The sequence below is a fragment of the Lonchura striata genome, chromosome 5 (assembly GCF_050655825.1).
Source record: "Lonchura striata isolate lonStrDom1 chromosome 5, ASM5065582v1, whole genome shotgun sequence".
Classification (NCBI taxonomy): domain Eukaryota; kingdom Metazoa; phylum Chordata; class Aves; order Passeriformes; family Estrildidae; genus Lonchura; species Lonchura striata.
Window position 1 is genome coordinate 6,953,603 of NC_140707.1, and position 70,567 is coordinate 7,024,169.

A 70,567-nucleotide genomic window follows, 5' to 3' on the forward strand; every position below is an offset into this window, starting at 1 on the left:
ACACAACCTCCTGTGATGTCACACAGTCATCTCTGTGATGTCACACAACTCTCTTTGATGTCACACTGACATTTCTGTGATGTCACACAACTCTCTTTAATGTCACACAGCTCTCTGTGGTGTCACACAACTTTTTGTGATGTCACACGGACATCTCTGTGATGTAACACTGGCATATCCGTGATGTCGCACAAAATACTGTGATATTACATTGGCATCCCTTTGATGTCACACATCTCTCTGTCATGTCACGCGGTCACATCTGTGATGTCACACTGACATTTCTGTGATGTCACACAATTTTTTGTGATGTCACATGGACATCTCTTTGATGTCACACAACTCTCTGTCATGTCACACTGTTCTCTGTCATGCCACAAGGTCATCTTTGTGATGTCACACAAGCTCCACTTGATGTCACCTAGACATCTCTGTGATGTCACTCTGACATCCCTGTGATGTCACACAGCTCTCTGTGATGTCACATTGACATCTCTGTGATGTCACAATGATATGTCTGTGATGTCACACTTACATCTTTGTGATGTCATGCAAGCTCCTGTGATGTCACAGAGACATCTCTGTGATTTCACACAGCTCTCTGTGATGTGACACTGACATCTCAATGATACCATGAAGCTCTCTGTGATGTCACACGGTCATCTCTGTGATGCCACACTGACATGTCTGTGATGTGACACTGACAGCACAGCCTGGAGCAGAGCCCGCGCGGCCTCGGGCTGCAGCAGCGGGCAAGGGGCACAGCTGCCAGCCCGCACACCGAGCACCGCGCTCAGGGGCTGCTCCAGGCTGGGGCTGCAGCTTCCCGGCCCTCCTTACCAGGATCTTAATGAACCTCCACAGTTTCTCCTTCTTTACAGATTTTTCAAGATCTCTCCTGTTCAGGAATTTGGCCACACAGAGCAGGGTTTCCCGAGAAGCCTGAAGAGCAATAGAGATACGGAAATGGCCCCGCAGCCCAGGGCCCAGGATCAGCATCCCTGTGCCAGGGCCAGGAGGAGGCTGCAGCCCACAAGGCGCCAGGGCAGAAGGCAGCCGAGCCCCCTCCCAAGGGAACAGCAGCAGCCCAGGTGTCCTCACCTCTGCCACACACTGATTCTCATCATGGCAGTGGAAGGAGAGTGGCAGCAGGCTCTGACACACTTGTGTCATCAGGGGCTTTTTTCCTTCTTCTGCTACAGCAGACAGCAAGGTTCGAAAGACAAACATGGAGAGCTGCTGCACGTGGCTATCATCCTGTGGAACAGGAAGGAAACAAGACCTTGGCATCAGCTGATTCTGGCCCACGTGGGCGCAGGCCTGAATCTCCACAGGGCACCAAATGTCTGGGCAGCAGCCAGTGGCCGTGGCTGAGGGCACAGAGCCTTACGTGTTCAAAGAGTGGCAGGAGCACCTTAGCCAGCTGCAGGGTGATGAGGCTGGGTATTGGGGCGTCATTATCCAGGAACAAATCACTAACTAGAACAATGGCCATCCTGACCACATCACTGTCATTTTCCTGCAGGAGCTCCCCGAGGCTTTCGGTCAGGCTCCACATTCTTTTGGCCTGTGCGGAGCAAAGGTGTGTGAAAGGCCACCCTGCTGCCACAGTGCCCAGAGGCCACAGGCCTGTCCCGCAGCACTCGGGCAGCTGAAGTGGGAGGCAGGAGAGCTGGGAGCGGCTGCCCCAGTGCCTGAAGCCCAGCCAAGTTCCAGCGACTGCGTTCCCCAGCCCCACGCTGCCTGCACGGCTTCAGCTGCTGCCCCTCCTTACCAGCGAGGGATTATCCCTGAGCAAGAGGAGGGCCCTCAGAACCTGGCGGCGCATCTCTGTGCACTCACTCAGCAAGTGCCTCGACAAGAGATCCATGATGCTGTCACTGCATGTGCTCAAGTCCAGGCAATGCAGGACCTGAAAGGCACAGGGCAGTGACAGGGGACCCGGCCGGCAGGAGCCCAGAACCGCACAGGGCGGGGACCAGGCAGCAGCACAGGGCGTGGGCACCGTCCCAGGCAGCTGCGGCTACGAGAGGGCAGAGAGCTGGGAGGCAGGGCCGGCCTTCAGACTCACCTCCACAAAGAATGCCATGGCAGGGAAGTTCCAGTATGGCATCTCTGTGCTGAGCAATTCAAGGAGACAGCCTGAGATGCTTTTACACAAATCGATGGATTCATTGTGCATCTCCCTGGAAGGCGGAAAATGGCACTAAGATGTGGCAGCAGCTCTCTGGCCTCAGAGAGAAACAGACAACTTTCCCAGGCATCGCCTGAGAAAGTCTGAGAAGATCAGAGGAAAGAATGAAAATCATTCTTATCTTAACATGCTGCACCTGGTTTTGTGAACATATGGAATATGTTATGGAGATTTGTCTACCAAAGGGTTCTTTCTTAATTAACTAATGGTGATAGTGTTTAGACTAGAAAACCAATTAAATCTACCTATATCATATCTATAAGAACAATGGGTTTCCTAATAAAGTTAATTATTGATCAGACTTCTGCAATACATGGAGTCAGTGATAATGATTACCCGGCTGGGGGCCTGCTCCTACGACACTAAGACCCTGAGCCAGGGTGGGGGGAAGCCCCTCCCAGGACAGACTGATGCAGTTCTTGTCTTTACCCCCCACCCTGCAGGGGGACCTGGGCCCTTTGAGATGTGGCTGCTGCTGGGCACCCTCCTCTCCCAGCCTTTCCCAGTCTGCTTGGCCATCCCTCGTCCCTCTGGCCCACAGCCACGGGGACTGAGTGGGATACCCCAGACACAGAGCACAAATGCCGGGAGCAATGGGGAGAAGGGGGTCTCACCTGGCCAGCAGACCCACGGCGTAAATGTGGGTGTCAGCACAGAGCAGCGTGTCCCAGCCACGCTTGCGTTCCATGGCCACCACCACATCCTCATAGTCTATTCGGCACAGCAGGGACTTCAGGGTCCTCACTGCAAACCTGAGTGCAGAGCAAAGCCCGGGTCACACTGGGAGCACTGGCTCCTGCCCTGGCTGTGTGGCAGGGACAGAAGGACTGGGATAGAGCACCTGTTGGGGCTGCTGGCAAGGCCATGTTCTTCCTGGCATCCCTTCCAGAAGGTATCCACCTCCTCTGGCATCTCTTTGGTGCTGAAGAACACTTGGAAGAGCAGATGCAAAAATAACTGTGGGAAATGCTCCATCACTATATCTGGGACACAGGGCTCCTGGAGGATCTTCCATATCACCACAGTTGCCTGCAAAGGACAAAGCCCCCTGAGACAGCGCTCAGTGCCGAGGTGTCCGTGTGGCAGGGCCCGAGCATGGGACGGAGAGGCCCAGAGAGACACAGCGGGAGCACCGGGCCTGGTGGCCCTGGAGCTGTCCCTAGGCCAGCTTTCAGCCCAGTGCCTGAGGCAGGGAGACGCTGTGGGGGAGGGAGGATGGAGAACTGCTGGAGAGGTGGCCTTGGGGCCAGCAAAGTCCACAGGCAGAAACTCACAGCCAGGACAAAGACACCCATTTTGTCCCCATCGGAGGTGCACGTGCTGTGCTCTGGCCAGCTCCCCAGGACATCCAGGAGTATCTGCTGTGCCAGCTCTGCAGTCCAGGGCGTGCACATGATGGTCTTCCACATGGCCATGGCAGCTCTGCGGGGTTAGAGATCTGTCTCAGGGGATCTCAGACACAGCACCGTGGCCTGGGCATCTCTAGGGGCCTGGGTTGACCGACGGCTCTGTCTTTTCACACTGCCCCTCTCCAGCAGCAGCCAGGCAGCCCAGCCCTGTGGGGACAGGCCCCTGTGGGGCAGCGAGGGAGAATGGCAGCAGGCTCGGGGGCTGACGTGCCAGGGCTGGGAAAGGGAGCAGCCAGAGGGCCCTGGGACTCTCTGTGGGTCAGACACCTGGCACAGGCTGTGCACGGCGATAGGTTGGGGTGAGCCCTGAGCCCTCTGGGCAGGTGGGCCCCGTACCTGTCACAGGATGGGGCCACACGCAGGAGTGTCATTACTGCGTCATTTGGCTGCGCTTCTGTGAGATACAGCAGGGCGTTGTCCAGCCTGTGCTCAGCAGAATCATTGGCCGTGAGCCACTGGTGGATGTATCTCACCATGGCAGGCACCTGGAGAAGGCACAGGGAGACTTGGAAAGCTGCCAGAGGGATCAGCATTCCCAGGGTCCCCAGAGAAGTGCTTCCCTTCCCACCACACTGCGATGGCCTCAAAGGCTCACAGGGGCCAGCACTTTGGCTTGGGAAGCCGTGTGACTCATGGGGGAATTGAAGGCTGGCCACAGCTGCCTACTTGCTGTGCTCTGGAAACACCCCTCTGCACAAGCAAATCCAGCAGGGCGGCACTGGTCTCATGTCCGAGGAGCTCTGAGTAGGCTCTGAGCCCAGGGCTCATGACACTGGTCTCTTCCTGCCGAATTCTCTTGATGAATTTGCAAACGAGCTGTAGGAGAAGGGCAAGAAGCCATGGAGTGCTGCAGGTGTGCTGCTGGGCTGAGCAGTGCCAGCAGGCCCAGCCCAGGTGGGGATGGCTGCAGGTACCTGCGCTGTTCTGCGGAAGCGGCCCCGGGTGCGTTCCTGCTCTCGTGTGCGCTGCACGGCTGCACCTGGCAAAGAGCGAGTGCAGCCCGAGCTGAGGGGCTGCGGGAGAGGCTGGAGAACACAGCCCAGCCCTGCGCTGCCCAGGCAGGGACAGCCCCGTGACGGCCCAGGGCACGGAGCACGGCTGTGGGTGTCTGACCTGTAGTAGATAGGGACAGGCGAACGGAAGATTTTGGGATGTGACGGAAAGAAAGAGCCCCATCCCCCTCTCACCCTGCAACATGTTATCCATTACCCCAAAGAATGTAACCACACCTAACCCAGTAGTTTTCCACTCCTGACTAACCCTAGAGACCCTGCCAACCCCCCCTGACGTAGCAGAGTCCCCCAAGACTATTTAAACCCATGAGATAAGATAATAAAGGCTTTTCGACCGTCCACCACATTGGTGTCCTGCGTGTGTCGTTAGCCCGAGTGGACCAGGGAAGACTGGGCTGCCGTGCTGTTCCTTGCAACCAGGTCGCCGTTGCCTCCCATGAAGGCAACACTGCCCGGGCCGCTCTTCCGTCCTGTCCATGGACATGTCACCAGAGGATGTGATGTGATGGGATGGGATGGGATGGGATGGGATGGGATGGGATGGGATGGGATGGGATGGGATGGGATGGGACAGGATGGGATGGGATGGGGCCAAGCTGGCTGAAGGCACCGGCCTTGCAGCCTGGCTCTGCCACTCACCCTCCTGTGGTGGATGGAACGGCACCACCTCTTCAGTCTCCTGTGCTGGGGCAGCTGCAGGGTCGCCTTCTTCCTCCTCCATCCAGGTCAGCTTGGGCACTCTCAGGGCTCCCTGCCCCATGTCACTGACCGGATTTCTGGCTACCCTCAGGAGAGATGCCTTGGAAAACTCTGGGCTACCAAGTCCCACGCTCTGCCCTCAAGGGCACCTGCAGAATTGAAGTCTCGGAAGGCCGCAGGTTACTGAGTCCTGTGGTCTGGCCTCGAGGTCTGCTACAGGAATAATGCCTCAGAAAAGCTCTGGGTCAGACAGGAACGAGCGCGCTGTGCGGGGGCTCCTCACAGCACCGCTCTGTCCCGTCCTGTCCCTTCGCCTGCTCTGAGCACTGTGGCGTGCTCTTGCCACTTCCAGCTCCTATGCCAGCATGTGTCACAAAGGGCCATTGGAAACCCAGCTCCATTCCATGCTGCACCGTGTCAGCAAGGGCCCTTGGACACCGGGCTCCATTCCATGCTGCATGTGTCACAAAGGGCCCTTGGAAATACTGCCACCTGCCCTGAGGCCACACCCTGCCCACCCAAAGTGGTCCAGGTTGGAAGGAGTCCCTGGTCTCAAGTGTCTGAGACAGCCCAACAGGATCTTTAGGAAGGGCTCAGACCATCAGCAAACGCTGCCCTGCTCTGCGGGCTCAGGGCAGCAGAAGGAGCCCCCAGGGCTGCCGACGCAGCCGCGGCGGGAAGGGCACAGGGCCTTCCACAGAAGCTGGCACAGCCTCCTCGGGACACATCCCGGATCGTGGCCATCCCAAACCCGCAAGTGTGGCACAGACAAGGAACGTGTGGGCCAGGGAAGGAATGCTGCTCTGAGCCCTGGGGCCCGGGGAGTGCTGACACTAGCAGGTGAGGCAGAGTCCCCGCCCAAGCAGACCTGTCAGCCCCGAAGCCCTGGCAGGGCTGGTGCCGTCTCCTGCCCCAGAGACCTGTGCCCCTGGGGGGCTTCTGTGCCAGAGGGAGCCAAAGCCCAGGGGCACTGGGGGCTGTGCTCCTGCCTGCAGGGGCTGTTGGCAGGAACACCTGGAGCAACTGCTGGCAACAATGAGTAGATGGCAAAATGGTTACCCCTGCCCCGGTGTAGAGATCTAAGTGGCCAATAGAGTACAGCTCTCCCCTCTTGTTCCCTGCAGCAGAATCAGGACCATGAACAGAAACAGTCACAGATATTCTTTCTGCGCCCCATTAGCAAAGCTGTGCAAAACCACAGATGCTGCCTTCAAATGGACTCAGATTCCAGCCTAGACCTCTCACCTCCCAGACAACTCCTTCCCCAACACACCTCCAACACCAACAGCCTGCAAACACCACACAGAAGCCCTCAACATCCCGCCAGGACCCGCAACTGTCCCTGTCCCTGTTCCTGTCCCTGTCCCTGTCCCTGTCCCTGTCCCTCTCCCTGTCCCTGTCCCTGTCCTTGTCCCTGTCCCTGTCCCTGTCCCTGTCCCACCTTCCCGCAGATGCCCTGGTTCCCTGCACGTGCCGTGGGATGGCACTCAGGAGGATCTGCTCCAAGGCCTTCCCCGGCAGCAAGCTCAGGCTGCCAGGCCTATGGATCCTGGATCATCTTTCCCACCGAACCTTCCATTGGCAAGGCTCTTCCATTGGCACATCTGCGCTCAGCTGGGACTACTCTGCTTACCCAGGGCTCCTGGTAAAGGATGGAGAGCAGCCTGGCAAGCTCTTTCTCCAGCTCCCTCTGTGCTCTTGGGGAAGGTAGAACCTTCCACAGGAAAGCAACTGCTGCCACAAGGAGTGGGTGGCATCAGGCAGCTCTGGGGAAGCCCCTCAGGAATGCTGTATCCTGAGGGAACACTGTTGGCCTTGACCTGTGGGCACCTGCAAAAGCTTCAAATCAGCTGCCTCAGCTCCCAGGGCCTCTCTTGGCCAGAATCCTGACGTGGATGCAGGACGGCTGCCAGGCACTGCTGGGACCCAGCGGGACAGGACCGGCTGTCTCGTGCCCACGCAGCATCCCTGACACAGCCAGGGCCATCCCGAGAGCAGACAGACGCTCACGGGCCAGCAGAGAGGAGCGAGGAGCCCTGGGCTCCTCTCAGGGTACCTCAGCTGGGCTCGCTCCACAACACGCCCCCATTGGAAGGCCTGCTGATGTCCAGCTGCCAGAAATGCCTCCCTTGCACTCTCCAAGATGCACAGGGAGAGCCAGTGAGCAGGACACCTTGGCAGGCAAACCTTCGAAGCCTTTTCTGAGGCCAGGCACACGCCAAGATCAGCCAAGACTCTCCACCACGCTGCCTGGCCCACCCAGCCCAGCTCTGTGCTGGCCCTGGGCCACAGCAGCTCCCAGCAAGCAGGAGGCAAATCTTGCCAAGAGTTGCAACACAGCAGACAGAGAAGATGTGAAAAGTGAGTGTGTAAAGGCCTTTTAATTCACAGCTCCCACAGAGAGCTTTGGGGCTCACAGATGGACAGAGATGGTTCTGCTCACCCCTCTGTACAAAGCTGGGTAACACACGCTGCTGAAGGTGCTTGGGTTGGTCTCTGCAGGTTCAGGTGGATGCCAAACCTGCTCTTCACAGGCTTCTCCCTTGCCCTGCCCCTCTGCCAAGTTCTCTAAAAACCCCACAGCCCTGCCTTTGCCCTGTCTTTTGGGGGTAAGAAATGGATTCTGGAGTTTTGTGAAACCAAGCCCTGTATCGTTTGTTCCTGGCACCCGCAGCTGCACTCTCCCTGGACACCACGAACTCAACTTCTGGAGGATTTGTGAGTTCTGGGGGAATTTTGGGCAATTTTCTCCATCTCTTTGCACTCCAAAAGCCAAGAGGGATGAATTTGTCACCACAAAACCACTCAATCCCACTAAAAACAACTGAATTTTAACCTATAAAGCACAATCCCACCTCAAATTGCATGCTCTGACCTCAAAAAAACTCAATCCCACACAAAGCTCACTTGATTCCACAGCTGCCAGGGTGAGATGGGGTTGGGAGGAGATTTGGAGAAGTGGGATCCCAGTTTGGAGTGGTGGGATGTATTTCATAGCGAAGAAAACTTTCAGAGTTACTGATTTATGTCCCCTTCATTTTCAGTCAGTTTTGTTTCTAGAGTGGCTCCTTCTCAGCTGATTAAATTCCTATAAAAATATATTTTTTTAAATCAGCTGGCCCAAACAATCCAAAAACCAATATCCATATAACACCACCCATCTGCAATTATATTTTTTAAAACAACTTTAATTTTTTTAGAGTGTTTAAGGGTGCTATTAAAGTTTAATTGTTTGGTTAAATTGTATGAGACATTACAGTGGTGTTTGGTTTCGTGTTTAGTATATTTGTAGTATGAATTGTTTTACTCAGGTGTGTTCGATTGTATGTTTAGATTGGCCGGTGCTGCGAGAGGCGCTGGGCTCTGCCTGGCAACTGATGAGTCAGAGCCGTCCCGGGCGCTGATTGGCTGAAAATCGCCAGGCGGGACCAGCGCCGAGTTCCTGCCTGGGAACTGAATCGTCATCAACGCCGCGCGCTCTGATTGGCCAGGATCTGCTTCGGGGCGGGGCCGGGAGGAACTGGGGACCCCCAGGAGCCCCCCGGGTTTGGGGGTTTCCATCCCCCCTCGGCCCCCGGGGCGGCCTTGGGGCCACCCCAACACCCCCAAAATGGGGAGGGTCCCCGGAGCCGCTTGGAAGCCCCAAAAATGGGCTGGAAGCGGCAGGAGCCGCCCCAAGAAGGGATTGAAGGGTCCGGTCCGGGAATGGCTCCGATCCGGATTGGGGCGGGCTGGGATTGAGGGAGGGTCCGGTCAGCGGCTGCGGAGGGGCTGGGATTGGGGAGGGGTCCGGGATTGAGGGGATGGGTCCATTCCGGGACTGGGGCAGGATCGCTCCCTGCGGGTGGGCTCCATTATTGAGTCAGGGTCTCTCCCCTTCCCGATCCCAATCCCGTTCCCTGATCCTGTTCCCGATCCCATTCCCATTTCTGTTCCCGTTCCCGGGCCAGTTCCCGATCCCGATCTCATTCCCAACCCCATTACACTCCCACTCCCGATCCCGATCCCATTCCCGTTCCTGTTCTCGATCCCGATCCCACCGCTGTTTCCAGGGAATGGCTCCTATCCCTACCCCGACCCCAAACCCGGGGGGTCAAACATTGGGGTCAAACACCCCAAATCCCAACACTGGGAGGGGAGAGGTCAAACACCCCCAAACCCAAACTCTGGGATGTCAACCTCCCCCCTGCCCCAAACCCCAAATTTTAGGATAAAACCCCCCAAATCCCAGATCCTGGGGTGTCAAACACTCCCAAAATCCCAAACGTTGGTGTTAAACCCTCCTGACCCGAAATCCTGGGTTTCAAAATATTTGGGGTGTCCAACACCCCCAATTCCCAAAGTCTGGGGTCAAATACCCCCAAATCCCAAATCCTGATGTGTCAAACACCCCCAGCCCCCAAAGTTTGGGGTTAAAACCCCCAATCCCCGACTCCTGGGGTTTGAAATACCTGGGTTGCCCAACCCTCCTCCTCTCCAAAGTTTGGGGTGAAACCCCTCAATTCCCAAACTTTGGGGTCAACCTCCTCAATCCCAAACCCTGGGGTGTCAAATCCCCCTGATCTCCCCCACTTTGGGGTTAAATCCCCCCAAATCAGTTGGTCAATCCCCCCAGTTTCCAAATTTTTGGGTCTAAACCCCCAAACCCCAAATCCTGGGGGTTGAAACACCTGGGTTGTCCAATCACCCTGATCCCAACGTTTGGGGGTGAAACCCCCTGATCCCCAAATCATGGGAAAAAAACCGCAAAATCCCAAAGCCTGGGGTGTTGAACTCCCCCAGTTCCCAAAGTTTGGGGTCAAAACCTCCCAAAGCCCGAGGTGTCAAACCCCCCTAAACCCCAAATTTTAGGATCAATCCTCCCAGTCCCCAAAGTTTCGGGTCATGACCCCCCCATATCCACTCCAGTCCTGGGGGACACAGTGGGGTTTGTTTGGGATTATTTGGGGTTTGTTTGGGGTTATTTGGAGTTTGTTTGGGGTTATTTGGGGTTTGTTTGGGGTTTTTTGGGGTTTGTTTGGGGTTATTTGGGGTTTGTTTGGGGTTATTTGGGGCAGCTCCAGGTGCAATGTCTGCAGAAAGACCCTGGGTACAACACCGGGAAAAAAAGGGGAATGGGTGGGAATTGGGGGATTCAGGATGGGGAAAGATCCTGCGTGGGAAAAGGGGATTTATGGTGGACAGGGAAGGATTTGGGATGGGAAAAGGGGATTTGGGATGTGGAAAGGGGAACAAGGCGGGGAATTGGGGTGGAAAAGAGAGATTTTGGTATTGGAAAAGGGATTTGGGGACAGACAAAGGATGTGGGGAGAAAAAAAAGGAGAATTTGTCATGGGAAAAGGAGGATTTAGGTTGGGAAAAGAAGGATTTAGGGTCAACAAGACATTAGGGATTAAAAGTGATTTTGGGGTTAAAAAAGGAGGACTTGGAATAAAAAAAATGAGGATTTGGGATAGAAAAGGAGGATGTAGGACAAAAAAGGATTTAGGATAAAAAAGGGAGGATTTGGGCTGGGCTGAGCTGAACTTACCTGGGGGAGTGGGGGCGTGCAGGGGGTTTGGGGCAGGGTCAGGACCATTTTTGGGGCAGTTTTCTGAGATTTTGGAGTATTTTCTTGGGATTTGGCGGGAGGTCTATGGGATTTGGGTGCAGGTTTATGGGATTTAGGGTGTTTAGGGTGTTTAGGGGTGGTTTTGAGGGATTTTTGGGTGTTTCTATGGGATTTGGGAGCACTTTTATGGGATTTCAGGGGTTTCTATGGGATTTTGGGGTGCTTTGAGGGATTTCGGGGTATTTCTATGGGATTTTTAGGTGGTCTGGAGGGACTGCAGGGTGTTTCCATGGGATTTTGGGGCAGCTTGAAGGCATTTGAGGTGTTTTGGGGCAGATTTATGGCATTCAGGTGCAGCTTTGAAGAATTTTGGGGTGGTTTGGAGGGATTTCAAGGCATTCCTCTGAGATTACAGGGTGGTTTGGAGGGATTTGGGGTGTTTGGGGGCAGATTTTGGTTATTTAGGGGCGGGTTTGAGGCAGTTTTTTAGGGGTATTTCAGGCCCGTTTTTTGGGTGTTTGGGGTTATTTTGGTGGGGTTTGGTGTGTTCTGGGTCACTTTGGGGAAGGAGATCTCCATGGGTGGCTCTGGGTGATGCTGGAGCCCTGCAGGGCCTCGCGGGCGGTGCCCACCTGCACCTCGGTGTCCAACTGCAGCGAGGTGATGTCGCGGCGCCCGGGCACCAGCGCAGCTCCTGGAACCCCGGGAACCTGGGATGGGAACGGGGCCAGGAGAGCCCGGAACACCCGGGAACCTCCCCCAGACACCCGGGAACCTTCCCCAGACACCCGGGAACCTTCCCCAGACACCCGGGAATGTTCCCCAGACACCCGGGAACCTCCCCCAGACACCCGGGAATGTTCCCCAGACACCCGGGAACCTTCCCCAGACACCCGGGAATGTTCCCCAGACACCCGGGAACCTTCCCCAGACACCCAGGAATGTTCCCCAGACACCCGGGAACCTCCCCCAGACACCCCGGGAACCTCCCCCATACACCCCGGGAATGTTCCCCAGACACCCAGGAATGTTCCCCAGACACCCGGGAATATCCCCCAAAATCAAGAAATGCTCAAAAAAAAAAAATCCTAAACATTTCCCCCAGAAATTCAGAAATGTTCCCCAAAGAAATCCAGAAATATTCCTCAAAAAACTCCTGAAATATTCTCAAAAAACTAGGAAATTTACCCAGAAAATCCAGAAACATTTCTCCCCAAATCCAAACCCAACCCTGTTCCCCATCCGGAATAATTTCCAAACAATACAGAAACATTCCCAAAAAATCCAGAAATTCCCCCTCAAAAAAATCCAAAAATCCCTCCCCAAAAAACCAGAAACTCCCCCACCAAAAAAATTCAGAAATTCCCCCCTAAAAAATCCAGAAATTCATCCCCAAAAATCCAGAAATTTCCCACCAAAACTCCAAACATTTCCTCCCTAAGAAGTCCAGAATTTCCTCCCACTCAAATTTGTTATTTTCCTCAAAAAACTCAGAAATTTCCTCCTAAAAATCCAGACATTCCCCCCCAAAATTCCAATATTGTCCAAAAAAAATCCAGCCCCAAGCCCCCTCAGCCTCTCACCCCCCAAGCCCCAAAATCCCGCAGTGCCCCAAAGCCCGGCCGGAATGCCGGAATGCCGGGATTGCCCCAGATCTCCCTGGCTGAGGAGCAGGGGGAGCATCAGCTCCTAGGGCTGCTCAGGGAGCTGGGCAGGAACAGGATGTGCTTCGGGGCTTTGCCACAGCCGGGGGACACGGGAGACAAACCCCAAAAGCTGCCCCAGAGCTGCCCAAAGTCACTCTGGATACGCAACACAAAATCTGCCCAAAATCCCAAGAGAGAACACCAAAATCCCACCAAAATCCTGAGAAAAAACACAAAATACCCCACCAAAATATTAATAATTAAAAAAAACTCACAAAAATCTCCCCAAAATCCCCCACAAAAATATCACCAAAATCCCATAAAATCCCCCAAAAAACTACCCAAAATCCAGCAAAAATCTCCCAAAAAATACCCCCAAAACCCCACCAAAATCCAATAAAAATCACTCAAAATCCTCACAAAAAATCCCACCAAAAATACCATTAAAATCCCATAAAAATTCCACCATAGAATCCTTGAAAATGCCAGAAAATCCACACAAAATCCCAGGAAAATCTCCACAAAAATTCCACCCAAAAGCCCACAAAACTCACCCCAAAACTCCTCACAAAAATCACCCCAAGGCGCATAGAAATCCCTCAAAATCCCCATAAAAAATTGCCCTCAAAATCCCCAGAAATCCCACAGAAAAATCCCTCAAAAAGTCCCACTAAATTCCCATGAAAATCCCACAGAATCCACACAGAAAAAAACTGTACAAAAATGCCCCCAAAAATTCCCCAATCACACAAAATCCACACAAAAAAATCCCACCAAATCACCCAAAATATCCCACCGAAATTTCCCCAAAAATCCCCCAAAATCCACTCCAAATCCACTCCAAAAATCCGTACCGAAATCCCACCAAACCCCATTCAAATCCCCCAAAAAATGCCCCCAAGTCCCTTCACATCCCACCCAAAGCCCGAGGAAATGCACCCAAAAAATCCCCACGAAAACTTCCCTCAAAATCCCAGCCAAACCTCCCAGGAGCAGCCCAAGAATCCCGCAGAGATCGCTGCGAGTGCCCGAATCGCCCGGAACAATCGCCGAGCCATCCCCGCCCGGCCCCGCGCTCCGGCCCCGCTCTCTGTGGGGCCGGGGCCTCTCCCCCCTTGGCTCTGCGCTGGTCCCGTTCGCGCTCCGCTCCCGCTCCCGCCCCACCAGCGCTCCCTGCCCTGGGCCGCGCTGGCCGAGCCCGGCCGGGCGCGCTGGATCCGCTGGGACGGCGCATCCCGGCCCCGGCCCCGGCCCCGCGGGGCTCCCGGGGCAGCTCCGGCCGGGATGCGGCACTGCCGCGGGGCTTTGGGCTTTCCCGGCGCTGCCCGGCGGCTCCCGGGGATCTGCGGCTTCCCGAGGGACTCGGGGAGCTTCCAGAGGGGACCTGGGCTGGCTCCGGGGGGATTTGGGATCAGTCCGGGGGGAGCTGGGGACGGCTCGGGGGGTTTGGGGTTGTTCCCGAGGATTTTGGGGGGATCTGGGAGAGGCTCCAGAGGGGATCTGGGGCTTTCTGAGGGGTCTGGGGGAATTCAGAGGGGATCTGGGGAGAATCTGGGGCTTTCTGAGGGATCTGGGGGAATTCTCAGGGATCTGGGAGAGTTCCAAGAGGGATTTTGGGGTTTTCCAAGGGATTTTCCGAGGTATTTGGGGAGGTTCCAGAAAGGATTTGGGGCAGTTCCAAAAGCAACTTGGGACGTTATTGAGGGATCTGGGGAAGTCCTAGAAGGAATTTGGGGAATTTCAGAGAAATTTTGGGGGAATTCAGAGGAATTGGGGATGTTCCAACAGCGATTTGGAGTCCTTCCCAGGGGACTGGGGGTGGACTGGCTGGATTTATGTTTCTTCACAGGATTTTGGGTTTTTTCCCCAAAATGTCCTGTTTTCTCAAGGATCTGTGGACTTTTCCCTGGATTTGGGTATCACTATGGGGTAGAAGGGGAAGCTTTGGTAGATTCAGTGTGAATTCTGGGGGGTTCCTGGCTGGATTTGGGTGTTTTCCATGGGATTTTGGGTGGGTTCTCAACTGCATTTTGGGATTTTTTTTCCCCAGAATTTCAGGATTTTTCCCAGAATTTGGGTATTTTCCCCAAGATTCTGTTCTCATCATGGGTTTGTCCCAGAAGGGGAAGCTTTGGGTGGTTATAGTGTGGATTTTAGAGATAATTGAGGCTGGATTTGGGGTTCTTCCAAGAATTTTGGCTTTTTTTTTTCCTGGAATTTCAGGATTGTTCCCAAAATTCCAGGACTCCTGCTCGGATTTCTCTCTCACGGTGTCATAGAAGGGGAAACTTTGGTGGATTTGGGTGAATTCAGGTGTTTCTGGTTGGATTTGGGGATACAGGTTCATTTGTGCAAGTGAAATATAATTATTATTACTAATAATAGCAGTTATATAAAAATATAACATGATCCTTTTTTTTGACATAATAAAAAATTGATAATGTGAAATAATGCTGACAATACTTATTTGTCAGCTTTGGCTGCCCACTGTGACACTGAAGACCCTACAGAAAAGGACTGGCCAAGACCCAAATGTCAGTGGTAAACTCTGCAAGATTGTGTACAACAAATACCAGAGGAATGCATGAAATTGGTTATTTTTATAGGGCTTGCTGATACTGTGGTGTGGAATGCTTTGTGGGTTACATGAGAAATACAGTGATTAGGAGTGCTGGGTTTTCATGTACCAGACAATCCACAAGCTGCAGGATTGGTTGAACTGGTGAAGAGTTTGTAAAAAGAGCAGTTAAAGAATGAGTGCTGGGAACCTGTCCCCATGGAGAACCCATCTCCAGATGTGCTCCATGCCCTTAACAATGCCCCCTGGGGAAATGGAAACCCCCTGGCTGTGCACGGCTGCTTCCAATGTGCAAATACAGCCCTGGGCAGTGAGACTGGGACTGCCTGGGAAATTGTTCTGGGTGTGATGGCCCTGGCAGGGCCAGCCCAGAGGCTGCAGGACTGGACCTTCATCCACTGGAATTAGTCAGGATAAATCAGATAAATCAGAGAGTTAACAATACAGGAACAGGAATCCAGATTCCTCCAGGACACTTTGGTTTAGTAACTGCTCACTGGAGCTTGGCCTTGCAAAGTGCTCATGTCATGGGAGGAGGAACTGATGCAGATTATCAAGGGGAAAATGAAGTAATTTAGTTAAACAATAGTGAACAAGATTGGATTATTCAAACCCATGACAAGGTAGCACAATTATTGACATTGTCAGTGTTTAAAACAATTGGGAAAAAAGTAGATCCACCTCAAATCACTGCTTTTGGTGGAGATAAAGGGTTTGGATCCAGCAGTGCTAATAATGAGCCAGAGTGTGGGTTCAGAGGCCAAAAGGCCTCCCGAGGCAGCTGAAGAACAGCTCCTGGGAAGGACAGCAGTGTTTGAATCCTGAAACCTGGGCAGGAACGATGGGAATGTGTCCCTGCAGCCAAGTGCTCTGTGTGAGAACAGGTAGATATCACAGGAGATTGTTTTACACATCCTGCCAGACCAAATCCCCCTGTTTGCCCCAGTGAAAACTCGTGACCTGGACTCCATCTAGGATGGAGCCAGGGCCAGGCTCTTGTACTGCCCAAGGTGCATCCCTTGAAGGCCTTTTAATAAATACCTGCTTTATTCCTTTAACACTGCCTAGCTCTGTTCTAGGCAGCCTCTCAAGGCATCACCACCAAACCAAGGGAACACGGACCAGGTCTGGCTGGCTGGGCCTCCTGGAGACCACCTGGACACCTTGGCATGTCGAGGGCTGCTTCTCATCTGTCCTGAGGCACTGGGGCTCTGGGCTTTCCTTCCTATGGGAGAGAACTCTCCTTCTCCTCCATGGGCCATGGCCAAAACTGGGATTCCTCCTCCAAAACTCTGTACATCCAAGGATTGCTACCAAACGAAAGCTGCCAGGACGGACAGGTCTGGGTGCCCTTGGCCTCTTGGGAGCTGCCTCTCATCTGCTTTTGAAACACGGGGGCTTGGTGCTTTCCCTCCAGTGGAAATAACTGTCCTTTATCTCAAGGTGACTGTTGTCAAAATTGAGATTCCTCCTCCCAAATTCCATCTATCCAAGGATTCCTCCATGACAAATGATGCCAGGAAGAACAGGTCTGTTTGGCTCAGCCTCCCAGGAGCCACCCCTTTCTTCTTCTGCCTTTGAAACCCTCGGGCTCTGTGCTTTCCTTCCTATGGAAAAAACTGTCCTCCAGGTGTCCATATCTGAAACTGGGATCCCACCTCTAAAATTCCCTATATCCAAGGGTTGCTGCCAGGCAAAATCTGCCAGTACCATCAAGTCTGGATGGCTTTGGTCTCTGGTGGCTGCCCCTGCCACACTGGGGCTTGGTTCTTTCCTTCCCATGGAGATCACTGTGACACTGTGGGCACCTCATGGAACCAAGGGGATCATTGTGGCACCACTGGAGCCCATGGAACCAAGGGGCCATGGTGACACCGCGGGGCTTCATGGACCCAGAGACCATTATGACTCTGTGGGGCCTGATGGAACCATGGAGACCATTCTGACCCTTCAGGGCCTGGTGTCACCAAGGGGGCATTGTGACACCTCAGGGCCTCCTGGAAGCAAGGGACCATTGGGACACTGTGGGGCCCCATGGAAGCGAGGGAACATGGACCAGGTCTGGCTGGCTTGGCCTGCCAGGGGCCATCTGACAGGTCTGGCTGATGCTGGGATGTCAAGGGCTGCCCCTCATCAACTCCTGGTGCAATGGGGCTCCTTTGTTTCCTTTGAATGGAAAAGAACCATCCGTCTTTTCAGATGCCCATTGCCAAAACTGACACTCTGCCTAAAATCTTTCCTATATTCAAGGGTATCTCTAAGAACAAAATCTGGAAGCTCTGGCTGGCCTTTGCAGCTTGTGGTCACTTCTCATTTGCCCCAAAAGCAGTGGGGCTCTGTTCCTTCATTCCTATAGAAAAGAACTGGTCTTCATGTCCAGGGACCATGGCCAAAATTAGAATTGGCTACCGAGCCCGGCCGGGCTCACGGAACCATCTGCAGCCCCGGGAGATATTGACTCTGCCAGTGCTGCCATCCTCCCTCCAGTGAGAGAAAAGGACACAGGGCAGGCACACAGAGGAGCAACATGAACACACCGAGGGCAGGGAAGAGGAAGTTGAGTCCCAGATGGGAGGGATGAGGAGATGCCTTGATCTTGGGGCTGAAATCCTCTGCTAAAGCTATGAAGAAGGATATCATGGATACATCAGACTATCTTTTTCCCTATAATGCATTGAAAAGTATGGGGAGATGACTTGTTTCAGCAAAGGCCTCCATGCTAAAGTAAGCAAATGTTGAAGTAGCTGTGATCCCATGAGAAGTTTGAACAGAGAAGGAGAGCACAGTGATGAGACCCTGTGCCCTCAGGGAGAGAAGATCTCTGTTCCCAGAGATGATGATTTCAGAAAGAGATGAAGAGAACCTTTGCTCTTAAACAGCTCATGTTTATACTAATATCCCATAAGCTGACATGGCCCATAAACACAACTGTGGGAAAAGCTGTGAAAAAATGGGAGGGACTTCATGACTGCAGATTTTTCCAGTCAGCTGTTATTCACGGAAATGAAAAGCCATGAGATAACAGTTTTCTTGTGGAGAAGTCTTCATAACATTAACAAGAGGAACTTCTCTCCCTAAGTGAAGTGAAGAAAGACTATTTTAGAGGTGGTAAACTGACTGAAAATTTTGGGTTTTGTCTCTTTACATTGTCAGGTGGTATGGAGAGAGGAAGTGTTCTGAAAGTTTTGTTCTAATTCTTATTACTCTTTCTTTGTTATTGTTAATACAATTTATTTATACCCTTTTAATATTTTTTGACTACTTTGCCTTTCTCCTAATCCTATGTCACAGCAGGAAATAGTAAGTATATTCTAGTGAGTGCACTGGTAATTAGCCACCACACTATTGAAGCATTGGCCGAGAAATCTCAAAATGATGACCCAAAATCACTACAGAAACTTAATGACAAGCTGCACGAGAGCAGAGAGAAATTGAGGCAGACCCGTGGTTTGTCAGGACATACTTGATCCTAATGAGCCCCGTGGTGCATTTGGAGCTGAGCCCTGGAACCTCAGGGCCTGAGAGGAGATTGCAAAAACTTTTCCCAGAGTCAAGGTCAGAAGAAAACCCCAAAGTGGTTGGGGTCTAAAGCATTAATGGGAACCACAAAGGTTCATCTATACCACAGTCTCTTCATGGAGTCCTTGGAGGAGAGAACTGGAGGCCAGGATGGCACAAAAACTTCTCAGAGACTCAAAATGGCACAAAGAACTGTCAATGTGGAAAGGAAAATCCAAAGTACCTTACCAAAGCTAAGAATCTCAAAGTATTAATGAGCCCTACTGAGTGGCTGTACAAAGCTCTCAAGGGACTCATTAAAGCAGATAATTGGGGCCATGATTGCACAAACCTCTCACAGAGTCTGTATAAAAAGGCAAACACCAAGTACCTTAATAAAACTGAAGTACCTTGAAGCATTAATGGGCCCCACTGAGTGTTGCTCCTGACAAAGCCTCTCCAGGGACTAATTACAGCAGATAATTGGAGGCCATGATTGCATAAACCTCTCAGAGACTCCAAGGCAAAAGCAAAAGCCAAAGTCCTTTGAAAAACCTGCAGTCTCTGGGAGCAAGAAGGAGCCCCCAGGGCCATTCCTGACCAAGGCTCCCCAGGGACTCCTTCCAGCAGATCCTTGAGGCCACTGGGATGTGGGCTAGGGGGGGATGCTGAGGGCAGGACCAGGGGCTGACAGTGCCCAGCCTGGCTGGGGCTGTGCCAGGAGGCCCCAGGGCCTCAGGACAAGGTGTCTCCTCACAGCCCGTGGTGGCACAGACCCTGCTGTGCCCCAGGGCACCAAGACTTGGCTTCTCTTTGTCCCCACCTGGCATCAGTGCCTCCAGTTCTCTGCTCTGCCTGGGGCCTGGGGACACTTTCTCAGTCGTGTCCCTCAGTGGGACCCATTAAAAGTCCAAGAAACTTTGGAGCTGGATTCTGACTTGGAGTTCTGGAGAGCTTTCTGCAGCTCCCTCCCAGGGCCTGATGTTCAGGGGCTGAGCACAAAGCCCCAGAGGGTCATTAAAGTCCTTGTGCTGTGTCTGTGCTGCTGAGCTGGGCCGGGCTCCTGGCACAGAGGGTGATCCTGGTAACCAAGGAGAGCTTCAAAAGCACATTTCTCTTGCTGAGCAGCTCTTCTCCCAGCCCAGCAGGGCTGGGGCACTGCCTGCAGCCAGCCCGGGCACAGCACAGAGGCACAGAGAGCTTCAATCAGTCAGGGCTGGGAAGGGGCTGAGAAGTGCCTGGGGCAGAATCACTGCCAGCCCTTGGCACAGGAACCTCTGGCTGCAGGACAATGCAGCTGCAGCTCCTGGAGAGATCTCCTAAAGCTGGAACATCCCAATGCCCACAGAGCCTGTGAGTGCATTCTCTGCTCATCTCCTGTGCAGAGCAGCCAGGGGTGCCCAGGGCTGTCCTGCAGAGCAGGGTCCTGCAGCCCAGGGCGCTGTGCTGGGCCAGGGACTCTGCTGCCTGCCAGGGACAGCTCTCAGCCGGCCCTGGAGCTGCTCCCAGCGCTGGCCAGGAGCTGTGGGGGGAAGGAGCCACCCTGAGCAGGGCAGGTGCTGCTGCTGAGAGGGGCTGGCTGGGGCAGGGCTGCTCCAGCTCCAGACCAGCCTGGGCACAGCTCCAGAGGACACTTCCCAAAGAAGGTAAGCCTGGGATTGCTATAAATATCAGGAGCTTTCCTGAGAGTGTTTCTATTTCCTGCTTGGAGCAGGGTGGGAAGTTTGGGGTGATGACAAAAAGGTTTTTGCTTTTTATATATTTATCATATATTCACAGTTCTGTAAATTACTATGATATAGTTATAAAATTATAATCCTACGAAACTCTATTAAACTCTTAACTATTTGAAACTACTATTATATAGTTAATATAGTTATAATCCTTAATTAACTCTAGTACTTATCCTTACCTTTCTCTTAGATTTTAGAACAATAAGCTGACTATCTAAATACATTCCTTTAATACTATATAGTCATATTATAAGGAAAAGGACCTACAAGAAGAACATTTTGGTTTTTCAATGTGAGCAGTGATACCAAAAAGCTGGGCAAAGAAGTCCTTGGACCCACTCCAATGGGTTGAGCCAGGGAACTGTAATTGGGACAAGTGAATGTCCTTTCAAATGTCCTTGTTAAATATCCTAATTAATCAATGAATTAAGGAATTGCTGAAATCAGGGGTTGGGTGTGCCTCATCCCCACTGGGACACCTGGGATCTTCCAATAAAAGTCTGGTTTTTATTTTACTCCTCTAACAGTGTAAGGGGTTTTTTTTCTCTTTTGATTATAGACAAGAGGGGGATAAGAGAAGCAGAACAGGAATTGTAATCCCAGAATGACAGAACATTCTGAGTTGAAAGGGACACACAGGATCATCAAAGGAATGTTTGAACATTTACACGGACTCCAGAACTGTGACTTTGGCTGGTCAGTGTCTCTGCTGGGAGCCTCCCAAAGGGCCTTCAGCCACTCCTCAGCCCTGGGCAGCAGCAGCATCACCTCTGCAGGGCCCAGCAGGGCTCTCCTGAGCTGCCCTTGCCCAGCTGCACACAGAGCCTGCCCCAGCCAGGGCCCTGCACACAGGCAGGTTTCTGTAGGGCTGGGCTGAGGGCACACAGGGTGGGATGGGCTCTGTGAGCGCTGGCAGGGACAAGGCACCTCTCAGGAGGGGATGTCCAGGCCCAGGAGATGCTCAGGGAAGCAGAGGGGGCTGAACAGAGCAGTGCTGGAGGAACAAGCCCATCCAGCCCCTCAGCTTCCCTCAGCCACAGGGAATCCTTTGCCTCTCCCATGTCTCAGTGGGAAACTGAGTGCAGCAGGAATGCTGGGGATTTCTGACCTCAGAGAGACAGGAATGGTGAGTGGGTAAGAAAACAATTCCTAAAACCAACTCCTGCCATCTATTTCCTTTAGAAATAAAGTGAAATTCCTTTAGAAGTCTGAATGCAGATGGTACCAAGCCTTTCTGCATCGGGAGAGATTCCCCTGAAAAATCCTGAATATCCAGCCTTGTCCCCCTGCCACATGGCCAAAAACCCAGGGCAGCAGGGCAGGGATGGCTCCTTGAGAGCCCCCACACACAGTCCTTGCTGCTCCTGGCACACTCAGCCAGCGCAACTGGAGCTCAGGCAGGGACCTGGGTGAAGGTTTTCCCAGAGCAGGAACAAGGGTGGGTGAGTCCCAGCAGGACAGGCTGCAGGGAATGGCCCAGGTTTGGCTCCAAGCAGCCTCTCCTGACTTGTCCCTGTCCTTTCTCCATGAACAGGTGCCCATGTGCAGCCACAGCAAATGTCCAACAGCAGCTCCATCAGCCACTTCCTCCTGCTGGCACTGGCAGACACACGGCAGCTGCAGCTCCTGCACTTCTGCCTCTTCCTGGGCATCTCCCTGGCTGCCCTCCTGGGCAACGGCCTCATCATCAGCGCCGTAGCCTGCGGCCACCACCTGCACACGCCCATGTTCTTCTTCCTGCTCAACCTGGCCCTCAGCGACCTGGGCTCCATCTGCACCACTGTCCCCAAAGCCATGCACAATTCCCTCTGGGACACCAGGAACATCTCCTACTCAGGATGTGCTGCACAAGTTTTTTTTTCCTTTTCTGTGCTGCAACAGAACATTTCCTGCTGACCATCATGTGCTACGACCGCTACGTGTCCATCTGCAAACCCCTGCACTACGGGACCCTCCTGGGCAGCAGAGCTTGTGCCCACATGGCAGCAGCTGCCTGGGCCAGTGCCTTTCTCACTGCTCTGCTGCACACAGCCAATACATTTTCCCTGCCCCTGTGCCATGGCAATGCCCTGGGCCAGTTCTTCTGTGATATCCCACAGATACTCAAGCTCTCCTGCTCCAATTCCCACCTCAGGGAACTTGGGCTTCTTGTGGTTATTAGCAGTTTATCATTTTGTTGTTTTGTGTTCATTGTTTTCTCCTATGTACAGATCATCAGGGCTGTGCTGAGGATCCCCTTTGAGCAGGGACGGCACAAAGCCTTTTCCACCTGCCTCCCTCACCTGGCTGTGGTCTCCCTATTTGTCAGCACTGCAGAATTTGCTCAGTTGAAGCCTGCCTTGATGTCCTCCCCATCCCTGGATCTGGCCCTGTCAGTTCTGCGCAATGAAATCCTGCTCAGCGTGGGCAACTGAGCCCTTGAAGGACTTAGTGTCAGGTCAAGGCTTGCTTTCCCTCCCAAAGCCTTCCCTTGGCAGCCTTGGGCAGGGGATTCATCCTCCCTCCCTGCTCCTTCCCACAGACCGGCTTGGAACCACTCTGTGGGCACTTTTCATTCTCTGTGTCTGTCCTGGCTCCGTCCTGAGCTCCCAGGAGCTCCCAGGCTGAGATGGCAACGCTCAGCCACACCAGGACCCTGCCCATGCCAACAGCACCCCCACAAGCAGCAGCAGCAGCAGGAGCAGCAGCAGCAGCTGCAGTCGCCTCTCAGCTGTTGGTGCCCCGGCACTGCAGCCCCTCCCGCTGGCACCAACGTTCCCTCATGGCCTTGGAGACAGTCCTGAATCCATCCATGGGGTCACAGAGACATGGAATCCCAGCGTTCCAGGTTCCTGGAATCCTAGAGTCATTGAATCTTGAGAAGCACACACAGAGGAGAAGGAGGAGGAGGAGGACGAGGACGAGGAAAAGGATGAGGAGGAGAAGGAGGAGGAGGACGAGGAGGAGGAGGACGAGGAGAAGGACAAGGAGGAGGAGGACGAGGAGGAGGAGGAAGAGGAGGAGGAGGACGAGGACGAGGAGGAGGAGGATGAGTAGGTGGAGGACGAGGAGGAGGAGGACGAGGAGGAGGAGGATGAGGACAAGGAGGACGAGGACGAGGAGGACGAGGAGGAGGAGGACAAGGAGGAGGAGGATGAGGAGGACGAGGAGGACGAAGAGGATGAGGAGGAGGACGAGGAGGACGAGGATGAGGACGAAGAAGAGGACAAGGAGGAGGACGAGGAGGAGGAGGACGACGACGACGACGATGACGAAGAGGAGGTGGAAGATGAGGAGGAGGAATAGGAGGAGGAAGAGAGAAAACAAGGACAAGGAGGATGATTAGGATGAGGAGGAGGAGTACAACGTGGAGGAGGAGGAAGAGGAGGAGGAGGACGAGGATGAGGAGGAGGAGGACGACGACGAGGAGGAGGACAAGGACGAGGACGAGGAAGAGGACGAGGACAAGGACGAGGACGAGGAGGACAAAGAGGACGACGAGGAGGACGATGAGGAGCAGGATGAGGAGGAGGAGGAGGAGGAGGAGGACGAGGACGAGGACGAGGTGGAGGACGAGGAGGAGGAGGAGGAGGAGGAGGAGAAGGAGGAGGACGAGGAGGACGAGGACAAGGACAAGGAGGAATAGGAGGACAAGGAAGAGGAGGATGAGCAGGAGGAGGAGGACGAGGACGAGGACAAGGAGAAAGAAGAGGAGGAGGAGGACGAGGAGGAGGAGGAAGAGGAGGAGGAGGAGGAAGAGGAGGAGTAGGAGGAAGAGGAGTAGGAGGAGGGCGAGGAGGAGGACGAGGAGGACCAGGAGGACCAGGAGGACCAGGAGGACGACGAGGACGACGACGACGACGAAGAGGAGGTGGAAGATGAGGAGGAGGAATAGGAGGAGGAAGAGAGAGAACAAGGACAAGGAGGATGATTAGGATGAGGAGGAGGAGTACAACGAGGAGGAGGAGGAGAAGAAGGATGAGGACGAGGATGAGGAGGAGAAGGATGAGGATGAGGAAAAGGATGAAGATGCAGAAGACAAGGAGGACGAGGCGGAGGAGGTGGAGAAGGAAGTTGAACAGGAGGAGGAGGAGGACACGGAGGAGAATAAAGAGGAGGAGGACAATGATGAGGAGGACCAGGAGGAGAAGGACGAGGAGGATGAGGATGAGCAGGATGGGGAGGACGAGAAGGAGGAAGAGGAGGAAGATGAGGAGGAGGAGAAGGAGGAGAATGAGGATGAGGAGGACAATGAGGCGGATGAGGAGTATAAGGATGCGGAGGATAAGTAGGAGGAGGATGAGGATGGGGAGGAGGAGGAGGAGGAGGAGGAGGAGGAGGAGGAGGAGGAGGAGGGGGAGGAGGAGGAGGAGGAGGAGGACGAGGAAAAGGATGAGGAGGGGGACAAGGAGGAGGACGAGGAGGAGGAGGACAAGGAGAAGGACGAGGAGGAGGTGGACAAGGAGAAGGACGAGGAGGAGGAGGATGAGGAGGAGGAGGAAGAGGACGAGGAGGACGAGGACGAGGAGGAGGAGGAGGATGAGGACGAAGAGGAGGAAAAGGACGAGGACGAGGACAAGGACGAGGAAGAGGACGAGGACGAGGATGAGGAGGACAAGGACGACGACGAGGAGGACGATGAGCAGGATGAGGAGGAGGAGGAGGAGGAGGACGAGTACGAGGACGAGGTGGAGGACGAGGAGGAGGACGAGGAGGAGGACGAGGAGGACGACGAGGACGAGGAGGAGGAGGAGGAGGAGGAGGAGGAGGAGGAGGAAGAGGAGGAGGAGGAGGAAGAGGAGGAGGAGGAGGAGGAAGAGGACTAGGAGGAGGGCGAGGAGGAGGACCAGGAGGACCAGGAGGACCAGGAGGACGACGAGGACGACGACGACGACGAAGAGGAGGTGGAAGATGAGGAGGAGGAATAGGAGGAGGAAGAGAGACGAGAAGGACAAGGAGGATGATGAGGATGAGGAGGAGGAGGACAACGAGGAGGAGTAGGAGGAGAAGGATGAGGACAAGGACGAGGAGGAGAAGGATGAAGATGAGGAAAAGGATGAAGATGCAGAGGACAAGGAGGACAAGGAGGTCAAGGAGGAGGAGGAGGAGGAGGAGGAGGAGGAGGACAAGGACGAGGACAAGGACGAGGACGAGGACAAGGACGAGGACGAGGAGGAAGACAAGGACAAGGACGAGGACGAGGAGGACAAGGAGGAGGACGAGGAGGACGATGAGGAGGAGGATGAGGAGGAGGAGGAGGAAGAGGACGAGGACGAGGAGGAGGACAAGGAGGACGAGGAGGACGAGGAGGACGAGGAGGAGGACGAGAAGGACGACGACGACGAGGAAGAGGAGGTGGAAGATGAGGAGGAGGAATAGGAGGAGGAAGAGAGGGAACGAGGACAAGGAGGATGATGAGGAGTTGGAGGAGAACGAGGAGGAAGAGGAGAATGAGGATGAGGAGGAGGAGGAGGAGGAGGACAATGGCAAGGAGGATGAGGAGGAGGAGGAGAAAGAGGAGGAGCAGGAGGAGGAAGAGGAGGAGGAGGAGGATGACAAGGACTAGGGCAAGCACAAGGAAGATGAGGAGGAGGAGGACAAGGCAGAGGAGGAGGCAGAGAAGCATGAAGAGGAGGAATAGGAGGAGGAAGAGAGAGGACGAGGACAAGGAGGATGATGAGGACGAGGAGGAGGAGGACAGCGAGAAGGAGGAGGAGGAGGATAAGAAGGATGAGGACGAGGACGAGGAGGAGAAGGATGAGGATGAGGAAAAGGATGAAGATGCAGAGGACAAGGAGGACGAGGAGGAGGAGGAGGAGGAGGAGGTGGAGAAGGAAGTTGAACAGGAGGAGGAGGAGGACTAGGAGGAGAATAAAGTGGAGGAGGACTAGGATGAGGAGGACCAGGAGGAGAAGGACGAGGAGGATGAGGATGAAGAGGATGGGAAGGACGAGAAGGAGGAAGAGGAGGAAGATGAGGAGGAGGAGAAGGAGGAGAATGAGGATGAGGAGGATGACGAGGATAAGGATGCAGAGGATAAGGAGGAGGAGGAGGAGGAGGAGGACAAGGATGAGGAAAAGGACGAGGATGAGCAGGACAAGGAGGACGAGGAGGACAAGGACGACAAGGAGGAGGAGGACGAAGAAGACGAGGAGGAGGAGGAGGAATATGAGGATAAAGAGGATGAGAATGAGGATGTGGAGGAGGACAAGAAGGAGGAGGACGACAAAGATGAGGAGGAGGATGATGAATAGGAGGATAAAGAGGATGAGAATGAGGATGTGGAGGAGGACAATGAGGAGGACGATGAGGAGGAGGAGGACGACGACAAAAACGAGGACGAGGAGGAGGAGGAGGATGAGGAGGACCAGGAGGATGAGGAGGACGAGGATGAGGAGGATGATGAGAAGGAGGAGGAGGAAGAGGAGGAGGAGGAGGAGGACGAGGAGGACGACGACGACGACGACGAAGAGGATGTGGAAGATGAGGAGGAGGAATAGGAAGAGGAAGAGAGAGAACAAGGACAAGGAGAATGATGAGGATGAGGAGGAGGAGGAAAACGAGGAGGAGGAGGAGAAGAAGGATGAGGACGAGAACGAGGAGAAGAAGGATGAAGATGAGGAAAAGGATGAAGATGCAGAGGACAAGTAGGACGAGGAGGTTGAGGAGGAGGAGGACGATGAGGAGGACGAGGAGGAGGAGGAGGACGAGGAGGAGGACGAGGAGGAGGAGGAAGAGGAGGAGGAGGAGGAAGAGGAGGAAGGGGAGGACGAGGACGAGGAGGACCAGGAGGACGAGGAGGACCAGGAGGACTAGGAGGACGAGGAGGAGGACGAGGAGGAGGACGAGCAGGACGACGACGAGGAAGTCCTCCTTGTCCTCTGCATCTTCATCCTTTTCCTCATCCTCATCCTTTTCCTCCTCCTCCTCCTCCTCCTCATCCTCCTCCTCCTTATCCTCCGCATCCTTATCCTCCTCATCCTCCTCATTGTCTTCCTCATCCTCATTCTGCTCCTTCTCCACCTCCTCATCTTCCCCCTCTTCTTCCTCCTCGTCCTCCCCATCCTGCTCATCCTCATCCTCCTCGTCCTTCTCCTCCTGGTCCTCCTCATCCTTGTCCTCTTCCTCTTTATTCTCCTCCTTCTCCTCCTCCTCCTCCTCCTCGTCCTTGTCCTCTGCATCTTCATCCTTTTCCTCATCCTCATCCTTCTCCTCCTCGTCCTCATCCTCATCATCCTCCTTGTCCTTGTCCTCTCTCTTCCTCCTCCTATTCCTCCTCTTCTTGCTTCTCTGCCTCCTCCTCTTCCTTGCCCTACTCCTCCTCCTCAATTTCCTTGTGCTTGCCCTAGTCCTTTTCGTCTTCCTCCTCCTCCTCTTCCTCCTCCTGCTCCTCCTCTTTCTCCTCCCCATCCTCATCCTCTTTGTCATTGTCCTCCTCCTCCTCCTCCTCCTAATCCTCATTCTCCTCTTCCTCCTCGTTCTCCTCCTCCTCCTCATCATCCTCCTTGTCCTCGTTCCCTCTTTTCCTCCTCCTATTCCTCCTCCTCATATTCCACCTCCTCTTCGTCATCATCGTCGTCGTAGTCCTCCTCCTCCTCCTCGTAATCCTCCTCGTCCTCCTCGTCCTCCTCGTCGTCCTCCTCATCCTCCTTCTCCTCCTCCTCCTCCTCCTCGTCCTCCTTATCCTCCTTGTCCTCCTCATCCTCCTCTTCCTCCTTGTCCTTGTCCTTGTCCTTATCCTCCTCCTCCTGCTCCTCGTCCTCGTCCTCGTCTTAGTCATCCTCCTCCTCCTCCTCCTCCTCCTCCTTGTCCTCCTCCACATCCTCATTTTCATCCTCTTTATCCTCCTATTCCTGTCCTCCTCCTCATCTTCCTCGTCCTCCTCCTCCTTGTCCTCCTCGTCGTCCTTGTCCTCCTCCTCTTCCTCCTCGTCTTCCTCGTCCTCCTCGTCCTCCTTGTCCTCTGCATCTTCATCCTTTCCCTCATCTTCATCCTTCTCCTCCTCGTCCTCGTCCTCATCCTTCTTCTCCTCCTACTCCTCCTCGCTGTCCTCCTCCTCATCCTCATCATCCTCCTTGTCCTTGTCCTCTCTCTTCCTCCTCCTATTCCTCCTCTTCCTGCTTCTCTGTCTCATCCTCTTCCTCGTCCTCCTCCTCCTCCTCATCTTCCTTGTGCTTGCCCTAGTCCTTGTCATCCTCCTCCTCCTCCTCTTCCTCCTCCTGCTCCTCCTCTTTCTCCTCCCCCTCCTCATCCTCCTTGTCATTGTCCTCCTCCTCCTCCTCCTCCTCCTCATCCTCATCCTCATTCTCCTCTTCCTCCTTGTTCTCCTCCTCCTCCTCATCATCCTCCTTGTCCTTGTCCTATCTCTTCCTCCTACTATTCCTCCTCCTCATCTTCCACCTGCTCTTCGTCGTCATCGTCGTCGTCGTCGTCCTCGTCCTCCTCCTCGTCCGCCTCCTCGTCCTCCTCTTCGTCCTCCTCCTCGTCCTCCTTGTCCTCTGCATCTTCATCCTTTTCCTCATCCTCATCCTTCTCCTCCTCCTCCACCTCCTCATTCTCATCCTCTTTATCCTCCTATTCCTCCTTCTCCTACTCGTCTTCCTCGTCCTCCTCCTCCTTGTCCTCCACATCCTTATTCTCCTCATCCTCCTCCTCATTGTCCTCCTCATCCTTATTCTCCTCATTCTCCTCCTCCTCATCCTCCTCCTTCTCCTCTTCCTCCTCCTCCTCATCAACCTCCTTGTCCTTGTTCTCTCTCTTCCTCCTCCTATTCCTCCTCCTCATCTTCCCCCTCCTCTTCATCGTCGTGGTCGTCGTGCTCCACCTCGTCCTCCTCCTCGTCCTCCTCGTCCTCCTTGTCCTCTGCATCTTCATCCTTTTCCTCATCCTCATCCTTCTCCTCCTCGTCCTCGTCCTCATCCTTATGCTCCTCCTCCTCCTCCTCGTTATCCTCCTCCACCTCATCCTCATCATCCTCCTTGTCCTTGTCCTCTCTCTTCCTCCTCCTATTCCTCCTTTTCCTGCTTCTCTGCCTCCTCCTCTTCCTTGTCCTCCTCCTCCTCCTCATCTTTTTTGTGCTTGCCCTAGTCCTTGTCATCCTCCTCCTCCTCCTCTTCCTCCTCCTGCTCCTCCTCTTTCTCCTCCCCCTCCTCATCCTCCTTGTCATTGTCCTGCTCCTCCTCCTCCTCTTCCTCATCCTCATTCTCCTCTTCCTCCTCATTCTCCTCCTCCTCCTCATCATCCTCTTTGTCCTCGTTCTCTCTCTTCCTCCTCCTATTCCTCCTCCTCATCTTCCACCTCCTCTTCGTCATCGTCGTCCTCCTCCTCCTCGTCCTCGTCCTCCTCCTCGTCCTCCTCCTCCTCCTCGTCCTCCTTCTCATCCTCCTCCTCATCCTCTTCGTCCTCCTCCTCCTCCTCGTCCTCCTCCTCTTCCTCCTCCCTCTCCTCCTTCTCCTCCTCCTCCTCCTCTTCCTCCTCCTCTTCCTCCTCCTCCTCCTCCTCCTCTTTATACTACTCCTCCTCCTCCTCCTCCTTATCCTCCTCCTCCTTATCCTCCTCCTCTTCGTCCTCCTCCTCCTCCTCCTCGCCCTCCTCCTCCTCCTCTTTGTGTGGTTCTCAATATTCAATGACTCTAAGATTCCAGGAACCTGGAACTCTGGGATTCCATGTCTCTGTGACCCCATGGATGGATTCAGGACTGTCTCCAAGGCCACAATGGAATGTTGGTGCCAGCGGGAGGGGCTGCAGTGCAGGGGCACCAACAGCTGAGAGGCGACTGCAGCTGCTGCTGCTGCTGCTGCTGCTGCTGCTGCTGCTGCTGCTGCTGCTGCTGCTGCTTGTGGGGGTGCTGCTGGCAGGGGCAGGGCTCTGGTGTGGCTGAGCGTTGCCATCTCAGCCTGCGAGCTCCTGGGAGTTCAGTACAGGGCCAGGACTGACCCAGGTTGGCACTGCACTTGAGGACAGACACAGAGAATGGAAAGTGCCCACAGAGTGGTTCCGAGCAGGTCTGTGGGAAGGAGGAGGGAGGGAGGATGAATTCCCTGCCCAAGGCTGCCAAGGGAAGGCTTTGGGAGGGAAAGCAAGCCTTGACCTGACACTAAGTCCTTCAAGGGCTCAGTTGCCCACGCTGAGCAGGATTTCTTCGCGCAGAACTGACAGGGCCAGATCCAGGGATGGGGAGGACATCGAGGCAGGCTTCAGGTGAGCAAATTCTGCAGTGCTGACAAAGAGAGAGACTACAGCCAGGTGAGGGAGGCAGGTGGAAAAGGCTTTGTGCCATCCCTGCTCAAAGGGGATCCTCAGCACAGCCCTGATGATCTGTACATAGGAGAAAACAATGAACACAAAACAACAAAATGATAAACTGCTAGTAACCACAAGAAGCCCAAGTTCCCTGAGGTGGGAATTGGAGCAGGAGAGCTTGAGTATCTGTGGGATATCACAGAAGAACTGGCCCAGGGCATTGCCATGGCACAGGGGCAGGGAAAATGTATTGGCTGTGTGCCGCAGAGCATTGAGAAAGGCACTGGCCCAGGCAGCTGCTGCCATGTGGGCACAAGCTCTGCTGCCCAGGAGTGTCCCGTAGTGCAGGGGTTTGCAGATGGACACGTAGCGGTCATAGCACATGATGGTCAGGAGGGAATACTCTGCTCCAAGGAAGAACAGAAGGAAAAAGAGCTGTGCAGCACATCCTGAGTAGGAGATGTTCCTGGTGTCCCAGAGGGAATTGTGCATGGCTTTGGGGACAGTGGTGCAGATGGAGCCCAGGTCGCTGAGGGCCAGGTTGAGCAGGAAGAAGAACATGGGCGTGTGCAGGTGGTGGCCGCAGGCTACGGCGCTGATGATGAGGCCGTTGCCCAGGAGGGCAGCCAGGGAGATGCCCAGGAAGAGGCAGAAGTGCAGGAGCTGCAGCTGCCGCGTGTCTGCCAGTGCCAGCAGGAGGAAGTGGCTGATGGAGCTGCTGTTGGACATTTGCTGTGGCTGCACATGGGCACCTGTTCATGGAGAAAGGACAGGGACAAGTCAGGAGAGGCTGCTTGGAGCCAAACCTGGGCCATTCCCTGCAGCCTGTCCTGCTGGGACTCACCCACCCTTGTTCCTACTCTGGGAAAACCTTCACCCAGGTCCCTGCCTGAGCTCCAGTTGTGCTGGCTGAGTGTGCCAGGAGCAATCAGGGCTGTGTGTGGGGGCTCTCAAGGAGCCATCCCTGCCCTGCTGCCCTAGGTTTGTGGCCATTTGGCAGAGGGACAAGGGTGGATATTCAGGATTTTTCAGGGGAATCACTCCTACTGCAGAAAGGCTTGCTACCATCTGCACTCCCAGGTCAAAAGGATGGAAGGAGATGGTTTTAGGAACTGTGTTCCTACCCACACACCATTTATGGCTCTCTGAGGTCAGAAATCCCCAGCATTCCTGCTGCACTCAGAGTTTGCCACTGAGAGATGTGAGAGGCAAAGGATTCCCTGTGGCTGAGGGAAGCTGAGGGGCTGGATGGGCTTGTTCCTCCAGCACTGCTCTGTTCAGCCCCCTCTGCTTCCCTGAGCATCTCCCTGGGCCTGGACATCCCCTCCTGAGAGGTGCCTTGTCCCTGCCAGTGCTCACAGAGCCCATCCCACCCTGTGTGCCCTCGGCCCGGCCCTACAGAAACCTGCCTGTGTGCAGGGCCCTGGCTGGGGCAGGCTCTGTGTGCAGCTGGGCAAGGGCAGCTCAGGAGAGCCCTGCTGGGCCCTGCAGAGGTGATGCTGCTGCTGCCCAGGGCTGAGGAGTGGCTGAAGGCCCTTTGGGAGGCTCCCAGCAGAGACACTGACCAGCCAAAGTCACAATTCTGGAGTCTCTGTACATGTTCAAACATTCCTTTGATGATTCTGTGTGTTCCTGTTCTGCTCAGAATGTTCTGTGATTCTGGGATTACAATTCCTGTTCTGCTTCTCTCATCCCCCTGTTGTCTATAATCAAAAGAGAAAAAAAAGAACCCTTGCAACAGTGTTAGAACAGTGAAGTTAAAACCAGACCTTTATAGGAAGCTTCCAGGTGTCCCAGTGGGGATGGGGCACACCCAGCCCCTGATTTCAACAATTTGTTAATGTTGATTATTTAGGATATTTAACAGGAACATCCAATGGGAGATTCAGTACCCAGTTACACACCAGACAGGAATCTGCAAAGGAGGGCTAAAGCCTCCTGTGCAATGGAGAAGGTAAACCCCCTCCCTCTGAATTACCAGGATCTTTAAATTAAAAGGCTCTCAGGCAAAGATGTGGGAATGGGAGTAACAATTCTTTACTAGGAGAAAACTAGACAACAATTTAAAAAGGCAAATGCAATCGGTACAAACAAAACCAGTGAAAAAGTCCAGAACCTGAGGATTCGGGGTGCCAGTAGCAGTCCTGCTGGGTTGATTGCTCCCCTTGCAGTGGTTGATGAATTGCAGCTGCAGTGGTGATCTTTAGAAGGGTACAGTTTTCCTCTGGAGATCTGGTGGCAGTGGGGACGGTCTTCCTCTGCACCGGGGTTGCCTCCGAGCTCCGCCGCCGCCGCCTCCCCGGCTGTTTCGCTGCGAGATCCCGCGAAGAAGAGAGAGGGAGCTGCTTCTCTGGCAATCCCCCAAAGTAAAGAGCTGCTCTGTCCCCAAAAAGGTACCCCCTTATATCCAATAAAAGAGTGCTTGGCTTCCCCCCTCTGGGTGGAACATCTCACAATAGGATGGTGTTATGTTACCAGCCCTGCATTGAATCAGTCAATGGCCCATTAGCAAACCATTACCTCTTAGGAGCAAAACCAGTTCTTGGAAAAGATAACAAAACCTGCCCAACAGGTTTGCCTTCAACAGATGGCAAATAGAATACAAGCTTATCTTACAACCCAGGACAGATGGACAAATCCTGGCTTGGGGGAAAAACAAAGGGTGAGCACCTTGGTCCTGCTGCCCAAGTCCAGCTCGAGAAGTCACCACCCTGTTCACAGTTGGATGGGCCCAGACTCTGCTCATCTCCAGAGTCCCCCACTCCTCCAGGCTGCTGGGATCCCCCAGCTCCAGGATTGGCCATTGCTGCTCTCCCCACTCCGATGCCAATTGGAACCCCAAAACCAATGTCCCCCCCAAACTGTTACCACTGCCCCAGCCAGTACAGAGATCGCTACAGGAACCCTTCACAAGTCTCCAAAGGGGCATCTGCGTCTCACCTTTGGGGCAATGCAAGATCCAAATATCCCTTTCCCTGCAAAAAAAACTCCCAGAAATCCCCCAATGGATTTGGGGTGAGCTCCCCCTCCCCACTTACCTACAGGATCTGGGGGAGTCAATGCTGCCCTGACCAGGGGAGCTGCAGACTCGGCAGAAGGGCAGGCAAACCATGTGGATCTGCTGCGGTTCCTCCTCTTCCTCCTCCTGTTCCTGTTCCTGTTCCTTCTTTTCCCTAACCTCCTCCTCATCTCTCTCTCCTCTTCCTACTGCTCCTCCTCCCTGACCACCCCAGATCCCCCTTTCCTACCCACCTCTCCCCCATGGCTGCAGCACCAGCGTTTGGATAGAGGGAACCTCCCATGAGCCCCCCAGGTATGGGCAGGGGGCTTGGGGACCCACCCAGTGCAGATCCATTCCCCCCTCCCAGAGCCTCACGGAAGTCACTCCAGGGATCAAGTGATGGGGACACTAAGGGATCCCCATGGAACCACCCATTTTTGATCCCATCCCCACCCTTCCCTCCCCACTCCCATTGTTCCCCCAACCCAAAGACCCCTCCCAACTCAATCTGAGGGTCCCATTCCTCTCCTGGTCAGAATCCTCTTTTCCCCTGCTTTCCCACCCCTTCCCCATTGTGCCTCCAGCTCTACCTCTCACCCCTGGGCTTGGATTTGGGGATCCAGGCCCCTCCTGTTCAGTTTGGGGATCACATCCCCCCTTTCCCTCAATTCAGGCAGCTCCTGGCAGCTTTTTCCTGGGAGGAATCCCTGAGTTTTGGGACTTTTAGGATGTAGCTTAGGAGGAGAACAGCTCTGTCGGGCTTTCCCCTCCCTGTTGTGGCCCCTCAGCTGTTCCCGACACCCTGGGGGTGCTGGGATTTCCCTCCCAGGGACAAGGACGTTCATCCCCTTCCAGGAGCCCAATGCCCAGCTGGGGCTCCAGGTCAGGGGTCCTTGAGCAGCTGCCCCAGAACCTCCACCAGGTTCTCCCAGTGCAGCCGGAGCCACTCGGCCTGGGCTCCCCAAAGGCCTCAGCAAGGTCCAAGTCCTGCCCAGGAACCCTCAACTCCTTCAAACCCAGCATCCCCCTCATCCCCTGCAAGTTCCTCCCATGGCACCGGCCATGGCCATGTCCCCACTTGTCACTGGCCATGTCCCACCATGTCCTCACCCATGGCTGTCTCCCCACCATGTTTCCATCCCTGTCACTGCCCCCCATGTCTCCATCCATGCCTGTGTCTCCCCATGTCCCTAGGGATGGCCCTGTCCCCCTCCATGTCCATGCGTGTCCATGTCACTCTCCATGTCTAATGCTTTTTCTCTTTTTGAGCCTGGTCTTATAAGCTCTCAGAGATAAGCATTATACCCTTGATAGCTCAGCTACCTCAGGTGGCATAAAACAAGCAGGATGGCTCATGTGACAGTGTTGGGAATAAAAAGTTTTAATAAAAGGCAAAAATAAAAAAGCTTTTTACAGAGAAAAGCCAAGTCAGGGCAAGAGGTTCTTGCTCTTGCTAAAACACTTCACAAAAGCAATTAACTTCTTTTGTTCTCTTCTTTTCTAGGGAATTGCTTAGGTGGGACTTTTTTGCTCCTGTCCAATTAGCTACCCTTAAGTTTGAGGTGAAGTCCCAGAGGTCCTATGAGGTGTCTTTCAACCAAATTGAGGAGAGAAACACCTGGCCTTTGTCCTTTTTAAGGGAACAAAAGGTTAACTTGTCTACTCTGTCAACAGAGGGCACATTCTTACACGTGTCCCACCATGTCTGTGTCCTACCATGACCACATCCACTAACTTAGTTCAATGTCTATTTTTACTTCAATATTGGATATTTTAAAGGGATAAAGAGAAATGAAAACAAAATCAAGGCCAAAAGAAAAAGACTTCCATGTCCATGCCGGCTGAGGATCCACGTGCTTGGGTGGAGGGAAGAACCTTTTTGGTGGAGTTTCTAACCCACTGTCTCCAAAATCTTGGTCTTTTCCCCAGTTTTTCCACCATCTGGCTGCAGAAGACACCCTTGGGCAATAGGAAATCAAAATCGTGGAATCCCTGAAGTTGGAAAAGACCTTGTCCTGGTTCAGAGCAAATTTGGGAGAGAACCTCCAAAGGGATTCCTCTGGAAAGCTGATTCAATTGGCTCCTCCCCCAGCCAGTTTGGGAAAAGTATCTCCTTGGAGAACAGTGGAAAAAACTGTTTTTTAAAGAATAAAACCTAAACAATATTAAACAATAAAACCTCTTGCTGCTCTAAAAGAGACAAACTCAGGAAGTCCCTCCGTGGGTTGTAGCTCAGCTCCCTCAGTCTCTTATCAGTCCCTCCGGTGCTGGAAATGCCACAGTCCAGGCCTGGCCCGCTGGGCCACAGGTGTGAGCTGCCGGTGCTCTTCTGGGTGTTCAGGCCAGAGCAGGTTTAAACAGGTCCAAAGAAAAGGGAAAAACAGCCACAGTCCAGGGAACTTCTCTGCCACAGCTAGCTAAAACTAATTAACAGCAAAGGAGAGATCTGTACCTCTGTCTGTCCATCTGCAACAACCCGGCCCAGGAGCAGGAATGTGGAGGAGTGAGTGCAGTTTCTGAAAACAAACTCTGCCCTTCTCTCCCTCCTTTGCTCTCGGAACAAGTCTTAAAGGTGCAAAAATTATAATTCACCATAAACACAACAGACAACTGGAGATACAAGCATCATATAGTCAACCTAGGACATACCTCCAAGACCATTCAGTATTCCTTGATGCCACCAGAATATAGGATTGAGTGCAAAAGATTTTATGGAGTTGGAAGTCATTAAATCTGCTCTCCCCAAGGAATTCCCATTGTTGGTCTGTGCCCCAATGGATGTTCCTGCCACTGGGTTTATCTAGGTGCCCACAGGGAACGAGGAAGATGTGGAGCCTCCCAGCCAAGTGTCTTCCCAACACAGATAACCAGGCCCATAGATCACCAAGACTGCCCAATGAAGGTCACTGAGGATCATCCAACGTGGATCCTCCCATAGGGAATGGAGCTGGGATGAGCATAAGAAGCTCTTCCCACCCTTGGGCAACTCACAGGGCTTCCCCCCTTAGTGGCGCCTCCTTTGGTGTTTGATCAAGGCTGATCTCTGTGAGAAGCTCTTCCCACACTTCCCACACTCGTAGGGCCTCTCCCCGGTGTGGATGCGCCGGTGCACGGTGAGATTGGTGTTGTGCTTGAAGCCCTTCCCACAGTCGGGGCAGCGGTAGGGCCTCTCCTCTGTGTGACTCCGCTGATGTACGAGGAGACTGGAGCTGATCCGAAACCTCTTCCCACACTCAGGACACTCGTAGGGCTTCTCCCCGCTGTGGATGCGCTGGTGCTTTCTCAGGTCTGAGTGCCACCCATAGCTCTTCCCACATTCCAAGCAGGTGTAGGGCCGTTCCCCAGTGTGGATTACCTGGTGCCGAATCAGGGCTGAGCTTTCCCTGAAACTCTTCCCACATTCCCCACACTTGTAGGGCTTTTCCCCAGTATGGATCTTTTTGTGTTCCGTAAGCTGGGAGTTGAGGCTGAAACTCATCCCACACACCCCACACTCGTAGGGCTTTTCTCCAGTGTGGATCCTCTCGTGCCTCCTCAGGCCAGAGCTGTGCCTGAAGCTCTTCCCACATTCCCCACACTCATAGGGTTTTTCCCTAGTGTGGATCCTCTGGTGTTGCATCAGGTAGCCCTTCTGGCTGAAGCTCATCCCACATTTCCCACACTCAAAGGGCTTTTCCCCAGTGTGGATTACCGAGTGCTGCATCAGGCTGCTCCTCTGGCTGAAGCTCTTCCCACATTCCCCACACTCAAAGGGCTTTTCCCCAGTGTGGATCCTCTGATGTTGGATCAGAATGGAGTTCTGGCTGAAGCTCCTCCCACACTCCCCACACTCAAAGGGCCTCTCCCCGGTGTGGATCCTCTGGTGATGTCTCAGGTTGGAGCTCCAGCGGAAACGCTTCCCACATTCCTCACACTCGTAGGGCTGTTCCCCAGTGTGGATCACCTGGTGCTCGATCAGATCCAAGCTCCGGCTGAAACCCTTCCCACATTCCAAGCACTTGTGGGGCTTCTCCCTGCCACGAGGCTTCTCCACCAGCTCTGAGCTCTGGCTGGATCTCTGCCTGCCTTCCTGGCTCAGGGGGGCTCTTTCCTCCCCGCAGCTCCCTGGGCTGGGTTTGCTGCCACTCCTTGTGCGGGATCTCCAGGGCTTTTCCTCCTCCTCCATTTCCTCCATTTTCATTCCTCCCCGGGAATGAAAAATCCTGGTCTGGGGGGAAAAAAAAAGAACAGAGCATCTTGGACTGGGAGTTCCTCCTGTCCCCACTTCATCTCACAAAGTCATTGGGCATCGTGTGTCTATAAGAACCTCCAAAACACCAAGGTTCAGCATAAAAATCCTCCAAACTTTAAGACATAGATCAAAACCTCCCCAAACATCAAGATTCAGCAAAAAATTCCTCCAAAACAAAAAGATCCAGCCATTAAAAAAAAATAAATCAGCAACATTTAACCCAATAAAGCTGAGGAATGCCATGATTCACCCCTGTGAAAATCGTGGAACCCCTCCACAGTCACCTGCTGCATGTGGGGTGGCAATGCTCCTGGGGCTAAGGGGAGGCTATAGATACAAAGAGGAATGGAACCTCGCGGTGATCCTTGTTTCTGCTCCTCCTCCTCCTGTGTCCCTATTCTTCCTCACACTCCTCTTCCTCCTCCTATTCCTCCTTCTCCTGCACAATCCCACCCTCTCCTGCCACCTGCATCCTTTGACCATTCTGTTCCTCAAGGCTGCTTCTCCTTCCCTTCTCCTCCTGCCCCCAGGCCCAGCACCCACTGCCGGCTCCCTCTTCCCCCCAGCCCCACAGCATCCCAGCGCAGGGGCAGGGATGGAGCTGGGGCAGGTCGGGCTGGGGCAGCGCTGGGCTCTCGGCCGCTCCCGCCCGCACTCGGTCCCCACTGCAGCCGCTCCCGCCAGGACAGCGCGGGGGGGCCCGGCCTTGGCGCTGCCCCACTCCCACCTCCCCAAATTCCCCTCGCGGGGCCATGGGGCCGAGGGGGGGCGCAGGTGGGTCCAGGTGGGGAACGCGGGGAGCTGCGAGTCTGCCTGGCAACTGGTGAGTCATCAGCGCCGCGGGCTCTGATTGGCTGAGCTCTGCCCGAGCCCTGGGGCTGCAGCACAGAGGGGACACCCTGCTCCAGGGGGGATGTCCCACAAACGGGGGACCCCATGGAAGGAACCACAGGAAAGTGTCTTTACAAACAGATGCTCTAAAGCTGCTCGGAGATAGGGCCAGGGACCTGTACGTAAGGAAGTGACAGGAGAAGCCATCAGTTTCAGAAAATGTTATTAATTGATGACAGACACTGCTGCTCAGCCAAGGTCCTGCTCAATTCATGAACTTCCAGAAGAACAACAAAGCCTTAACAGAGCCATGAATATCATCTGCTGTACAATAGTGGGGTGCATATTAATGGGGGTATATAGTAGGCGGATTGGGATGTCTGTACCTCTCAAGTACTTCAGCCAACACAGAAAGGGAAAGGGAGATGCAGCCGGGAAAATTAGGATGAAAAGGAGGCTCTGTCCTCTAATACTTTGAGAGAGCCGATGGGGAATGTCCCATGGCTTCTCCCTTTTATTAGTAATGAAATTATTTTACAGGACTCCTCTCTCTGCTTTGTGGACAGAAACCTCTGGCAATGTCAATTTTCCCGCACATCCTCGGGCTCATCCCGAATTCCTTCCACCGTCCGGGGCGGCGGGCAGGGAGTGCAGCTGAAGGTGCCTCACCCACTTTGGGTGATCGGCTCCCTTGGCTGGCGGCACCGGGGATTGATTGGGGACCCGGGAGTGACCAGGAGACAGACGAGTGACACATCAGGGGGGTCTGTGAAGAGTCAGCAGGGAGAGAGCACTGAAAATCTCATCAGTGAGTGCCCTGGGATCCTCGGGGAGTGAACATGGCAGGGCACCCATGGAGGGGAGAAAAGGGAAAGCCAGGGAGGGGTCCTGGCCAAAGGGATGATGATCCCAAAATGTCTCTGAAGGGTCCCCTGGGAGAATGTTGAGGTAGTTTGCATATTTCCCCAGAGGTAATTAAGGACATGGAAACCCACGGGGGCAATAAGGGAAGGGGAGAAGGGATTTGGACAACAGGGGATGGATGGTGTTGGTGTGCTGGGAAGGGATCAGGTGAAGAGGAGTGTACAGCAATATGGTTCAGGCAAGAAGCAGCAGGAGGAATCTATGTGGTAAGAAAAAGGATGATGGCAAAGAGAAGAAAGAGAAAAATACAGAGGACTGAAATGTTTTTCAACAGGGTCTTATCCTCACATTTGCCAGCTGATCCAGATCCTTCGCATTCCGAGTTTCCAGGAGAGGAAAAGCAGGAGGTCAGGATGCCAGGGGTTTCTCTGCGCTGGCAGCGGCAGCACCGGGCGCAGAGGTGCGGCACCGGGAGCACGGGCTGGGGCCTGTGGGGAGCTGCGGGGCCGGGCCGGGGCTGTGGGGCAGCCGGGGCTCAGCGCCGGGCGCTGCCTGACCCCACCAGCCCCGGGCAGGGCCGGCAGTGGCCCCCGGCCCCCAGGAGGCTGCGGGACGCCCCGGCCGCTGCCCGGCCCCGGGGAGCTGCCGGCCCTGCCCGCCGGGGGGGCCGCCTTTGGACACTGCGGCAGGACAGGCACCGGCTCTGCCACACGGGCTGGGCAGGGACCCTGAGCACAACGGGGAACACAAAGGAACAGCTGGGAAATGCAGAGTGCACATGAAGGATCAGGATTTGCTGTTCAGGATTTGCTTTGGGTCCCTGCAGAAAGGAAAGGTTTTGCAGAAAGCTCAGCAGCTCTCAGAGGATGAGCACCCACAGGCAGTGACCGGGGCTGCAGGAGTGGCAGAAGAAGCCCTGCAGCACTTGGGCACAAGGGCACAGTAGCTGAAGGCAAGAAGGGATGAGCAAAAGGCCAAGCTGAAGGCAAAGGCCACGGCAGAGTTCCCACAGCCCCTGAGGGATCAACCCCAGGGCCCAAGGGGGCCCCAGCACCCAGGGCATGACGGGGTCGGCCACAAGCACCTGGCAGAGGCATTGCCCTCCTGGCCAGGGCAGAGCCCACCCAAACAGCCCCTGGGAAGGAGTCAGGGCTCCAGCTGCAGCCCACAAGGACACTGCAAGCACAGACAGCAGCACCCTCAGCAGGAGCAAGTCCACCCCTGCATGGACATGGATTGGCAGGGCTCTCTGAGCTCCCATCCTACCGGGGACCCACCACACTGGAGCCCTGGAGAACATTCAGGCTGGGTCTGCATCCAGAGAAGGCCTCTCCTGATGGACACAGGGGCCTCTCCATCCACTCTGAATCTTACACCTAAGCGGGACAACTGCTAAAATGTCTTTTGAGTATTCAGGGGAGAAGTAGGAAAGAGGAGTGGCTTTATTCAACCACTTACAGCATATGTGGGAAAGGGTTTGAAATGGAAGAATTTTTACCTGCTCCTAATTGTGACTATAGTTTACAGGGAAGGGATTTGATCGCTAAACTGGGAATGCAAATTAACATTATAAAAGCTGACAGAGGCTAGTTCTGTTGTACCTTTGTGTCATATGTCTGGCAAGGCCTATGCTGAAGTGAACCCAGAAGTGTGGGCAGCCTCAGGGAAATGGGGAAAATTAGATATGGAGCCTCTTCAAAGTACTTTGAAGCAACCAGCACAAGTGTTGTCTAGAAGCAACACCCTATTCCAAGGGAGGGAAGAATGAAAAATGCATATTATATGATTGGCTCATTGCAAATATTAAAATGAATCCTATATGTGTTATGTCAGAAAGTTATGCTCTAGTAATCTCTTTTAAGTAGTGCTGTATTAATCTCTTTTAAGTAGTGTGCTACATACAGATTTTAGCCTATAGCATGAGATTAAAATAGAAACTATGTGACATAAGATACTTTCTGTAACTAGCTCAAGCAATGGAAAAGATAATCAAGAAATTCTTTGCATTATTGAGGCTGGATAGAGATCACAGCAACAGACAATTGGAACCCCAGAAAAGAATCATTGCCTCCTTTCCAGAAAAGCTCAGACTTCCAGGAACCAAGAAGGCTGATTTACAACATGGGGGGGAATCTAAAATTAAGCAGAAACACCCTGGTTTGAAAGGAATGTTTGAATCATGTATGAGATATATGAATATGCAATAGGCCATTGCTTTTAAGGGGTAATCCTTCATAAGCAAGGTGTGCTATTTGGTGGAGTGCCAGGCAACCAGACTCCATAATTGTTTACATTTATTGTCTCTTATTGTCCTAATTTTTATGACTATTTTCTTACTAATAAAGTTCTAAAATTTTAACAAAAGTGAATGGTGTTTTTCACAGGAAGGAAGGGGAATTGGACAAAGCGCAGGACAAACCCACAGAGCTGTGTGTGCTTGTAAGAGCCTGGCACTGAAATGTCCTGAGCAGGAAGGCTTCAATAGCTTCTGGTAACACCATGTCAGCTAAAAGGGGGCAAAATCAATTCTGACTTCTTCAGCAACCACTGGATCACTTATTAAGGTATTTCTAAAAGAAATAATTCCAATAAAAGGGATTGTGGAAGAAATAGAATCAGACAGTAGAACTCATTTTACAGGAAAAATCCTTCAGGGGGTTATTTCAGCTTTAGGAATACAATGGGACCTCCATAACCCCTGGCACCCCCAGAGCTCAGGCTGGGTACAAAGAATTAATAGGGAACTAAGGAAACACCTTTGGAAGCTGGGGATACAAACCAGGATGCCATGGATACGGCTTTTGCCATTGGATTGGGCAAGAAGAAGAGCCAGACCCAGGGCAGATATTCAATTCAATCTCCCATGGAATTGATCTTGGGAATTCCTTACCCTGGGAATTCTCCACCTAGTGCAGGGTGGAGATAAGGGATGCACATTTAAAGCAGTCTGTGGCCAGAATCCTGTCTCTGGTGCAATCTCTCCCCCAGGAAGCTGGGCTGGCACAGAGCCTGACTTGGCACTTTGCTGCTCCCAATGATATGTATGTTTGTTATAATTTGCACCAATGTAATATTGTTGTATTTGGTTAAGGGAAATATGATTTGACACGTATAATATTTTGTTATTGCAAAGCACACACGCCAGCACTGAGAACTGCCCCCCCCCCCCCATATTGGTTACACCAATACTGGCTTTCTTGGACAAAGCCTCATTTACAATTTAACACATGTGGCTCGCCTGAAGATGGGGAGATGGGCTGCTCAGAAGGGCGATACTGGAATGCCTGGGCACTGATCATCCTGGTAACAACCCTAGATTGGGATTGCTGAACTCCTCCGGGCTGATACATCTGAAAGCCACGGCTCCATAACTCCATCAGAGGATCGAGGATCATCCACACCTGGACTTGGATTGTTCAACCTTGACTCAGAGAAAAGAACGTCATGAATATGTGGGACTTTGAATAGAAAAAAAAGGCAGATGGCTGAAATCCCAGCCTTGGGCAGAAAATTTCCTGTAAGAACTGCAGGGTCCAGGAGGGCGTGTGTGTGCCTAGGGTAGGGGAACCTCTGCCAAATGGCGTCCTTCCTGTCACACACCCAGTGCCGACCCCAGGCTCAGCACTGTCCTTCTCCTTGTGGCTGGCTCAGAGAGAATTTGATCCTAAATAAAATTTTCATTTTCATTTTTATTTGGATGGACAAATTTTCATTTATAACACCAACATCCAAGCAGGACATGGGCTCTGCCTGAGGAGTGCAAAGCAGCACCACTGGTGGCCAAGTGGCGTGGCCCATGCCAAGGGGCCCCGAGGCCAGAAACAGCCGCCAGCACAGCTGAACACGGGGGGACCCCTCAGCCTGGGCTCCAGGTCTCTGCAGCCCCGGAGATTTGCACTTCCCGCCTGCAGCAGGAGGATGGGAGGCCCCCCTGAGCCTGCACTGAAGGCAGCGCAGCAGCAGCCAGGGCTCCACAGCGGGGCAAGGCCCTGGGCCTGCCCACACCTCCTCTGCTGAAATCCTCGGCCTGGCCACCCTCCCTGGGCAGCTCCAGCCACCGGGGCCAGCCCTTGCTGCCACTGCTGCAGCTTCAGTGCTCGCTGGGCCTGCACTGCCACAGCTGCTGGGGACACACCGGGACAATTCCACTCTGGCTCTCACTCACACTCACACACTGCCCTGCCTGCCAGTGCATCCATGGAAAATAGACCAGCTCATAGACTTGAACATTGTTAACCTTTGATTTCTCTACTCAGGCTTGCTTTGCCTTGGCCTTAGGGAAAGAAATGTTAAAGGTTTTGTTAAGGGATGTTACACCACTCAGTGGAGATGAGTTTAACACCTCAACACACTGGGAATGGCCCAAAAGATACCCACAAAGACAACGACCAGCAGCAAAACATCAACCCCAGCAGCAAACAGCAACCAACACCTACCCCAGACACTGCCCCCGGCAGGGCTGCAGACACCTGGTCTGCAAAAGGCTGAGAAGGAAATCCAGCACTTCCCACCTCATTAACAGCACAAGCAAAGAAATCCGGGCCCAATAGGAAACCAAATACTAAAAACTGCACAACTTGAAACTACAGAACATTAAACCAATCGATTTAGAGTCGTTCAGACTGTATCAAGTTTGGGAAAAATCAACTAAAACCCATGTGTCATGCAATGATTTTCTCTGCACACCTGGGCTATGTGGGGATGGAATGATTTCTGTTGAACATCCTGGCCAGAATCAAGGAATGCCTTGACTCTAACACTAAACATATTGGTGGAGTTTTTCTTTTTCCTGCAGTTTCAGTGCAAAGTTTAGAGCCTTGGAGTATTTTTTGTATTACTCCTGTTTCTATGTTGCCAGTTAGGTTTGGGTCAGGGATGTGAGAATGAGTTTTTACTTTGAAGAGAAGTAGAAACAACTGAATTGCCTTGGAATTTTTTTGTGTATGCTTGTGCAGAGCTCTTAGAGATACCAAAATTTTGGTCCTGGCTTTTTAATACTCACCTTTAGGCTGCATTTTTGTGAAAAATGCGTATTTATGATTGGCTTTTTGCAAATGTTACAATGAATATTATATGTGTCATGTTAGAAAGTTATGCTGTATTAATTCCCTTACATATTGTGTTAAGTGTAGTTTTAGGTTACAACATAATGTTAAAATAGAGATTATGTATGTGGGGGGAGTTTTCTTTTTAGGAATGAGAAGCTCCCTTCGAAGAACACCTAAATCTTCCAAAGGAGAGGAATTTATGGCTTCTTATCAGGAGAAGCTAATTTCTTCAGGCCTTGCTCAGACTTGAAGATGCCAGGGGATTAAAGGGAACACTTGACATACAACAGAGTTTCTTGTTTAGAACAGAATGTATGCATAACCATGAAGGATGTATGACAATGCAACAAGTGTCTTGGTTTAAGGGTGATTCCTTTGTTCACAAGTCAAGCTTTTCTTGACTTAGGGTCCGAGAGCATCTGGACGTCCGTAATTCTTTGCTCTTTTTGTCTTGTAATTGTCCTAACTCTAATTGTATTATTATTTTTATAACCATTTTCTTATTATTAAACTTTTAAAATTTTAAAAACCAAGTGATTAGAGTTTTTCAAAATTTTCAAAACGAGATGAGATTTAAAGGTGACCCTTTAACTCATAAACAATAAATAGATGATTTGAAGGAAAAAAAAAAAAGCAGCAGATGGTGGGGAGGGGGCACAACTGAGGCTGCTGAAGGCTGCTGTGGAAGAGAAGCTGCATTCCAGGCACCCAGGAGGAGCTTCAGAAATGCAAATTAACACTGCTGGGGCAAACTGGGGACAATGTACCTGGCTCTTCTTGCCTGGGGCAGGAATTGGCTGATTCCCTCTGCCCCTCACCCCAAGCTCTGCCTGCTTGCACAGATGGAATCTGCACAGCTGAAGGCAGAGCCCATGGTGAGGATCTCTGACTCTGCAACAGAAATGGCTGAAGCTGCAAAGGGAAACAGCAAATGGAGAATGTTGGGAAAACTTCACTAAAATAAGGGGGGGATCATCCCTCTGCCCACTCCAACATCTGCTGTCACTGTCTGTGCTGTACAGGGTGTATCACAGCACTGGGGGTTTTGCTAGAACAAGTTCAGGGAAATCAGTTGGAATTCAAGTATATGATGAAGGAGTAAGAAAAAAAATGGTCAATTGATGCAGCCCCAGCTTGAGGGAGCGCCCAAACATGGGGAAAAGATGAACGGCCCCCAGAATAAATCCTACAACACCATGGACCAGCCCCTGGGAACCAAAACGGTTTTGTGAAAAATGCATGTTATATGGCTCTGTGCAGATAGTTACTATATGTATTATGTTATAATGATAACTTGTGCTGTATGAACATCTTAATAGTATGGTAAACGTAGCTTTGTAGATAAAATTAAGCTTTAGTAGTTAAAAGAAAATATGCATGTGTGGGGGGGGGGGGGTTAAGGAATGAGAACACCTAAATTCGCTCAAGGAACACTTAAATTCTCCAGAGAAGAGCAATTTATGGATTTCTTACTAGAAGAAGTTAATTTCTTCAGGCCATGCTCAGACTGGAGGATGCCATGGGGATTAAAAAAAAATAGCTGACATACAACAGACAGAGTTTCTTGTTTTAAATAAAATGTATGCATAACCATGAAGGATATAAGAATATGCAACAGTGTATTTTTTTAGGGGTGATTCCTTTATTCACAAGGTATTCTTGTTGTGGCTTAAGCGCCCAAGAGAGCATCTGTCCATCTGTAAGTCTTTGCTTTTTAATGTCTTGCAATTGTCCTAACCCTAAATTTTTAGTAGTCTAATTGTATTTCTACTTCTATAACCATTTTACTAGTATTAAACTTCTAACATTTTAAAAACCAAGTGATTGGCGTTTCTCACAAATTCATATCAGGAGACAGAGAACCTATTTTTCATTTGAATGGCATAATTTGATTACAAGCTGTCCTCAGAATAAGAACCAACCAGACAGCTCCAGCTCCTGACCTTCCTGCCGACCAAGCCACTCAAATGAGGAACACAACATTTCAGCAGGAGATGGGATCAGATTATCTGTGAACAGAAAAAGGAGGAGTTTGTGGAAAACTAAATGGCTCAAACTGCTGTTGGCAAAGAGATGATGAGAAAACTGCTAAAAATGATAAGAAAGGAAATAGGAGAGCAGTTTATGTATTGGTCCAAACATGGAAAGGATGGAAATGGGACACGCTTTCCTGGCTCCCCAGCACACCAGGGGTTAAAGGAATGCTGCTTCTCCTCTTCTGTGCTGCAGCAACTCTCATCTTTTTACCATGCTCCACACCTTGGCAGTGCAGCTCATCCAGCAGCTGAGCCAGGGCATGCAGGTGGCAGCCAGGCCTCCTGATCCACAAACGCTACAAAAGGACAGGGAATGAGGGCACCGAGAATAATCCCAAAACCAAAGAGGACCCGGGAAGGACAAAACAGAGTCAAGGAGTGAATCTGCCTGGAGATCGGGTCGGGCACTTGTAGATAAGGAAGTAACGGGAGAAACCATCAGTTCCAATAAATGGTACAAATTGACCCAGACAACTGCTCAAAGTCCCGCTACATTCCTGAACTTCGAGGAGAAGAACAAAGACTTAACAGAGCCATGAATATCGGCTGTTCTACAAAAGGAGGGTGCACATTAACGAGGACAGGCTCCAGGCGCATCGGGAAGTCGGAACCTTCCAAGGAACTCAGCCGGTGGGCAAAGGCAGAGGGAGATCGGCCGGGAAAATGAGGATAAAAAGGAGGCTGCGGACTACAGCCACGGCAGAGAGCGCACGGCAAATGCCCCACGGCCTCTGCCCCTGCTCGGCAATAAAGTCACTTTGACAGGACTCCTCGCTCTCCCCCGGGCACACGAACCTCCGGCGACGGGAATTTCCCCGCCCGCTGCCGGCCGCGGGGCAGCCCCTCTGTCCTACCCACAGCAGCCGGGCCGAGCCAGCGCTGCTCCGGCAGCGGCTCCTGCCCGGCCCCGGCGGGAAGGAGACCGCGGGCAGCCGCTCCCGCAGCGCCCTCAGCCCGGGGCCGGCACGGGCCGGACACGGCACCGGCGAGCCGCCGGAGCCCCCTGCCGCCCCCTCCGCCCGCAGCCGGCCCCGAGCCCCCGCAGAGCCCAGCGCGGCTCCCACCTGCGCCGGGGCCGCCTCCGAGCTCCGCCGCCGCCGCCTCACCGCGCTCCGGCCGCTGCCGCCGCTGCCGGGCCCGCGCAGCCGCTCGGCCAATGGCGGCGCTGCGCGGCCACGGCCGCCCTCAGCCCGCCGCCGGGGCCGCGCCGCGCCCCGCTCCCACCAATCAGCGCGCCGCGACCGCGACTGACGGCACCGGCGGCCAATGGCAGCGAGCTCGGGGCGGGCTCTGCGCACGGCCCCGCCTCGCCCCGCGCTCTCGGCGCCCCCGGGCTGCGTGAGGGGAAAGCCGGAGATGAGGAACAGCCCCGGCACGGGCCCGGCCCGAGCCGGGATTGAGCTGCCCACACAAACAAACTTCTCCGCGCCTCCCGCCACGGCTTTCCCGGCCCTGCGCCTCCCGTGCCTCCGCCTCTGCGGGAAGCCCAGGAGCCTCACTTCTCCTGCCCCTCGTTAGTGCATCAGAGCTTCGCTTTGATTTCCCCCGAAAAGGGAAACCTGCCCCAAGCCCTGTGGGTGGGTGGGGCAGGGGAGAGATTTCTGGCAGAAAACTCCAAAGACTCGGAGCAGGAGAAGGAGAAGTGAGTGCAGAGCCTTAAATGCAGCTTTCCCCACGGCTCCCTGCTCCCAGCTGCACCTCCTCCCCCGGCAGGGCAGGAGACAGGGAATGGGGCCATGCTCAGCTCATCCCCCGGGGCTTCTCCCTCTGCTCAGGGACAGGAGTCGTTCCCTGCTGCACCCTGCGCTCTCTCCCGGCCGAGACTTCTCCAGGAACTTCTCGGAGCGGAGTCCATCCCCTGGGCACAGCCCCCTCCGAGTGCTGCAGCGTGGGTCACTGTGCCACGGGCTCAGTCCTGCCAGGACAGGCTGCTCCAGCGGGGCCCCTCTGCCCGCGGGCTCACAGCCTCCTCTCGGGCATCGCCGAGCTCCAGCCCGGCTCCTCCAGGGGCTGCAGGGGATCCCTGCATCCCCATGGACCTGCAGGGGATCTCTGCATCCCCATGGACCTGCAGGGGGATCTCTGCATCCCCATGGACCTGCAGGGGATCTCTGCATCCCCATTGTAATATATGTTATGGAATAATTCGTGCTTATGTAAATTATACATCAAGTCAGTTGTGCTTGTAGAAAAAGATTCTTAAAGTTTTATATGACCAGTGGCTGCAGCTGGGGCTGGAGAAACCACAGTTGGCAGAGAAAGAAAGACCTAATTTACAAATGAAAAAAGGTAGCTGGGTGCAGAGATGGGCTCTTTCCGGGGACAATCCAGGAGACACCCAACGTTTAACCCCTGGTCTGCCGGGGAGCCAGGAAACCAGGCACACGGGCACCCCGCCCTTGCAGCTGCTGAGGAGGCTGCTGGGCTGTGCTTCAGCAGAGGAGATGGAATGTGGCTTACCACTCTGTCCTTCTCTAAAAACGGAGAATGGGTCAGGAGGTTTGGGCTCTGAGCACACAGCAGCCTGGCCCAGGCACAGGCCGTGGTGGGACAGGGGCACAGGAGCCTTCTGTGACTGACCGTGGCTCTCTGGTTTCTCTCTGCAGGCTGCCAGCTCCTCATGCCATGGAAACGGCCCCAGTCGGCCTGCCGGTCTGGGAGGGCTGGAGGGCTGTGGGTACTCATTTGCTGTCAAAAATAAATTGTGGTTTTTTGTCATTGTCATTGTCATCATCAGAACATTTCTTTCATCCTTTTCCAAGTTTTTGGCCCCTCCAGGGTAATATTTTTGTGTCCTTCCTCAGACAGTTGATGGCATTTGGCAGGGGGGGTTTAGCAATGTGAAAAGTTCAACAACAGCTCCAGTTGCCAACTGCAGCAGCCCCTTCAGGAGCCCTGAGCTACCAGCGAGGTCCACGTGTGCCTTGCAAAAGGGAGTGGTTTGCAGCGATGGGGTTGGTGCCCTGCTGCAAAAGCTGGGAGCAGATCAGAAGTGGCAAAATGCCATTTTGGCTCAACCCCCACCCAGGTTCTTTATCTTTTCCCTCTGCTCGGTGATAGGCAGACAGGGCTGGATCCAGCGAGGTTCAAGTTCTGGGTTCTCCCTGGCATCAAAGGGATCAACTAAACTCTTGTATGCAGTGACTGCAATAGGGCTACTGAAGGAAAAAAGGGAATGTCATGAGATGGGGAATCCTTCTTGTCTCCTTTGTCTCCCCAGGAGCCCCTTGGAAAGGGAAATACCCACTGGGTTTATCTGACTCCTTCCCAGCCAGCCTTTCCCTTGCTCCCGGGTCTCATTTGCTCCGCAGGATTCACCAGCTCGCTCAGCTCAGAGGAGCTCTCAGAGGAGAAAACGCTGCCTGGCGTGGGGCTGCCTGATCCCTGTCTCACCTTGATTCCATTTGCCCCCTCCCTGCCCCATCCAAGAGACCGAAGGATCCCCCACAGCCCCACGGTCCTGCAGCAGATCCCGGCACGTTCCCTGCTCCGCTCCTTGGTGCCCTGGGAGGCTCCAGAGCCCTCCCTGTGTGTGGGACAGCGGCTGCAGCACCGCTGCGCCCGCGGGCGAGCAGCGCCCAGGAGCAGCTGCGCCAGCTCCGAGCCTGAAGGGAATCCTCAGCGCACACAAATGACAGCTGGCACTTCAGGGGCTGGCAGGAGAAGCTCAACCCATCTGCTCGCTGCCCTTCCCAGCCATGGCCACGCTGGTGCAATTGGAAGAGTCGCCCCTGCCCAGGAAGCTCTCAGGTCGAAGAGAGGAGCAAAAGCCACGGGTTTCTGAGGTGTTAGCTGCCACTGCCTCTGGTTTTCCTTCCAATTCCTAAGGGGTTTTGACTGGTTTTACCATTTCAACACTTTCTGTGTAGAATGCTTATTTTATGATTGGCTTTTCACAAATGTTGCAATGAATATTATATGTGTAATGTTAGAAAGTTATGCTGTATTCATTCTCTTAAGTAGTGTGTTTAATAGAGTTTTAGGTAACAACATAATATTAAAATAGAAACTCTGCGATGTAGGATTTTTTTACTTGCCCAAGCAAGAGATGAGATAATCAATAAACTCTTCACACAGGGATGGCGGTGACTTGGGGCACATAGAGTTACAACCTCCTTATCAGAAAAGACAAACATTCTTCCATCTTGTCTCCATCTTTATGGAAGCACCAGGATTAAGGGAAAGAAGTTGACAAAATCCAGAAAAGTTCCTAATTTGCAAGTAATTTATGCATCATGTATGAGATACATGAATATGCAATAGGCTATTGCTTTTAAGGTTATTCCTTTGTTCACAAGGCATGCTTGTCCTGGCTTAAGTGTCAGAGAGCATCTGGACGTCTATAATTTTTTGCTTTTTATTGTCTTGTAATTGTCCTAACTCTAAATTTGATTACTCTAATTGTGTTACTATTTTTATAACCATTTTATTATTATTAAACATTTAAAATTTTAAAAACCAAGTGATTGGCGTTTTTCACAACGTTCCAGGCTCCCGGGGACCCCCTTATCGGTATGTCCGACCCCGCAGGCTGCAGAGGGTCCCCCCGCTCCGGTGCCGCCCTTCTCCGCTCCCCAGCCCCGCCCCGCCGGTACCGGGCGATCCCCGGTGGCTCCGGGCTGATGATGCAGCGCCTGCCCCGGGCAGCCCAACCCCACCGCGGGAGGGTCCCACGCATCCCCGGCCCAGCGCCGGGGCTCTGCCGGCAGCCAGCACCGGGACCCCAAAATTCTGCTGTCCCGGGGCCACCGAGCGGGCACCCGGCCCTTGGCCCTGTCATAGATACATATTATAATATTGGCTTTTTGCAAATATTCCATTGGATTTTATATATGTGGTGTTACAATAACTTTGTTACATAGTTTTTATTTCTGTTGTTCATTGATTACGCTCAGACATACTAGTGCCATAGCTGATAGAAGCATGCTTGTGTTAAAATTCCTGCTTGGATGGGATAACATCCAGTGAGCACAGGATGAGGACACCTGTACAGATCTGCCAACCATCAGCACTCACCGTCTGAAGGCAGTGTGGGCCGGGGCCAAAACTGAAGAGGATGATAAAAAAGGACCAAAACCACAACCAAGGAATACACATGCCCTAAAAAGGTGGAACCGAGGAGGAGCCATGCTGAACAGTTCTTGGAATATGCAAACTAGCTTGGGAAAAAGTTTACTATGCATAAGGGACTATGAATATGCAACAGGCTGGTGTAAGGGAAAAGGTATTCAAGGGGTATCTCCGGAGATAACCGTGTGCTCTTGGCTCAGTGCCGAGATGCACCCGGCCGCAACAACCTTTGCTCTATGGCCCTTGTCTCCTCTTGTCCTGTATTAAACTTTTTAAATGTTCCCAGGGCAGTGAAGGTGTTTTTCCCAGCCCCGAGCAGAGAGCTCTGCCCGGCGGCTCCCGGGAAAGGCGGCGGCGCTCGGCAGCGGCCCCGGCCCGCCCGGCCCGCGGGAATTCCCCGCAGCGGGACAAAATCCTGCCCCGAAGGAGCGCTCGGAACGCCGCCTGCGGCTCCTCCGTGCCCCGCAGGTGCCGCAGCTGCCCCGCTGCGGCAGGCGCGGCTCTGGAGCAGGGAGGTTCTGCGGGACCCCCGGGCTGTGCCCCCTCCCGGGCCGTGCCCCGGGGCTGATGCTCGGCCCGGGCTCTCTCGCTGTCCCGGCTCCCGCAGGCTCCCGGCGGGAGCGGCACCGCCCGCCCGGCGCCGCAGGGCCGAGCCCTGCCCAGCAAAGGCTCCGTGTCCACGGCCGGGCCCTGCCGGGGCTGCGGCCGCTGCCCGGCCCGGCACAACCCGCAGCGCCCGGCGCGGCTCCCTCCAGCCGGGCACTGCGGCTCCAACCAGGCGGAATATTCAGCGCACGGAATCTCTGTCAGCGCTGCTCACATTGCAAAACCAGCTGCTGCCGAGGCAATCCCAGCTCCCACTGAAGCCTCCCACCCAAAATGCTGCCTTCAGCTCGGACACACCGGTAAGAAACCCAAGAGCAAACTGGAAACTGATTAGAGAATCTTGCACAATCACATCCAAGAACATTTTGTTACAAAATCACAAATATTAACAGAAGCTGAGAAAGTCAACAATGTTAGAAAACAAGCTTCCAACAATGGGACTCAAAGAGCTAAGGGCATGCGTTTGAATGGAATGAGCCCCTCTCTTTCTGACATGTGAGCAATGCCATGGAATTTCCCAAACTAGAGAAATAGGGAGGCCTGGCAGCAGCAGCTTCACACACAGACACAGCAATGACACAGAACAGGGCAGGGCAAGAGGCTGACAAAACTCTAACCGCTACTTGCAATGAAGTACCTTTGTTTCCAGTTCTAATCTAGCCACTATTAATATAGAGTCCAAAAGACTAAAAATACTAGTAATAATAATAACAACTGTACCATTAATAGCAAAAATAGAGGTAATAGAAATGATAAGAGTTAATAGTGGTAATAAAAACTCTACCATACTTATACCAGGTTTGCATGGCCAGGTTTTGGTAAGGCAGGGCATCTAGGAGCAGCTTCTGTGAGAGCAGCTGCTCCTCCATGTCCCACAGAGTCAATTCCAGCTTGCTCCAGGACAGACTGGCTGCTGGACAAGGCTGGCCCTGTTAGAAATGGTGGTAACGCCTTTGGGATAAGAGATTTAAGAAAAAGAAAATGGGTGATGCTGGAGTTGTGACTGTGAGCAGGGAGGAGCAGGGTGAGGACCTGTGAGAGGAACAGCTCTGCACATCCCCAGGGCAGGGCAGGGCAGGAGGGGCAGGAGCTGCTCCAGCTGCTGGAGCTGATTGCCCTGAGATTCCCTGGTCAGTCCCTGGGGAGGCAGCTGGGCCCTGCAGCCCATGGAGGGCACCGAGGGCAGAGATGCACCTGCAGCGCCTGGAGGAGCCCGTGCTGGAGCAGGGGGATGCCTGAGCGGAGGCTGTGACCCCATGAGAAACCTGTGCTGGAGCAGGGACCTGGCAGGGACCTGCAAACCCCTGGAGAGGAGCCCACGCTGGAGCAGGGCCCTGCCAGGACTTGTGAGCCCATGGAGGAGCGAGCCACGCTGCAGCAGCTTGTGGAGAACTGCTGTCCGTGGGATGAACTCACCGTGGAGAAGTTCATGGAGAAGTGTCTCCAGAAGGGACCCCTGGCACAGCAGGGCAATGACTCCTCCCCCCGAGCAGCAGGAGAAACAACAGGGGATGAACTGACCAGAGCCCCCATTCCCTGTCTCCCTGCACCCACTGGGGGGTGAGGTAGAGCTGGGAAGGAGGGAGGAAAGGGCAGAAGGTGTTTTTAAAGCTTTGTTTTACTTCTCACTATCCTGCCCTGATCCAGATAGCAAAAATTCCATTAATATCTCCAATTTTGAAAATTTTTTGCCCATGATCGCATTTGCTGAGTGATCTGTCGCAGTCCTTAGCTCTACCCATGAAGCCTTCATTCTGTTTTCTCCCTCCTGTCCATCTCTGGAGGGGAGTGAGAGAGCAGCTTTGGTGGGTGCCTGACATCCAGCCAGGGTGAACAGCCAACACTTCCTTTCCTTCATTCATTCTTTCTTTCCAGAGGTCACTGTGAAGGGGTTGAGTGGGGCTTTGACGGAGGGAGTGAAGGTGGTGGGGAATGGTGGAGACAGGAGCCACAGGGACATGGGACAGGCATCAGAGGGGCCTGGGCAGCTGGCAGGGGGCACGGACTGTCCCCTGGCCCAGCAGCAGGGGACAGGGGGCACGGCCTGTCCCCTGGCCCAGCAGCAGGGGACAGGGGGCACGGTCTGTCCCTTGGCCCAGCAGCAGGGGACAGGGGGCACGGCCTGTCCCCCTGGCCCAGCAGCAGGGGACAGGGGGCACGGCCTGTCCCCCTGGCCCAGCAGCAGCCCCGTGCCCTGCCCAAGGCGCTCCCAGCAGGGGCTGGGCCCCAGAGGCAGGGGGAGACCCCAGTCCCAGGGCAGCGTTTCTGCCCCGTCCCCTGTCCAGCCCAGCCTGCCCTGTGTGCGCAGTGACCGCTGGCACGGGCTGCCCTGGACACTGTGACCTGCTGGGGACACTGAGAGCTGCCCCGCTGTGACACTGCCCTTGGGATTGCACAGGCACCAAACAAACCCCAGCCAGCACTGCCCCTTGTCATGTCCCAGGCACCGGAGAGCATCAGAGCCAGCCCCGCTCCTGGTGATGTCCCAGGCACCAGAGCACATCCCAGCCCCGCTCCTGGTGATGTCCCAGGCACCAGGGCACATCCCAGCCCCGCTCCTGGTGATGTCCCAGGCCCCACAAGTGTCCCAGGTGTGGGAAGAACTCATCACACAGCTCAGCCTTGACCCCAAACCAGCAGAGGCACCACGAAGGGCAGCCCTGCGAGTGCCCCAGTGTGGGAAGAGCTCCGTGCGCTGCTCCAGCTCCATGCCCCACGGGAGGATCTGTGCTGGATGATCCCCAGTGAGCCCCGGTGGGCAGAGCCCTGGTGACCCGTGGTGCTGCTGATCCATGTTGGGAAGACACCCGGCTGGGGGGATCCACATCCTCCTGGCTCCCCGTGGCCTGGATTTTCTTTTCATTTCTCTTTGCCCTTTCAAAACTCTTAAAAGCAGGTAAAAATAAAGATGTTGAGCTAAGACAAGGATGGGGACATGGGGGGGTCTTGCAAGGGATGTGGGGGATGCTGGGTTTGAAGGACTTGGGGGTTCCTGGGAGGGACCTGGGAGTTTCTCAGGGCTTTGGGCACCCCAGGCTGAGCGGCTCCAGTTGCCCTGGGAGACCCTGGTGGAGGTTCTGGGCAGCAGGTCAAGGACCCCCTGCCCTGGAACTGTCCCCATGTGCCCCCATCCCAACGCCTCATCCCCTGCAGCGGCTGCCCCATTCCTTACTCCCCTTCCATACTCCCCTTGCCCTTGCCTGTTCCCGTGTCCCGCCTGTTCCCGTGTCCCCCCTGTCCCGTTCCCATCCTGTTCCCATCCCAATCCGGACCCCATTCTTGATCCTTGTACCGTATTCCCTGTCCCTGTCCCTGTCCCAGTCCTATTCCCTGTCCCCATTCCTGGTCCCTGTCCCCATTCCCTGTCTCTGTCACCACTCCCAGTCCCTGTCTCCATTCCCATTCCCCATTCCCTGTCCCCATTCCCATTCCCTGTCCCCATTCCCATTCCCTGTCCCCAATCCCAGTGAGACATTAATTTTGAAGAATTAAGAATTTTAGGAAAGTTAAGATGATAGTTAAATTAGATGTTGCTGACTTATCAGAAGTAGATAAATGGGCTTTGTTCATAGTTAACAGTAGCTGGATCTTAGATAAGATATCCAGGATCTATTAACTCATTGCTTGCCAGCTTTATGCTTGGGTAGCTGTGCTTATCATGTGAAACAGAATGTGATAAACAGATTTCAGGGACACAAAAACAGTTGCAGACTTCCCATACTTTAGGAATCCATTAAGCACAGGAAAACGGCAAGGATTCATTTGTCACGTGTGCATGGGAAAGGCAGAAAGGTCAGAACGAGGAAGACTTATTTTACTTCCTCATTTTGGAGACCCCTCCCCAAAATGGACCCCTGACTCATTTCAGGGAACAGAACTACACATGCTAATTGACTACACATGCTTAATTGCCTTTTTGCCAATTAGCATGTGAAGCGGATCAGAGGAAGTGACAGGGATATGAATATGCATTCATATTTTGTGTATTCAAGACTTCTGTAAATATAAAAGCTTTGTAATACCTGTGATTTTTGCAGTGTGCATTAGGGAATTATCCCAGGTACTGCCCAGCTGTCTCAATAAACATATACTTTCTAACTTTAAACCCGTAGAGAGTTTTTGTCCATCTCAGTTGGATATCGATATTAGATTGATATTCATATTTTAGTAAATCATTGTCCTAAAGAAGTCCTAGTATGTGCATTAACATGTCTTTTCTTAATAGTCGAGTAATTATTCTTGCATTGCTTCAAGATAAACTGGTATGATTCAAAGAATATCCACTGAGGTACACATAGAACATTGATTTATCATAAGCAAATTGCAGTTGCAGAGATTTTCACTGACATTCTGCCACTTGTCATCATTTTAAAAGTGAAAAGTCAGCTATTAAAGTCAATAACAAAATTTCTAGCTTCTAACAAAGGGAAAAAAGTATATGGTTTGCACTAGATAAAATATAAATACAGAAAATGTCTCCCAACCAAGTTCCTTGCCCTGATCAAAACATCTCCCAATCAAGTTCTTCGCCCTGAACCTGGCTGATAAAGACAAATATTATCAGTAAATGTGGATGAAACGTTGCATAAGTTAATAGTATTCAAAGTCCATGTTCTGTTCCTATTATTATTTTTATACAAAGAAAAAAGGGGAAAGGGGTTGGATTGAGGGCACACCCTCCTCCCCTCTGAGTCTGTTCTCATGTTTTACAATAAATCCTACAACAGTACAATACAGCTGCCTAAAATATGGACACTGGAAACCACAGACAGCATTACAAATGATCACCTGCCTCATGGACAGTTCATAGATGGATTTGATTTGTTTACAAATTATTTCTCAAGTTTGCAAACAGTTTTTCTGTTTACAGATTGTTTTCTGGGAGTTTGGTTTTTTTCCAAGGGATCAAGTGCTGAAAGGTTGTTTTTTAAAATTGGGTTTTTCTCTAAGTGTTAAATGGGCTCAGGGTTAAATAGCTTTCTGCTTTTAGAGATAAGTTCAATTTGTAACCAAGAAGCATTATGCCTGTGGCCTGAGTTCTCCCCTAACAGTTCTTGGAGGGGAATGCTGCAGCTCCAGTGCAAATTAGATGCACGCTGTCCTCTGTCCCCATGTTTGCAAAGGGCCCTTGCAGATGGGTGACAGAGAACAATGCACAGAATTTTATAAAGAAAAGGAGGGTGAGGTGTTCCCATGATTGACAGGGGTCTTGACCAATCAAATATCTCCCAAAACTGCAGGCACCTCACGGGCCAGAACCTGAAGGGGCATGGAGCTCAAACCAATGAGAGCTTCCAGGCCTGGTCTTTCAAATGCCCTGTGTAAGGGGGGGCTTGGGAAATAAAATCTCTCTGTTGCCCCATGAACTCGGGAGGAGCAGTCTTTGTCTCCTGTGCCCTCGCTGCCCCACGAGACCAAAGAGATGTTCACCAGGGCCCTCCCTGTTTGTGGCCGTCCATTGCCCAGCTGAGCAGGCAGCCAGTTGTGTTTGCAGTGAGCTGCCACAGGAAGACACACAGCAGCTGGAGATTTGAATAGCAGGGCTTGGGCCAATTCTTCTTCTTTCAGAGTGCAAGAAAGACACAAAAGCACAAGGAAACATGGCAGTGTTTCGGTGGAGTCTCTTTGTCCTGTGAAGTTCAGTAGCTGTTGGTGTTTCTGTGCTGCTGCTAATCCCTTCCATGAAAATATTATTCCAGGAAGGAGCAACAACATCTGACACGCGCCAAGTGTTGCCCCCAGTTGCTCCAGGTGCTGCTCCCCACAGACCCTGTAGGACGGAGCACAGCCCCCAGTGCACACCAGCTTTGGCTGCCCTCTGGCAGAGAAGCCCTTTTGGGGCACAGGTTTCTGGGGCAGGAGACGGGCACCGGTGCTGCCAGGGCTCGGGGGAACTCTGCTTGGGCGGGGACTGTGCCTCACCTGCTGCTGTCAGCGCTGCCCGGGCCCCAGGGCTCAGAGCAGCATTCCTGCCCTGGTCCACACGTTCCCGGTCTGTGTCCCACGGCCGTGCTCAGGATGGCCACCATGTGGGACGTGTCCCGAGGAGGCCGTGCCAGCTTCTGTGGAGGCCCCGTGCCCTTCCCAGCGCGGCTGCGTCGGCAGCTGCGGGGGCTCCTGCTGCTCTGAGCCCGCAGAGCAGGGCAGCGTTTGCTGATGGGCTGAGCCCTTCCTAAAGATCCTGTTGGGCTGTCTGACACACCTGGGGCAAGGCATTCCTTCCACCCTGGGCCACTCTGGGGGGCTGGGGGTGGCCCCAGGGCAGGTGGCAGTGCGTGCAAGGGCCCTTGGTGACACGGTGCAGCATGGTCACCGTGGAATGGAACGGGACAGGGATTCCAAGGGCCCTTGGTGACACGGTGCAGCATGGTCACCGTGGAATGGAACGGGACAGGGGATCCAAGGGCCCTTGGTGACACGGTGCAGCATGGTCACCATGGAATGGAACGGGGCAGGGATTCCAAGGGCCCTTGGTGACACGCTCTGGCAGAGGTGTTGGCAGTTACAAGTTACAGTTACACTCCACAGTGCTCGGTGCACACGACGAGAGAGGACGCGAGAGAGCGGTGCTGTGAGGAGCCCTCGCACAGCCACTTGTTCCTTGCTGACCCAGAGCTTTCCCGAGGTATTACTCCTGCAGGTGAGCTCGTGGCCAGACCAGAGCACTTGGTGACCCCTGGCCTTCCCGAGGCATCTCTTCTGCAGATGCCCTCGAGGGCAGACCGTGGCATTTGCACCATCCTTGACAGGAGTCTCCTTTCCTTGTGGCTGGAGCCCCCAGGACCAGAGTGCAGGACTTGCTGTCCTGTAGCCTTGCCAAGACTTCACTCTTGCAGGTGCCCTCAAGGCACAACTGCAGCACTTGCTGACTCGGACCTTTTCCTTTTCACCTTCTGCAAGCAGCCATGAATCCAGGCAGTGTCGTAGAGCACAGACCTGCGAGCGTGCCCAAGCTGGCCTGGGGGAAGGAGGAGAAAGAAGGCCCTGGAGCTGCCGCAGCACTGCAGCCTGAAGAGGTGGAGCAGTTCCAGCCACGGCAGAAGGGTGAGTGGCAGAGCTGGGCCACAGGGCTGGTGCCTGCAGCCTGCTTGGCCCCATGCCATGCCATGCCATGCCATGCCATGCCATGCCATGCCATGCCATGCCATCCCATCCCATCCCATCCCCTGGGGCCATGCCCATGGACAGGATGGAATAGGGGCCAGGAATAGGGGCCGGGCAGACACCCCACAGCTGTGCTCTGTGCCCTGGGCCGTCGCAGGGCTGTCCCTGCCTGGGCAGCGCAGGGCTGGGCTGTGTTCTCCGGCCTCTCCCGCAGCCCCTCAGCTCGGGCTGCGCTCGCTCTTTGCCAGGTGCAGCCGTGCAGCGCACACGAGAGCAGGAACGCACCCGTGGCCGCTTCCGCAGAACAGCGCAGGTACCTGCAGCCATCCCCACCTGGGCTGGGCCTGCTGGCACTGCTCAGCTCAGCAGCACGCCTGCAGCACTCCGTGGCTTCTTGCCCTTCTCCTACAGCTCGTTTGCAAATTCATCAAGAGAATTCGGCAGGAAGAGACCAGCGCCATGGGCCCTGGGCTCAGAGCCTACTCAGAGCTCCTCGGACATGAGACCAGTGCCGCCCTGCTGGATTTGCTTGTGCAGAGGGGTGTTTCCAGAGCAGAGCAAGTAGGCAGCTGTGGCCAGGCTTCAATTCCCCCATGAGTCACACGGCTTCCCAAGCCACAGTGCTGGGTCCTGTGAGCCTTTGAGGCCATCACATTGTGGTGGGAAGGGAAACACTTCTCTGGGGACACTGGGAACACTGCTCCCTCTGGCAGCTTTCCAAGTCTCCCTGTGCCTTCTCCAGGTGCCTGCCATGGTGAGGTACATCCACCAGTGGCTCATGGCCAATGATTCTGCTGAGCACAGGCTGGACAACGCCCTGCTGTATCTCACAGAAGCGCAGCCAAATGACGCAGTAATGACACTTCTGCGTGTGGCCCCATCCTGTGACAGGTACGGGGCCCACCTGCCCAGAGGGCTCAGGGCTCACCCCAACCCATCAGCCTGCACAGCCTGTCCCAGGTGTCTGACCAACAGAGAGTCCCAGGGCCCTCTGGCTGCTCCCTCTGCCAGCCCTGGCACGTCAGCCCCCGAGCCTGCTGCCATGCTCCCTCACTGCTCCACAGGGGCCTGTCCCCACAGGGCTGGGCTGCCTGGCTGCTTCTGGAGAGGGGCAGTGGGTAAAGGCAGAGCCGTCGGTCAACCCAGGCCCCTAGAGATGCCCAGGCCACAGTGCTGTGTCTGAGATCCCCTGAGACAGATCTCTAACCCCACAGAGCTGCCATGGCCATGTGGAAGACCATCATGTGCACGCCCTGGACTGCAGAGCTGGCACAGCAGATACTCCTGGATGTGCTGGGGAGCTGGCCAGAGCACAGCACGTGCACCTCCGATGGGGACAAAACGGGTGTCTTTGTCCTGGCTGTGAGTTTCTGCCAGTAGCCTTTGCTGGCCCCAAGGTCACCTGTCCAGCAGCTCTCCATCCTCCCTCCCCCACTGCATCTCCCTGCCTCAGGGCCTGAAAGCTGGCCTAGGGACAGCTGCAGGGCCACCAGGCTCGCTGCTCCCCCTGTGTCTCTCTGGGCCTCTCCCTGCCACGCTCGGGCCCTGCCACATGAACACCTCGGCACTGAGCGCTGTATTGGGGGGCTTCGTCCTTTGCAGGCAACTGTGGTGATGTGGAAGATCCTCCAGGAGCCCTGTGTCCCAGATATAGTGGATGAGCATTTCCCGCAGTTATTTGTGCATCTGCTCTTCCAAGTGTTCTTCAGCACCAAAGAGATGCCAGAGGAGGTGGATACCTTCTGGAAGGGATGCCAGGAAGAACACGGCCTTGCCACCAGCCCCAGCAGGTGCTCTATCCCAGTCCTTCTGTCCCTGCCACATGGCCAGGGCAGGAGCCAGTGCTCCCAGTGTGACCCGGGCTTTGCTCTGCACTCAGGTTTGCAGTGAGGACCCTGAAGTCCCTGCTGTGCCAAATGGACTATGAGGATGTGGTGTTGTCAATGGAACGCAAGCGTGGCTGGGACACGCTGCTCTGTGCTGACACCCACATTTATGCCGTGGGTCTGCTGGCCAGGTGAGACCCCCTTCTCCCCATTGCTCCCGGCATTTGTGCTCTGTGTCTGGGGTATTCCACTCAGTCCCTGTGGCTGTGGGCCAGAGGCACGAGGGACGGCCAAGCAGACTGGGAAAGGCTGGGAGAGGAGGGTGCCCAGTAGCAGCCACATCTCCAAGGGCCCAGGTCCCCCTGCAGGGTGGGGGGTAAAGACAAGAACTGCATCAGTCTGTCCTGGGAGGGGCTTCCCCCCCCGGCTCAGGGTCTTAGTGTCATAGGAGCAGGCCCCTAGCTGGGTAATCATTATCACTGACTCCATATATTTCAGAGGTCCGATCAATAATAATTATTATTAAGAAACCCAGTGTTCTTATAGATTGTTATGATATAGATTGATTTAATGGGTTTTCAAGTCTAAACATTATCACCATTAGTTAATTAAAAAATCACGCTTAGGTAGACAAATCTCCGTAACATATTCAGATGTTCACAATACCAGGTGCAGCATGTTAAGATAAGAATGTTTTTTCATTCTTTCCTCTGATCTTCTCAGACTTTCTCATGCGATGCCTGGGAAGGTTGTCTGTTTCTCTCTGAGGCCAGAGAGCTGCTGCCACATCTTAGTGCCATTTTCCGCCTTCCAGGGAGATGCACAATGGATCCATCGATTTGTGTAAAAGCATCTCAGGCTGTCTCCTTGAATTGCTCAGCACAGAGATGCCATACTGGAACTTCCCTGCCCTGGCATTCTTTGTGGAGGTGAGTCTGAAGGCCGGCCCTGCCTCCCAGCTCTCTGCCCTCTCGTAGCCGCAGCTGCCTGGGACGGTGCCCACGCCCTGTGCTGCTGCCTGGTCCCCGCCCTGTGCGGTTCTGGGCTCCCGCCGGCCGGGTCCCCTGTCACTGCCCTGTGCCTTTCAGGTCCTGCATTGCCTGGACTTGGGTGCATGTGGTGACAGCATCATGGATCTCTTGTCGACACACTTGCTGAGTGAGTGCACAGAGATGCGCCGCCAGGTTCTGAGGGCCCTCCTCTTGCTCAGGGATAATCCCTCGCTGGTAAGGAGGGGCAGCAGCTGAAGCCGTGCAGGCAGCGTGGGGCTGGGGAACGCAGTCGCTGGAACTTGGCTGGGCTTCAGGCACTGGGTCAGCCGCTCCCAGCTCTCCTGCCTCCCACTTCAGCTGCCCGAGGGCTGTGGGACAGGCCTTTGGCCTCTGGGCCCTGTGGCAGCAGGGTGGCCTTTCACACACCTTTGCTCCGCACAGGCCAAAAGAATGTGGAGCCTGACCGAAAGCCTCGGGGAGCTCCTGCAGGAAAATGATAGTGATGTGGTCAGGATGGCCATTGTTCTAGTTAGTGATTTGTTCCTGGATAATGACGCCCCAATACCCAGCCCCATCGCCCTGCAGCTGGCTAAGGTGCTCCTGCCACTCTTTGAACACGTAAGGCTCTGTGCCCTCAGCCACGGCCACTGGCTGCTGCCCAGACACTTGGTGCCCTGTGGAGATGCAGGCCTGCGCCCACGTGGGCCAGAATCAGCTGATGCCAAGGTCTTGTTTCCTTCCTGTTACACAGGATGACTGGCATGTGCAGTGGATCTCCATGTTTGTATTTCGAACCTTGCTGTCTACTGCAGAAGAGGAAGGAAAAAAGCTCCTGATGACACAAGTGTGTCACAGCCTGCTCCCACTCTTCTTCCACTGCCATGATGAGAATCAGAGTGTGGCAGAGGTGAGGACTCGCGGGCTGCTGCTGTTCCCCTGGGAGAGGGCTTGGCTGCCTCCTACCCTGGCACCTAGTAGGCTGGATCCTCCTCCTGGCCCTGGCACAGGGATGCTGATCCTGGGCTGTGGGGCCATTTCCGTGTCTCTACTGCTCTCCAGGCTTCTCAGGAAACCCTCCTTTGTGTGGCCAAATTCCTGAACAGGAGACATCTTGAAAAATCTGTAAAGAAGGAGAAACTGTGGAAGTTCATTGAGATCCTGGTAAGGAGGGCCGGGAAGCCGCAGCCCCAGCCTGGAGCAGCCCCTGAGCGCGGTGCTCGGTGTGCGGGCTGGCAGCTGTGCCCCTGCCCGCTGCTGCAGCCCGAGGCCGCGCGGGCTCTGCTCCAGGCTCCTGCGGCCCCAGCCGGGTGCCCATGGAGCCCCGGCCCGGGGGGGCTGCGGGGCCAACCCTTCCCTCCTGCCGCTCTCTCCAGCTGGCAGAGGACAGCAGCAGCGTGGCCGAGCACCTGCGCCGGGCCCTGCCCTACCTGCAGAGCCCACAGGAGCCCCTGCGAGAGGCGGCCGTCAGGTTCATGGGTGAGCCACGAGCCGGGCCAGGAGGGCGTGTGGGCACAGGGCTGGCGGCGCCGCTGGCAGGGAGCTGTGCCCTGGGCCTGACAGGCTCTGTGTTCCCAGGGACGGCCGGGCGGCACCTGAGGGGGAGGAAGGAAGAGCTCCAGCTCCTCTCTGAGGGTGAGTGAGGGCAGCGGGCTGCCAGCGGGGGCTGCCGGGGGAGCTGCGAGCCCTGCCCCGGCTGCGGAGGGCTCTGCTCCCTGTGCGGACCAGGGCCGGCGTGGGCAGAGCACACAGAGCTTTCAGGGCACCTGGGGGATTCGTGGCCAGCAGTTTCGGGCTGATCCAGCTGGTCCCTGCTCCCTGCTGGCCATGGCCAGAGCCAGCTGGGATGGCCCTGGCACAGAGTCCCCCCGGGTCCCCTCAGATGTGGGAACTGACCATGGCTCTGTTCCTCTCTCTTTCAGCCCTTGAAGGCCTGACCAATGACATCAGTGACGCCGTCGGAAGCCTGGCAGTTCAGACACTGTACATCCTCCAGGAAGCAGAGAGAGCTCCATATTCCATCTTCAATAACCTGCATGATCGGCTCTGCAGGGCATGGAGGAGACGGCCTCGTCTGTCGGGGCTCGGCTGGCTGCGCTGCTGGAGCTCTGCACAGAGCTGATTCCAGAGGCTCTGTCTGCTGGGGCCACCTGAGCCAGCAGGAATGTTTTATTTCTTTAACATTGTTCTTTTCTTCTTTTGTTTCTCTTTAGCATGTTAATATAGGATGTGTTGTAATAGACAGACTCCCAGCATCTTTCTTTTGCTGCCCAGGCTCTGCAGGGCCTAGGGGAAGAGGGAGAAAATGGTTCCTGGGCTCAGCAAGCTGCCCAGGCTTGCAGGGTTGCAGGGAAAATGGCCAGAAGCCCCTTGGCCTTTGGTGGTTCTGCTGAAGCCTCTGTGCTGCCCACAGAGCAGATGGGCAGAGGCTGGAGCTGTGGAGATCTCTGTGAGAGCGGTGCCTGGAGACGGCCACAAGCCCTGTCCCAGGCAGGAAGCGCCATCCGTGTCCTCCTGCCCGTGTGTTGCTGGCTGGATTGCTGAGGGCTCCCAGGTGCCTCTTGGTGGGGCTCCTCTGGAGCTCCTGTGGGGCTGCGGCGCTGCTGCCGGGAAGGTTGGCTGGGCTGGGGAGACCCTGAGGGGACGGGCCCACAAAGGGATGAGGGGCTGTGGGAGCCCTGACAGGACAAGGCAGTGGGAAGGCACGGGGGGCACGTGTGAGGGAGTGGGTAACGTTGGCTCGGGGAGGAAAGTGGGTTGGAGCCAAAGAGACCACTCACCTCGATGTTCGTGTGGCAAACAGAGCACATTTATTCTCAAGCCCTGGCAGAGCCCAGAGCAGCCTCAGCACCCGCAGAGCCCGGCTGCAAGGAGAGAAACCAGAAAGCCCCGTCAGCTGAAGGCTCCTGTCCCCTTGTCCCAGCCGCCCGCGGTGCCCAGGCCATGCTGGCCGTGCCAGAGCTGTGCCCAGAGCTGCCCATCACTGCTGCCTTTGGGAGCAGAGCAGGAGGGCAGGACATGTGCCCAGCCTGCAGCCAGCCACGGCACCTCCAGCCCTCAGCAGCTGCCCAGAGCAGGACGCTCCTGTGCTCGCTGCCATCTCCCCAGAGCTCTGATCCCACCATCCCCAGCAGACAGGACCCACCTCACGCCATCCCCCGCTGGAAGAAAAGCTGGTCCCAAACGATGCCCTCAGCCTTCTCCAAGGGCACGGCCCATCCACGCCGCAGCTGCTCCCAAGCACGTCCTGATCCAGACCGGATCTCCACCTGGAATGCTTCCTCTAGAAAAACAAACATCAAATTATTGAAAATAGATTACAGACAAAAAGGGGAACAAGAAAAAAGGTCAAAAATCTTATCTCTGTCAGGGCCCTAAGGAATGCCCAACCCCTGCGTGCCAGGGAAAAACCCACCATGGGGGAGGGAATCCCAGGCTTTCTCCCTTCCCTTGCACGGCCCCCATGGTGATCCCAAAGCAAACAAGGGCAGTGGAGCAGCCCAAGCCCTTCCTTGCCTGCAAAGCAAAGCAGCCCCTGCACAGGGTCTGGAGTCCCACCTCTGCTCCCACCATGGGGGTTTGTTTGTGTCAGGCTGGCTGCCCCAGCCCAGCCCCAGCCCGGTGCACGGTGGGTGCTGGGGGCTGTTGGCAGGGCCAGGAGCCCACTCCCATTTCGTACCCACCCCAGCCCATGCCCCCGGCCCTGCCAGAAGTAGCCTGGCAGCTGACTGAAGGATCAGCTGCATCCGCCCCAGCAAAGGGGGAACCTTTGGTTCCCGGCCAGGCTGTGCAATGCCCAAATCTGGGAGCATTCCCCTGTGTGTGGACTCATCTGCAAACTCCCTGTGGAGCCTAGCTTTGGAGGAGGTGTCAGAATCAAAGTCCACCATCTTCAGCCTGCCGGTGGTCAGGTGGAGCAAGAGGTTGTCATCCTTGACATCATCCTCACTGTCCCCAGCAGCAGCAGCCCCACCTGGAACAGCTTCTCCAGGGGCTCCTTCTCCTTCCCTGGGCCAGACCAGGCTGTCAGGGCTCTGCCCAGGGCCCCAGCCATCCACGAACCATGGCAAGCAAAACCAGGGGGATGGTGGCCCACAGTGCTTTCCACACCAGGTCTCCAGCTCAGCTCCAGCCCATGAGCTGCGTGTTCCCTTCTGCTGACCCCTGCTCAGAGCTACAGGCAGGACAAAACCTGTCTGGTTGGCTTTGCCATTGCTTGCCAAGCGATGTGTGGAGCTGTTACCTGCCAGGCCCCTGGATCCAACTGTGCACTTGGATCTCTCCCATCTTCTAGGGCAGAGGAACACCCTGCACCCAAGGATCACGGAAAATCTCTCCTAAGGATGGCCTATCCAAGGGCTGCATGGACAAACACCTCTTAATGACATCCTGGCACCCTGGGGAGAGAAACCAGCAATCACCAGTCAGCTGGAGAAGTTGCCCCCTGTTCCTGTCCCCAGGCCATGCTGGGTGTGCCCAGAGCTGGGCCTAAACTTCCCCATGGATTCTCTGTTTGGAGGAGAGCAGGAGAGCAGGACATGTGCCACCTCCTCAGCAGCTGCCAGAGCAGGACGCCCACAAGTTGCTGCTGTCTCCCAGCACTGGTATTCCCCCTGTGCCCACAGATGAGGATCCACCTTGAGAGAGCCGTCGTGGGAACAAGATCTTTCCCCAGATATCTCCTGGCCCCTCCTGAATGGGAGCTTCCCCATGACCAGGTGGTGCAGCAGGAGGCCCAGGGACCAGATCGTCACTGCCTCGCCGTGGTAGCCTTGCTGGTGGATCCCCTCTGGTGGGCTGTAGGACAGGGTTCCTGTGGAGCACAGACACATTCATCAGGGGGATGCTGCAGCCTCCAGCACCTGGAGGAGCAGCCCCCGCGCCTCCTCCTCCGGCAGGAACCCCCGCTCCGCCAGGAAACCCGACAGGTCCTGGCACCTCTCCGGATGCCCCAGCACCAGCACAAAGCTGTCGGGGAGCTGAAGCCACTGCAGGAGCTGAATGACACCAGCACAGCCAGAGGAGACCTTGTCCAGCAGCGCGATCTCCAGGGCTGCGCTGGTGCCGTGGGGCTGCGGGAGAAGCACGATGCCGTCAGTGGGGCTGATGCCGTGCCGGGGGTCGGGAACCCCTCAGCCAGCCCGGGATGCTCTGCGCCCTGCGCTGGCCCCATGCCCGCTCTCCCTCCAGGCGTCCTGGCAGCTCCCACCCTGCCGGGCCCCGGCTCAGCCCCGCCCGGCACGGCCCGGCTTCTGCCGCTGGCCCCACTCATCACCAGCTCGCCCCGGTGCCGGATGCTTTCGCTGCTTTCGCTGCTTTCGCTGCCGCTGCTGCCACTGCAGCTGAAGCTCCGTATCCGTGTGTCCCCGTGTCCGTGTGTCCCCGTGTCCGTGTGTCCATGTCCGTGTTTCCCCGTGTCCGTGTGTCCATATCCGTGTGTCCCTGTGTCCGTGTGTCCCATGTCCGTGTGTCCCGTGTCCGTGTATCCGCTGCCCGCTTGCCCCCGCGCCCAGCCCCGCGCTCCCCGGGGCAGCTCCTGAGCCTGTCCAAACACGGGAACTTTGCCGTGTCCAGCCCAGACCCAGAGTCTGGACTCCTGCCCAGGAGCACAGGAATCCCCTCGGTCACTGCTGTGCATTGTCCCTGCTGAGGGTCAAACACTCTTGGAGCACATTCCCTCAGTGCTGAATTTGTACCTGACCCAAGAACTGCACTTAGTCCCCAGCACTGATTTCCAAAAAAAAACCACCAAAAAACAAAACAAAACAGGGGAAGGCAAACTGTGTGTAGCTCATGATATTTTACACTGTCTAAAACTTGCCACGTCGTGGATCATAAAAGTGAGATCCACTTGCAATTAGTGGGAAGGAAAAGTAGTGAAAGATAGAAAAGGGTAGCATAAAAATAAACAGAGAAATACATGTTGGATTGTTTCTTTCCATTTTCATTTCATTTCTTAAAAGCTGTTTCAGTTTTCCAAGAACCTTTGCTGGAAGACGAGGAAGCTTTGAGCAGCTTTTGTCACAAGATGTGCCACCAGCTACAGCTTTTCTTGCCTTTCCACACCATGTGTGCAGCTTGACTCTTGCAGAAAAGTGGGACAAATAGTTGAAGAACTTTACAATTTGTTCTTTCTTTATCTTGTGGGCTGGGCAGTTGGGCCATTGGTGAGATTTTCACTGTTATTGTTCTACCCTAAGAAACCATGATGGGCTACCAGGAATTGTCAGGGAATGCAAGCCTGACTGAATGCAGAGAAAGAATCTCCAGAGCCTGCAGCCAGAAATGGGGAGCTGTGTGATAATCATTCCAACATCCCCATGGACAGCTTGAAAGTGATGTAGAAGATGGAAATGGGCTGACAGAGGGAGTTTGTTTCTGTGTTCAGTTTAGAAGCTTCCACATCTCATGCACTGATATATATCAAGAGTTCAATCAGTTCATGAAAAGCACCAGAACAATCTGGACCTTTCAGGAGATGACTGTAAGAACCTGAAAAGGAGAAATGCAGGCAATGACTTGGTGAACTTTGTCTGGAAGAAGGGTCACTTTTTCCAAATAATTTCTAATCCATCTCCTCTGCATTTGTCTTTCTGAAAAAGGCCATTTTCATCCCAGATTCCCCATGAAATGGGAACCCTGAGCTTGTGGAAGTGCCTGAAAAATGCCCTGTTCCTCTGCAGGGACACTCGGGCTGAGACAGGAGCCGGAGCCCTCTCTGGGGAAGCCTCCTCCGAGCTGGAATTTGTGCTCTGCTTGGAGAGGAGGAGGGCCGCAGGACATTCCATCTGCGCCGCTGCCCCGCAATGGGCGGGAACGCTGTGGGGAAGACTGGGGGACACTGGAGCGGGATATGGATGGCACTGGGGGGACTGAGAGGGCCTGGGAATGAACTCAGGTGTATTGGGAGGGACTGGGCTGTGCTGGGAGGGACTGGAGGGGTTGAATGGGCTGTTCCCGCCGCCACGGCCTCCCATTGGCCGAGGCTCCTGCCTATCACGACTCCAACCAATCAGCGTCAGGAATCATGGCTTTGGGGGCGGTGCCTGGAGTCTGCGCCATCTTTTCTTTTGCCTACAACTCCCGTCATGGTCTGCGGCCCCATAGAGCCCCAGTAAAGCCGGGACTACAACGCCCGTCATGCCCCGCGCTCCACAGAACCCCGGTACCGCCCCCATCTGTCCCATCAGTGTCCCCCAGACCCTCCGGGACCCCCAAGTGCCCCTCAGTGCCCATTCGGGACCCCCAAAATTTTACTGGCAAAGTACAAAAGAACAAGGAACTTTGGAAAAGCGTTTAATACAAATCCAATCCAACTTAAATCACTTGTCACAGCTGTAACTTCATTCCGTCAGCCCATTTAGCCTGGAAAGCCCTAAACACTGAAGTTGTTCAGGTACCCACAAATGTTCCATATAAAGAGCATTAGAAGGAGAGGAAAGAGAGAGAGAGACAGGAAGACAGAAGCTCCACAGAAAGACACACATGTGGCTCCCAGCTCCTGGGGCTCCAGTGTGGGTGAGACACAAACCCCAGGAGAAGGCAGAGTCCATACCAGGGGCTGACCTTGTGCTCCTTGGTTTTAAGCCCCTGGGCCTTTGTGGGCCTCCCCCCAGTTGGGACTTCTGATATCTCAGGTGTTCAGAGCTGGGTGAGCGCTGTCCCATCTGTGTGACTGATTGAGAGCTCAGGCCAAGGTGTCTGGGGACATTGATCTCATCCAGCCTCTGACAGCGACCACGGTGACACTGGGGAACCTCATGGAGCCTCATGGAGCCATGGGTCAGTTGTGACAAGGCAGGTCCAAGGACACCCTGGTGACACTGGGGAACCTCATGGAGCCATGGGTCAGTTGTGACACTTTGGGGACCTCGTGGAATCAGAGGGGACCATTGGGAAGCTCCCATGGATCCAAGGGCCCAGGGTGACACTGTGCAGCCCAGAGTGTCACAGAGGAGCCATTGTGACACTGTGGGTCCCCATGGAACCAAGGGAACATGGGACAGGCTGATGCCTTAAGTTTTAGCTTCCATATTTTCCCAATTCTGTCCTGTATCTGTAACTCTAAACTTCATGCAGAGTGTCAGCAAGTTTTCTTACAGTGTAGTCAGACAAAACAATCCTTTTCCTGCCCGAGAACCAAAGACACCGCTGCAGCTTCAGGCCCAAAAAGTGAAAACAACAGCAAATTGAGGAGAGCAGACTGGGAGGGTGGGGCTGCATAATCTGAAGGTGTAATTGGACAATTAACCTCAATATGGAAATGAACCAAATCTTACAAAAGTGTGAAAATGCGTGACCTGGCGTCCATCCTGGATGTACCCTCAGCCAGGCCCTTGTGCTGCCCAGGTGAATCCTTTGAAGGCCTTTTTAATAAATCCCCACTTTACTCCTGTAACACTGTCCAGCCTCTGCTCTA

The 70,567-nt window shown here is 54.2% G+C and overlaps 1 protein-coding gene across 1 annotated transcript; it reads right to left on the reverse strand.

Moving 5' to 3' along the window:
• Positions 1–34,908: 34,908 nt before the first annotated feature.
• LOC146767201 (uncharacterized) lies at positions 34,909–47,708 on the reverse strand. The gene is made up of 2 exons (XM_085581174.1): positions 47,618–47,708; positions 34,909–37,750 (listed from the first exon to the last, which is right to left on the reverse strand). The coding sequence occupies exon 2, from the start codon at positions 37,721–37,723 to the stop codon at positions 36,548–36,550; it is 1,176 nt and encodes a 391-aa protein (XP_085437300.1). The 5' UTR covers positions 37,724–37,750; positions 47,618–47,708; the 3' UTR covers positions 34,909–36,547.
• Positions 47,709–70,567: the final 22,859 nt, after the last annotated feature.

Bases quoted from the DNA above. Each gene is read 5' to 3' on its own strand.
- LOC146767201 (XM_085581174.1), bottom strand. From the start codon at position 37,723: ATGAAAATGGAGGAAATGGAGGAGGAGGAAAAGCCCTGGAGATCCCGC.